The sequence below is a fragment of the Arvicanthis niloticus genome, chromosome 3, assembly GCF_011762505.2.
Source record: "Arvicanthis niloticus isolate mArvNil1 chromosome 3, mArvNil1.pat.X, whole genome shotgun sequence".
NCBI classification, from domain to species: Eukaryota; Metazoa; Chordata; class Mammalia; order Rodentia; family Muridae; genus Arvicanthis; species Arvicanthis niloticus.
Genome location: NC_047660.1, coordinates 110427341 through 110499429, shown reverse-complemented (window position 1 = coordinate 110499429; position 72089 = coordinate 110427341). Strand labels below are relative to the sequence as shown.

Genomic DNA, 72089 nt, shown 5'->3' with positions numbered 1-72089 from the left:
AGGCAATAGTTTGATATGTCCTACTCTTCAAAGCAGAGCAGAATGTCATGTTTCCTCTTAAATCCAGAATTATTCTGTTATTTTGACAGGAGGGCTGAAAATTGGCAAACATGGTACTTACCTTTTTAAGTGTTATCAAAGAATTGGAAGATGACAACCAAAGCCTATCATGAGTCAGGAACGCATCCTCAATGCACCTAAGGCTAAGACATGCCTAGCTACTTAACACTTCTGGAAGGGAAGCACCTGTAGGTTTATCTTGCCCTTTCTGGGTTAGTACGTGTAGAAGAATTGTCTACACTAGACGCTATAGATTCTGATGGCCCCTGAAGGAAGGCAATTCACTGAACTGTCCTGTTCCTTTCTGTTGGTAGCTGAACCCCATTCTACCTAGGATCTTTCTTCACTAACCACTGTGAGGAAAACATCCCCATGCCAAGAGGAAGTCTTTCCTGTCTCCTCTTGGTGTAACGGAGCCAGCAGATGTTAAAGGTCAGTAGCACAGATTGTCTTAAATGGCAAGGGAGCCATTGTGTGAGCAAAGCAGAGGCATCCGGATGGGAATTTTGTTCAAACTCTGGGACTAGGGAGAGGCTGGGAAAGGAAGAAGTGTCCGAGGGAATCCAGGATAGAGGGTCAGGAAACTGAACACCCTGCACTGTGGAAGCAGCAGAAACTGGAGACAGAGTAGGGCATTTCACTGCAGCTGCAGGCTGGAGAAATAGCAGACATTTCTCTCCCTTCCTCCAGCACCTTCTTCCTCTCTGCTTGTCCTTTTTATCTTCTAACTTCTTCTCTCCCTGTCCTTTGCTTGACCATCACCTCTCCCTGCATCTTCTCTCATTCTAGCTTTCCTGTTCTGATTCTTTCACTCTACCTTTTTCTTCCTCTCATCTTCATCTCCAACTTCCAGTCGGTAATGTGTGACCTGTGGCCCATGGGTTGCATGCGCCTGCATGTGGCCAAAGATAGTATGAACGCACACCCATACAAACATATTTAAAACTTGTGAGATGAAATGTGTGTGTGTGTCTGTGTGTGTGTGTGTGCTAACTCAACTGCATAATTCATGAGCATGAACCTTGTGGAGGGCACCGTTGTATGGAGATACCGAAAGGTTGTACATGTCTCTAATTATCCCAGTATTATTTCATGGAACCCAGGAGTCTTACATTTGTCTTAAATTTGAGTTCCACCATGTCCTCAACTTTTGGTGTTGGGAGTCCCTGAGCTTCAGAGTTCATTCCTACTTCAAGATATGAAGCTGGTTGGGGATATTCAAACAGACAACATCTGTACAATTCTACACACAGTGCACAGAGCATCCTAGGTGTTTCCCTGATGCTTTTGCCCTGCCCTCAGGAGACTAAGTGAGAGGAACACTTTCCAAGGCACACTGTGGAGTTTTCTATGCATTAGCCCCTAATTCTGTTCCTCAGATTTCTTCCCTCACCCACCTTTTCCAGATGCACAAAGTTACATGGTCTAAGTCATGACTCCCAGGTATTAGAAGCTATTCTGGCTGCTGCACAGTTGTTGAAGTTTTTGATATAATGAGAGAAAATGCAGCACCAGCTTGAACTCCCCACCCCTCTTTCTGACTCCCTTTCTCTCTCCAAGCTGCAGGAGCTATCACTTCGCCTATCGTAGGGACCCTTGCTGACCAATCCTAACACTCATGTTCACTGAAAGGCATCTGCTTTAGCCACTTGATCTTCTCTGATGTCCAGGGTCAAATCTTGCCTTTGGTTTAGGGGGAAAGACTTTCTCTAGTTCTGTATGTTGGGCACAGATAGCATTAAGCTTTTCTATTTTTATATTAAAAAATCCTGATTACCCTTTACAGAGTTTGGATTGGCGTACAACACAGGGAAGCATGTATCCCTCCCAGTCCACCTAACTGATTTCCTGTTATGGAACTATGGCACCCATCACCACTGACCTCTCAGAAACTGGAAAGATGAGCCACTGGGTGTGACACACACAAGTTCCACTCTCTAGTTTTCCTTTGTAGCCCGATTCACAGTGTATAATTATGTGTTTGTGTTTTTCTCCACTCCACAGCCCTGTGGGGGTAAGAATCACACGTATTTGGTTCACTCCGCTTCCATTATGCATCTAACATTGTACATTCTATAACAGCATAGGGCAAGTCTAGCTGTATATTAAACCACTAAGGGAGTTAATAACAAAAAAAATTTCTCCCTTGCCCTCCTCTTTCACACACACACACACACACACACACACACACACACCTACCTCAACACCAACCACCACACATATCACCACCACCACTACTAACAACAAAACAAACAAAAAGTACCAACACTTATGCAGACATTCTGTATCAACTGGTCCAAGTGGTACCTCCATATCATCAACCCCAAACACTCTGCACAATGATGCTCCATTAAAGCCAGTGTGCTGTGCCTGGGCTTCATGCTTTGCCACTCTGCACTTGTTGCCTACCTGTCTCCTTTCCAGAGCCAAAGCTTCAGCTCCTGCTTGCTGGCTGGCCCATTCCCTCACGAGCCTGTTTTGGCCTGACTCATTCCTGGGCCCACCCTAACACATTCCTACTTCTCTTTAAATGACTATTTATGGCCTGTTACCTCCAGGACACGGCTCCTGATGAAAACAGTCCAGACCCAACGCCTCCTGTGTAATTTAGAATCCAGTCCTCCTCCTTAAAATTCTTTTACACTGTTTTCCATAATCATGTGCTTCTGTTGGCAGCTCTATAAGTGTAATTGATCTGGACTATAAACTCCTTGAACATGGCTGTAGCCCAAGGGCTAAGATGGCAGGAACAGCTTCTGTATCACCAACTTGAACCATGTAACCAGCAAAGTAAGAAGAGATGCAGCTCTGGTCATATATAATTGTGAGACATGGGAAGACAGAAGCAGGTCAGCTGGGCATTAGGCTCTCTGCTACACTAAAGATACTCAGGAAGACTAAGAATGGAGGGATGAGTGGCTGGGTGTTGTGGTCCTTTCCTGGAACTCAATGAAGAACCAGTGGCAGGTCAGACCTGTGCACTGTGGTAGAAGACAGCTGAGGTCAATTTGGCTTCATGGGATGATGGTTGTTCTTATTGTTCAAGCAGTCCTGGTTGGCCTGTACAGATTTTTGAGTACCAATGATTTATAGCCCAGTTTCTTAAGCCCTGCCCCACCATGTTCCTACCCTACCTAGCTATTATTTATCTAACTTTTAAATTTACCTAATACTTCCATTGTTTCCTCATTTTTCTTTGTTCTTTGAGAACTGGTATGTAGTGAGTATTCTATGTGTATATAGGTAATATGTGGGGAGGGTTTGTATCATATGTGGCATGTGATACGTTCAACACTGTGTATGTATGGCTCATGATCTATGTATGTATCGCCTGTGAAGCACATGTATATGTGTGGTATGTGGTATGTGTGTGGTACATGATATGGTGTGTGTGTGTGTGTGTGTGTGTGTGTGTGTGTGTGTGTGTGTGTGTGTAGGATGTTAATAATGAATAAGCACTGCAGAAGAAAAACCTTTAGGGAAGATTTCAAAAGTGGGAGTTGAGCAATTAATCCAGACAGATCTCTCTTACTGAAGATGTGGGAATACCCCACAGGCCTGGAGCTAATTAGAGGGAACTTTCCAATCAGAATCCAGTTCTCTGGTTGAATCTCTTTCTTCGATATACTGTTTTTTTTTTCTTGATAATTTATCCTTATGACCTCTAATTGGAAATATAACAAATCACACATCCATCCTCTTTCAGCCTGAGTTTGTGTGATCCATCAGCCCAGGGACATGAGCACTGACCCAGTGGGCAGCCATGGTAATGTAGAGACCAGGGTGAGCATACTTTAGAGTCTGTGGCAATCTCTATATCACTCAGTCCATTAATTCCTTACCCAGCCAGGTCCCTCTCAGCCTCTTCCATAGCTTCTGAACTTTCTACTTCCAGTGGCAAACAAAATACACTTTGCCAAGGCATCCCTGTCTGTTAACTCTCCTCCTTGTGCCCGATGGCGCATAGCTCTGGGCAGTCCCTCCATAGACCACTTTATTTGTTGTTGTTCCCTGGGAAGACTGAGAAGGTTAAGTCTCTTCAAGAGGAGGGCTAGAAAGTGTGTTGTTTTCTCAAGAACAATTAATGCGATGTGGCTGTGTAACCTCACACAGGCCTTCTCCCTGGAGGCCAGCCAAAGGGAGACCTCAATTCAGGACCTTGGCAGCAGGGTAACACTTGGAAGCAATTACAACTCTTATTGAGAGTGAAGGATCTCTCCACCAGGGATGCTGGCCAGCCTCAGATAGTCTAGGCTTTCTCTGCGTGGGTCCCATTGTATCATTTTCCTTTCCTGGGGCTCTGGTTTGTGTGCTTTATGTTTTCACAACCACTCTACAACTATTCCTTATTTGTGTATACTTTTTCCACACACAGTGTACACAGAGCTCTGAGTGCAAGTGATGAGAACTTTGCAAGTTTGAATCCTATTGTCATCTAGACTCATATGAAGGCTTATCATTTAAAACTGATAGCGTGTGTGTGTGTGTGTGTGTGTGTGTGTGTGTGTGTGTGTGTGTGTCTTAGTCAGGGTTTGTATTCCTGCAAAAACATTATGACCAAGAAGCAAGTTGGGGAGGAACTTCAGGAACAGTTATTCAGCTTACAGTTCCACCTCACTATTCATCACCAAAGGAAGTCAGGACAGGAACTCACACAGGGCAGGAACCTGGGGGCAGGAGCTGATGCAGAGGCCATGAGGGGTGCTGCTTACTGGCTTGCTTCCCCTGCCTTGCTCAGCTTGCTTTCTTATAGAACTCAGAATTCAAAGTTCGTATAGAATCCAGGGATGGCACCACCCATAATGGCCTGCCCTCTCCCCTTCTCTAATTGAGAAAATGTCTTACAGCCGGATCTCATGGAAGCATTTCTTCAACTGGGCTCCTTTCTCTGTGATAACTCCAACTTCCAACTTGTGTCAAGTTTACACACAAAACCAGCCAGTACAGTGTGTGTGTGTGTGTGTGTGTGTGTGTGTGTTGTGCTGAAAATAATCAACTAAGGGAATTCCTGTACTTAGTAGATATACTGGGGAAAGTCAAATCCCAAACATCCTTAATATAAAATGATAATAGACTTAAGGACTTTCATTATGACTTTTGTGAACTTCAAGTTCAGGGTTTAAGGCATTGAAGGACACTTAGTGGACACCCCCTCCCCGGGAAAAGGCTGAGCTAGCAAGGGTGTCTAAGAAGCCATCCTCTGTTAGGAATAGGAGGCTCAGTTGCTATTTGATTTATTTAAGAATACTTAGGAAAGACTTAAGCATGGAATGACTCACTGGCCACAAGTTACGGTCTGGAGAAGAGGTGGAAATAAGAGGTTCAAAGCCTGCCTAGGCCAGAGCACCAGGGTAAAGGCTTTGCACAAAGCCTCTTTAAAAACAAAACAAAACAAAAACAAAAAAAAATCCTAAAAAACAAAAAACTGAAACATCAAACCCCACTAGGATCCGTGTTCCCACTCACAACCTGGTGTATGGCTTTTCTGTCTACAGAAAATGGTACCTTTTGGTCTGCCTAGGGCCTCACCCTCCAGTCTCTGATCTGGCTGGCTTTTCTCTTCTTTGGAATAATCCTGGCCCCTGTGGGAACTTGAGGCCCTCTGGCCTGCTGGATGAGATGAGTGGGGACATTTATCCAGAGTAAGTGATGGGCAATGTGGAAATCAGAGGCAGGTCACAGGCCCAGGTTGTTGATTCAGAGGAATTAAAGCTGAATCAATTAAGATATCATTTCCTGCCATCACTATTGAGAAAGCCTGTGACGGAGGACAAAGGAAAATTACTCAGGGCTTCTTCTCTAAAGAATCTTCAGGAAGAAGGACCTAGTTGTCTGACAGAGAATTCTTGCCCAGGGCAAGAGCTGTTTCTCTCCTTTCCGTCCAGCCCCTGGATTGTTCTATGAGAAATATTGGCCCCTGTAGACAAGCTGTTAGTGTAGTTTGTCCAAATGGTTTTGCTACACAAGCTAGGCACTCTACACCATCTCCACTGTGAAGAAAAGTAATTGAAGGGCTTTAAAAAAAAAACACAATGAAAATTCAGTCAGTATCATGATGAGAGGGGAAGAAAGGAAAGACTACAGGTAAAGATGGATTAGGGACAGGACTGGCTTCAGGATGTTCTTTTGAAGTACATTGTTTTAATGCCACTGGACTCTGTATTCCTGGAAAATATGATTTGATTTAATCCAGGGGCACAATATAGATTGTAATGTGACCCTACAGTTAAGTCATTAGAAACAGGATGATGAAGAGATGGGCAACGTCTGGATGGAAGGGAAGAGAACTGGAGAAATGGGGAGCATGAGGAAGTTTGAGGGTTCCAGGGCAGTTTGTGTTCCCTGACATACATACATATACACTGGGGACATCTTGGGGCAGTTTCCAGGAAATGGAATTCAGGGTTGGAATGTGCAGGTTTCCTTCACTAACCCTGGCAATCTGGTTCAAGTATCTCTGAGATATCAAAATCACTGGTGCTTAAATTCTTTCTATAAAACGGTGTGGCATTTGCATGTAATCAATGGACATCTGCCCTTATTCTTTAAACCACATGTAGGTCACTTACAATAGCCAATATGAACTAAATGCTTAAATGAATATTATACATACAAGAAAATGACACACAAAAATATTTGGGCATATTCAGTATACATGCAAATGAAAGTTTGTTTTGATCTTCAGTTTGTTGAAGTCACAGATGTGGACCCATGAATATGGGGAAGTGATTATCTATGGGAGGAAATACAGGAAAAAAAGATGGAGTACCAGAACATCCCCCAGGGGCTGGGCAGGATGCAAATGGAACACATTTGTCCCAGGCAAACACCTCTATGCTCCAGCCTCATTGAGATGCTTATACATGGCTTGGATGTCTGGAAACACTTCCTTTAGTCTGTACATACCTTGGCACTACCCATTTAATTTAAATGAACATACTCAGAGTGACATGGATAAACCAACCAACACAGTGAGCCCTTGCTCAGGATGCCAATGGCAAAATTGGACTGCAAAAATGTGGACACTGAGGGAGGCAAGAAAGAATAATTGACGGCACTTTCAGTGAACCGTATATGCTTTCTAGGGAACTTCTAGCCTTTTGTTGTGGCTGGTATTCCCCTGGGATGACAGTAGCAGATGAAGGGTATTCAGCAGAGAAGGGATGAGGACTATGTGGTCACAGCAGGCAAGGTCTGGAATTTATTGCACAGTCGATAAAAAGCAGAGACCAGACAACTAAGTGGATTTAGTTACTAGTGGATTCAGGGGAAATCACAGTGGTCATGTGTGCAGAGAAGGCCTCTTTTTGTGCTTGACATAATGGATCTTCTGACTTGATACATGTCCTGAAAGCTCCTTCTGAAGTTTGGAGTTTCTTAAGATAAAGAACCTAAAGTCCTCAAGACTCTGGGGTGAGGGGGCGCTTATCTCTCAGGAGATGAAAGACAGAGCTGGGGAGCAGTCCTAAACTCTGAGCAAGAACCAGTATGCAAAGCTATGGATGTGTAACTTGTAATCATCTATGGAAAGCCGGCTGAAGGATATATGCAACGGAGGTATAAAAATGTGGCGTCCTTCTAGATTCCTGAAGCTGGTGGTTCTAGATTTCTCCTTACCTCAGCTATGCTGTCTACGTAGAAATCATGGAAGGTTCCCTGGAATCCAGGGTTATCCTATAGAACTGACAAAGAACACATGTGTATTTTTTCAGCAGGATTAAAAAGAATTAGTGTGTATTGATTGTGCAAAAGGGTCTCATTATGATATTTTTAAACATTCACAGAACGTGTTTTGATCCTGAATTGACTCCGGAAGTATGGGTCCATGTCCCAGCTGTGGGACTCTTAGGTGAGTGACTATAAACTGAGTGACTCCAGGTCAGGGACTTGGCCTCTTTTAGGACTGTTTCTTCTGTAATATAGTGGGTCTTGGATGGATGATCAAAAGACAACCTTTGAACCATAGTACTGTTTAATTCTGTGTCCTGTCACTCCTCTTTTTCTTGAAGGGCTCTTCTATCATTATTTTTATTACTGTCACCTTCATTCATATTAATAATAACTTAACCTCAGATCACTGTGATTGGAACATGCAGTCATGACAAGGACAGCAGCTGGGCATGTTATAAGCAATTAGTACGACAACTGCAATTCTACAGGGGCTAAAGCAGTGATAGTCACTGACTGTCCCCACTTCCTACCCTCAGGCAAGTCCATTCCTGATGCTTAGCATCAGAATTTTATGTTTCATCCGGGCTGCTCTTAACTCCAATTGGCCAGCCCTCAGGTCATTTTTATGGCTCACCTAAGGTGCAGGAGGAGGAAGGAAATTTCAAGAGATGGTTTTGGTTGTTTTCCTAGAAAGATGTAATAAAGTTAGAATGTGCCCATTCCTCATAATAGTAAGTAAAGGCTGCATAATTAGAAATACAATGAGTTTTCATAATTATTCTAAAAAGAGAAATATGATTTGGACAAATTTGTGATTAAGGAAAAACACTCATTTTAGGTCATACCCCAGGACGAAGCCACAGGTGTGCACAATGATAAGACAAGGCCATAGGAAACTATTGCTTTAAATTTATAATGAGCTTATAGAATGGGATGCTGTTTTGAACTTAATATCAACATCCTTTTGTAACTTCCCTTTTGTGTAACATTTTATCTATGAGGTAATTTTCTAAGAATTTTTGTATATAAGAAGTCCAGAGAAAAGAAATAAAGATGATGAGATGGCTTGGGGGGCTCTGACCTATCCATCCACCTATCATCTATCTATCTATCTATCTATCTATCTATCTATCTATCTATCTATCTATCTATCTATCCATCTATGTCTGCTTGTTTATATGTACCTGTCTAGGTACATATGTGTATGTTATGTAAGCATGCATGAAACTTGTGGAGTAGATGAAACAGGTAATCAAGTCCTGACAGAATGTATGTGCATTTAAATGTAAATCTGTCTGTCTATACGTATGCACACTTCAGAGTTAAAAGAGTTCAGAGTTTTTCTGGGATTTCTTGTCAGCCCCAGGTAAGTTTTGTTCCATCAGTAGTACTGACCCCATATATCGCCCATTCACTGTCACCAGGCCCATCGACTATCGGCATGACACCGATAGTCAGGAAAGTCACCGGCAATGTAGCTTGACTCCATTTCTTTGCTATAGCAAAGAGGGCAGCGATAAACATGGTTGTGTGTGTATCTCTGGGGAAGGACTTAGAATACTTTGAGTATATACCTAAGGGTCATGTAGCTAGGTCAGGTCTTGGGTGTGGGGCAGATGCCAATAGAATACATGTAACATGGAAGCAGAAGGAGAAAGGAAGAAAGGAAGCCCTTAGAAAGAGGGCAGGGGACAGGAGAGAGGAGTGAGATGGAAGGATCAACAGAAAGAATGTTCGAGAACAAGAAAATGCAGTAATCACACACGTCATTTTGTAGAGCTTGACTTTGCATGCCGATTAGAAAATGACTATCAGAAACCATCTTAGATATGGTGTTGATGACCTTAGCTTTTTTCTTGTTTTAATAATACACATTATTGAGGGAAAGGGGAAGGGTGGTGTGCAGAAGGGAGAGAGAGGAGATTAGAGAGAGGAGAGGACAGGGGAAAAGAAAAGCTTATGGTTCATTTCTGAGCATGGGTGGCAAACCTGGGTAAACAGTGATTAGCTATCCCTACTACGTGCTGGCCCTGAGAGTGATGGCGCCTCCCTGGGTTTCTGGTATCATACTTCACATGCTTTTCCTAACCGCATGCCTCCCTCCCTAGCGCAGGACTTGCTGCTGTCAGCAGGGCTGCTCTCCTCAGACTTTCCTCCACACACCCAGCATCCTGCCTCCCCAGCTCTTCCCTGGATTGCCTTCCTACATGTTTCTGTATTATGTTCAGGGACCAGATCCAAGCCGGCCTTGCTCTGTGGCCATTTCCCAGATCTCTCTGATGCTCAGCTCATCTGCATCCTCTAGTTCTTTGTTGTCTGTTCTTTGGAAATTACCGTATTTGACCTTGAGTCATCTTCTGAATGGTAAATGTCACCCCTGCTGTCAAGAGCTCCCTGAGGCAGAGTCTCATTTTGGACATAAATACTGACCTTTACCTTCTCCTGTTGATAGCTTTCTCCTGAGCTCCAAAAGGGCTCAACAACCTGCCTGTGTTGCCTCCCCGCCACTCCTGCAGAGCCAGAGTGGCAGCAGGCCCTTGCTCCGTTGTCTTCTGTATTTCATGCTGCCACAGCTGTGTGCATGCTGAGGCCCAGACTACAGCTCCAAACTCCCAGCTCCTGCTGGAAATGCTGACACACAGCCAGAGAGCAGGACGAATAAAATCCCTACATCAATTAAGATCAAACTCAAAATGTCTGTGATTCTAGGATGGCACAGTTCTCATCCAGTCTTGTAAAGGAAGCCATTTAAGATAGGGCTCGAATGAAAAGAATTTCCACAACACAAAATTATACATTAACTTCTTTCAAGGAAAGAAGGCAGGGAGCTAAGAACTACTTTTTGTGTTAAACCTTATTTTTCAGTTGCACAAGACATTTTCAAACCCTTCTTACAGATATGTTCTTGCTGTGTTCTCTTCCTCAGTGGTTTAGAGCATTTAGCAGTCACTCTTGTACTGCACACGCTTTGATGACATGAGGAATGGTAACAATGCAGGCAGGTTGTCTGAACACATTTACTTCAGTGTCTGGAAAAGGTGATCATTTTTTTCAGAACAATGGATTGGTGTGGAGATCCCAGTGCAGATACTGAGGTGGGGGGGGGAAGGGTGTTGGTTTGCGGCTCTACTTTGTATTTTCTAGTGACCCTGGCTGCTACGTGTCCTTGGTGAGTCCCTTAATCACTTTAGAACCTCATTCCCTCATCAGTAAATGAGGTCGGTGACACCCACCCTTCTGATTTCCCAAAGCGACTATAAAGATAAAATGAAATGGGCTATAAAGCATAAAGCACTGGGAAGACCATAAATCACAATTATGATTTTAAATTGATTCGTCTAGAATGTCATGACTTCATCTTACAGGACTAGTCTGTAGAGGAAACCCGAGACAGGGCTCTGTTACTCTGATTCTCTTTAACCTCCACCTGACTACCTGCACTGCTTTCCTTGGGTCCCCATCTACCAATGCTGTCTCATGATCCATCGCCAGTATGTGAAACTGTATTTCTCAGTGTATCTGCTTGCAAGGATTGGGGCCAGGGGGAGTTCTAAGGCTTCTTTCTTTCTTATTCCTTACTCTGCTTCACCACTGAGAAGGATTTTGTCTACCAACTTAATCTTGTCACCCTTTCCAACTTTCTCACTTAGGGCTGGCTTGCCCTTTCCTCTGACAGGTTTCCTCCATAGCCTCTTGTTATCTCAGCTGCTTGTCCTGTTTGTGTCACTTCCTGTTGCAGCCCAGGCCCCACCTGCCTCCTTTCCTCTCCCACACTGATGGGAATCCACAGATTGATTATCTTGCTGCTTCCAGGTCCCTGTAGGCCACACTCTGAAGGACCTGCCTCTTCCTCTCTAGGTCGTGGTACCGGGGACACCATCAAGAAAGGAAGGCCCCACCCATAGCTTTCCTTCTGCCTCCTTTCCACTGTAATCATTTATCGTACTTGAAGGGAGAGTAGGCATTTGCTAGAAGAATCAATAAAATAAAAGAGTAGGTGTCATGTTTCATGGTGGAGGACTGTGGAAACTGCCATCTGAAGGAGCCCTCATTGCCTGGGTTAGGGTACAGAGATGAAAAGTGAACAGAGGTTTTTGTGATGGTTTCCCCACCTCTAACAGGTGCTAGATACCAAAGATGGTGAAAATGGAGGATTAAATCTTTTGTGACTATTGATCAGGTTTCAGTCATAGTATTTTTAGAGAACCTTCCCCATCATCCAGAAACAGTCTCCTTTCCCATCAAGTTCCAAATGTCTGGGGGTGAGGGGCCTCTCCAAACATCCTTTTCCTGTCCCTAGACTTTCTCCACACCCTTCCTTTCCCTTTCAGAAATTGAAGATCCTGTCAGCACTCAGTGGCACCAGGGGCGATTGACAGTATATTTGCTGAATATAAGGAATGTAGAAATTCAAAGGAGTCTCTTTTTAAAAATGTATCTCTGGTTTATAATGAATTCTCTTACCGTAGATGGTGGAAGCCATTGTTTGGACTCAGTGAGTTACAGGAGAAGCTCCACTTCATTCTGTCTCTCATTTCATATTTCCTGTTTTTTTTTTTTTTTTTTTTTTTTTTTTTTTGTCAGGAATGGAGACCTTAAAGAGGGTGTGAGGAGCCAGGTCATGGGTGCCCTTGGAGAGGCTGAGAAATAGTAATATACGTAGTGAGCCTTTGCAGGATCATCTATTACTTGTCTGCAGTTGATTTCCAAACCATCCCAAACCATTCTAAATCATCTCAAACCATCCGAATCAGCCCAATCATCCCCAAATAGGTAATCTACATTTTTGCATATGAAACTTGAATTAAGAGAATGTTGATTTAAAATGAATATTTTTCTGTGACCACTGATCATGTTTCCTGCTCATAAATATACAACCAGAAGATGTAGAAGACATCCCATTGGGAGATTTTTTTTTTTTTGATCACAATTGTTAATGCATTTGCTTCCTATACATTTTAGAACAAATCTGTTACCACAAATCCAGAATGATAATTTGAATGTACATGAATATCTATCAGTGAATATTCATGATTTATTATGTCACAGTTTTCAGGGATCAGTAGCCTAGGCACTGATCTGGTCTTATCCTTAGCTCAGAATTTGACAAGGCTACAATGAAATGAGATCAGGACTCGGGACTCATCTGAGGCTTTCCTTCCAAGTTCCACAAGGCTTGCTTCTTCCAGAACAGCAGAGGAAAGCATCTCTGGATCGATCCAGACCCTCTCTAAAGTTCATTTGATGGCTCGCCCATGACAGTGCCCTGTGCTCTTACTCACCGTCAGCTATGTAAAAGTCTTAATCACATCTATATATCACCATATATCAGAACCTAATCACAAGAGTGATTTTCCATGATTTTCACAAATTCTATCCATGTTCAAGTGGAGGGATCATCATAGAGAGTGTCCACTAAGAATGAGGATGTTTAAACTCTGCCTAACTCAGAAGCAGTTTCTTCTTTCTTCCTTTCACAAAGACTCCACAGCCGACCACTTCCTCCCCTCAGCCCACCACCTCCTCCCCTCAGCCCACCACTTTCTCCCCTCAGCCCACCACTTCCTCCCACTTCTTCCCAACAGCCTATTACTTCCTCCCCATGGCCCAACATTTCCTACCCACAGCCAACCTCTTCCTCCTCCCATCTCTCCCCTCTCCTCTCCTCTCCTCTCCTCTCCTCTCCTCTCCTCTCCTCTCCTCTCCTCTCCTCTCCTCTCCTCTCCTCTCCTCTCCTCTCCTCTCCTCTTCTCTCTCTCTCTCTCTCTCTCTCTCTCTCTCTCTCTCTCTCTCTCATTTCTTAACCACCCTAGCTGGCTAGAAACTCATGATATAGTCCAGGTCAGCCTGAAACTTGTGTTCTTCCAGCTTCTGCTTCTTGAATGCTAGAATTACAGCTATGCATCACCACATCTGGCTTCTGATGGATGTATTTCTGACCTCTTTGAGTGTTCTTCTCAGGAGCCCTGTCTTGTCTCTAAATTCCCCTTTCTCCAGCCTCCATTGTATTCTCTTCTCTCCAGGCAGCTGTCATTTGTCATATCCCAATTGCTCTAAGTGGTACAACTCCCCAAACAGGCTAAGTTACTGTACTGAGAGTGAACTGGGCTCAGAAATTTCCTATATAATCAAGTGTGGATTTATCCCTTGATGGGTTCATAATCTGACATTGTTATTGGGAGGAAGTATAAAGTTTTAGAAGTAAGGTCTAGCTGGAGGAAGCAGAACACTGTGAGCATATTCTTGTAGGCTGTATATATGCAAGTTTTTCTTCCCTCTCCTCTGCCATTGGGGCAAGCTGATATGGTCTAGCATATACTTCATGCCATGATGTTCAGTCATCTAGAGATATTACAGTCTTCTAATCTTCTATGATATACATATAATCTTTTTCATGTCTTTGTTTTTTCTTCTAGATAAAAAGGCACATAGAGGAAGAAACAAGTTTTTATTTATTGTGATAGCTATAGTAGCTGGCAGAGTGTTGAAATACTATAGACACCTCATGCTTTTTAATAAAGGAAACAAGCAGAGGTGAATGAATGTTTCTCTTCTCAGGACTTCAGTTTTCTTACTAGAGGTGATACTATCTATTATCTACAGCTAACACAAGGACTAGGATTGCCATAAACTAGTTTTGTCACTAGGATATCCCAGAGGAAATCAGAATTGTGGGAAAGCTGACATTAAGAGTGTGTGCTGAATCTTTTGAGAGTTATATGGGGGGGAGTTTTGGCACCATAGAGTAGCAGGCCTCTATAGGAAACTGTGATAGCTCTCTTCAACACACTTTCATGCAGATGCTACGAATCTGAGGTTGGAGGGGGCTTGCCACTCTCCTGCTTTAGGTAACAAATGAATGAGAACCTTGGATGCTGCAGTCTTTCTTTGTGTTTTTATAAGACCATCGTGCTTCTCTCTCTGCTTCCCTTCCTGACTGACATCACTAGAGATTCAGTAGGCCAATGCCTACTGAAGGTCATGTGACTGCTCTGCCAGCTCATTTTGGCTCAATGACTTTGCCAAGCCTTTCTTAGGCTGCAGGACAGAGTAGGCACTTGGACTCACTGTTTGCCTTGCATTTGCTTTGGGTCTAAGGCTCCACCCAAGCTTCTCTAGGTCCTTTCTGCTTCCTTTCTATATAAGGAAGATTATTCCCCTTATAAAATTCGTAGGAGTTTAATCCCATCTTGGCAGCTAATCCTTGCGGCAGGGAGGCAGGGGGGCAGGGGATCCAGAACAAAAATACAGGCTACTGCAAGGTTGTTTCTGTTTGTGAGTTGGTGTTTAGCAATGGAAGACTAGTCTACCTTAACAATGGTAAAGAGAAATAGGGAAGGAAAGTTTTTAGTTCTCATTTGGAGAAAACTCTAAAAGGGTGTGTGTGTGTGGTGGGGGAAGGTTTGAGTATTAGCATGACAACAACGATGTCAATCATGATGGAAGTTCTAGAGAAAAGGGGCATGGGAAGCCAATGTCCTGGACTGTCTGCCTCTACCAACCAGCAAGTTTTCTCAGGGAACTCATTTGTACTGCAAACTAAGCAAGTCTGTTAGCAAAGCCATAGACACACACACACACACACACACACACACACACACACACACACCACAGGTGGGGGAGGGAAGGGGAGAGAAAGGGGGAGACTCTTCTTGTAGTCTATGTAGGAGACTGTAGTAAATGAAATATGTAACAATGGGACCAGTTACAGAAATGTGGTGACCATTTAAGAAAGCTTAATGAGAGGAGACACAATATCCTTCAGGTTACGAACACCTGCCCTGAAGGCATAAGGGAGTGTAGTGATCCCTGAAAGGAGAAAATAAAAACCCTCTTCCAGAAAGCACTCTCACTACAGTCCTGCTCTTTTGTGAAGAAACCCAAGCACCTACAACAGCATAGCATCCTCTCTGTGCCTCTCATCTTTTGGTGCACCCCACTGGTTAAATTCAAGCAGAGATTAGTAAGCATGAGATGCCTGAGGCAATCTGAGTAGCTGAGGATACATAAAGCAGGGCAGAGAAGGAGTGGTGTGTATGGAAGGCAAACAGTAGGTATATTTCACGCACTGTAAGGCAGACAGGTTAAATTCTGGAGAGCATGCATAGAAGGTATAAAGAGATGTAACAATAAGGAGTTTGTTCTACATCGGTGGGTTGATGTTGTCTCTGCATTTTATTTTTCAAATATTAAAAATCAACTGCTTGGGAATCTGTCGAAAATTTAATTTGAGACATTTGCAGTGAGGTTAAATAGATGAATTTCACCTGACTCTCTAGGTTCATTTTCTGTCTTATTGACACTGATTGTCTGTTAGGCGCCGTAAGAACCTTGCCCCAAGATGGCGATGGCCACCCGAGGGCGGAGTGATAAACAAGTCCTTATTAGGTGTGAAGGCTGTGCTTCAAGGTGGCCTGATCTTACGCAAGTGTCACGAGCCTATGGAGAGATGATACGTGGCATGAGTTCATGGGCTCCTGGCAGGGTTTATAAGCTGCGCCCGGGAAGGGATCACGGGCTCGCCATCTTGACTACCAACTGCTAAGCATCCTGAGTAAACTGCTGTGAGAAGGAACCGGTTGTTCCGTGTCTTAATTCCTGCTGGTCAGGGTTGGCGCGGCACAATTGTCTAGTTTGACTCCTATTCCCTGGACTGAGCCTACAGAACTAATGACTTCCAACTCTGATATGACCTCACTAACTGACTGAACCCTGCTTTTTAGAATCATACTACCCTGGCATGACCCCACTTTCTAGTCGGGGCTTCTTCTGACCAGTAATAATTGACTGACACCAGACTCGGAGCTGGGCTGGCTGTTGTTCTGTTGAGGGATTGGATAAGGATGTGTGGGAGAGGCCCTGATCAGCAGCTCACATCAGTCAGCTTGTTTTCCTCATGCCACTCATAGTTCGATGGGGACAGTGTGTAGGAGTTAAAGTTTCCCCACCCTGATTGATAGCACGATCTTCTCACTTAGATGGGACAACATCTACAAATAAACATGCTTTCAGGGTGAGGCAGGAAAACACAGCTTGCAAAGATTTGAGCCCACATTGTAGCAAAGTTATCAGCCTTCATGTTACAGCAGAAACTATGGCTTTTTCACCCAAGCCAGGCACAGTGGATGGCGAGGACAGAGCTTCTGCAAGTTAGTCATGCTACAGAAGTGGCCTTTCAAAAGTGGCCTTTGGAATAGACTCAACAGAGCTGGTGTGAAGTGATGAGTGTCTATGTTAGCTCTTGTCTTGATGTGACAAAATAACCAACAAAAGAGGCTCAAAAAAAGGGGGGGTTGTTTAACTTGCAGATGGAAGTCCATCATGGTGGGAAGGCACAGTGGTAGGAGTGAAAGACAGCTTGTTACATTGTATCTGCAGTCACAAAGCAGAGGGAGGAATGGTAGTGTTCAACTTGATTTCTCATTTTTAATTCACTCATGACATCATCCCAGGGAATGGTACTACCTGATCTTGTCTGGGTTTTCTGACCCCAGTTAATTTAATCTAGGATTCACTCACAGACATGTCAAGAGGTTTGTTCCCTATTTGATTGTAGATCTGATCAAGTTGCCAACCAATATTAACATCATACTGTCCTATGAAAATATTCATCACTGGCTGGGGGCATCACAGGGTTGGGAGATCACTTTATGGATTTTCTCCTCTGAACTGTCTCTCTGAACTCTACAGCAGAAAATCTCAATTTTACAAACATCATGGCAACTCCCCTTTACTTAGGCTGATGTTCTCAAACTGCGGAATGTTAGAGTTATGCAGAGAGCTATTAAAAAGACCAATGATTAAGCTGTGTTCTAGATTAATTAAGTTAGAATCTTGGTGGGGGCAATCAAATGGTGGAATTACCTGGAGTGTGTTCTTAAAACCAAGACACAGATTCAAGACCTACAACTTGAAGCATCCCGAGGTATTTCTTCTTCTCCAGTGCTTCACAGCTAAGTCCCCTTATTTTTTCCCTAAGCAGTTATCCCTCTGATCAGTGTTCTATCCAGCTTAGAGTCATCAGTGAAACAAAACAGACAGCCAAGGAGGAAGCAGCAGTAAGCATACTCAAAGCATGTAAGAAGCAACGGGAAGAGCAAATATAGCTGCACTGGGCAAAGCTTTTGACCTTTGACCTCCCCTCCATTCCATCAACTGAATCATGAGCAAAAGGTGAGTTTTCAAAGCTGGGCATCTTAAAGACCAGCATTGGCCCAAATGCCATTTATTGACTTCAGCAGAAATATCGAGCATAAGATGAAGAGCCAATGGGAGATGATGTTGACCCACAGACTCCTTATTCCTCCTTGGTGTCTTATTAATGACAAGGCTCACCTGCTCATACCAAGGAAGCTGCTCTGCAGTAGTGATGCCCCACTACAAAACTGGTGTTTGGGCCACAACCGACAAGTTTTACAGGAGCTACCGAGACACCTGGAATTCTCTCTGGAATTTTCCGTGGTGATCAGCTTAAATGTGAACATTTGATTGTGGATCTGGCTAAACCCAAAGGGCCACAGGAAAGAGCTGTTCCCCAAATTAGGCCATTGCTAAGCCATTGTCCATTGCTGGGTTTGACTTGGCAGCTTGACTTGCTCCACTCTGAAGTTCAGAAAGGGTAGACTAGGAAATGAAGAAGGAAAAGAAAGAGAGGAGAGGAAAAAATTTTTTTTTAACTTTTCAAGTTCATGCTATTTCAGCTGTAGTTACAGCTGAGACCAAAGCTTTGACACTAACTCACTGCCATTTTCATCGAGATAGAAAGCTTATTTTATCAGGAGTTAAAAACAAAGGCATACTCTTAGATCACATAATCCGAATCTGCCCCTACCCTGTGAGATTTGGGGGGACTCTTTGTAAAGTCCCTGGCTGCTGATTCAGCATAGAGAAGTAATACACTGTAGTGATTCAGCTTTCCTGAATTTGAAATCTAACTTGTTTCCCTAGCTGGACATCTTCAGCATCCCTAGACCTAAGATTTATAAACTGTGAATGGAAATTAAAGTGGCGTTCTTATACCAGGGCTGTGGTGATAGCTGAACTGTATTGAAGCACAAGGTTACCCAGAAACATGTGAGATGTATAGTTGCTATTCAGCAACTCTCAGCCACCTCGCTACCTTATAGTCTAGCAGTCACTCTGTGATGCGTAACATTGATTGTCAACTTAATATGATGTAGAATCACGATGGAAAGAAACTTCTGGAGACAAATGAGGGAGTTTCTAGGCTGGGCTGAGGTAGTCCCACCCAGTCTAAATGTGGGTGACATCATTCCACAAGCTGGGGTCTTGAGCTGTGTGAAAAAGAGAAAGTAAACTGAGCCCCAGCCTCCATTGTTCTCTGCTTCCTAACTGTGGATGCAACGTGACCAGTGCCTTATCTTCTGCAACCATAACTTCCCACTGGGATGGATGGTTCTCTTGAACTATGACCCAGAGCGAACCCTTCTTCTGTTAAGTTGCTTTCATTGGGATTTTTTTTCAGCAACACGTAAAGTCACTAATACAAGTTTCTTTCTTCATCATTCCCGAGCTAATATGTCAGAGCAACTCGTAGAGATGTTGATGCTGGTCAGACCCTGGCAAGTCGTATTTAACTCCTATCAGCCTTCATTTGCTTATCCATTCAATGAGGATGAGCTTAGCCTACTCTGTCATATAAAGATCAACCGTAAATGTGGATGAGACAACGCTCTCCTCCCTAAACTAATGAAAGCAGTAGTTCTCAACTAGTGGATCATGACCCCTTCTGGGGTCACATATCAGGTATCCTGAAAATCACATATTTACATTACAATTCATAACAGTAGCAAAGTTACAGTTATGAAGTAGCAATGAATTTTATGGTTTAATATACAAGAAACTGTATTAAAGGGTCATAGCATCAAGAAGGTTGAGAACCACTGGATTAAGTGAAGCTTTTGCAGTGACAATGTTATTTGGGTTTTGGTGGGGCTCCCTCACTCCCTGTCTCATCTTTATGTGCAGAGCTACCAGACCAGGGAACCTCTGGGGTAGTACTCCTCCCCTGAGGGAGTTGGGGCAGGAGTTCAGGGAGGGTATCTTGCTTGTCTTTTTTACCCCCTGGTCTTCAGCTTGGCTCTTTTATTGAGGTCTTAAAAATTCTGACACCTTATTTACTCACTGATATTCCGATATTAGCCCAAAAGTTTGAAACAGCCAAAATTCAACTAACTGACCACATGAAGCTCATGAAGAAGGAAGACCAAGTGTGGATGCCTCGGTCCTTCTTGGAAGGAGTGACAGAATGCTCAAAGGAGCAAATAAGGCGACAAAGTGTGGGACAGAAAGTCAAGGAGGGGCCGTCAGACCACTCTACCTTGATATCCATCCCATGTGCAATACCAAAGATATACGCTGATATGGATGTCAGGAAGTGCATGCTGACAGGATCCTGATGTAGCTGTCTCCTCGGAGGTCTGCCAGAGTCTGACATATCCAGAGGCAGATGCTTGCACCTACCCATTGATCTGATCAAGGGCTCCCAATGGAGAAGTTAGAGGACTGAAGGAGCTGAAAGGGTTGGTGGCCCCAAGAGGAGAGCAACAGTGCCAGCCAACCAGAGCTCCCCAGGGTCTAAACCACCAGGCTGGGAGCAGAAAGGGAGGCACCCATGACCTCAGCTGTATACTTAGAGGAGGATGGCCTTGTCAGGCATGGGTGGGAGAGGAGATCCTTGGTCCCACGAAGGCTGAACACAGAGTGGGGAGGAATTCGAGGGTGGAAAGGGGGGAGTGGGGGGTAGGTGGGGGCACACCCTTGTGGAGGCAGGAGGGGGGAATGGGATAGGGGGTTCCTGGGTGGTGGCAGGAATGGGGTGAGGGGATAAAAACTGAAATGTATTTTTAAAAATAATAAATAAATAAAATTATCATACAAACTCAAAAAAAATTCTGACACTTAGAGCTTGACAGAATGGCACATGCCTATACTCTTGGTGCTTGGGAGTCTGAGGGGTGAGAATTGCCACAAGTTCCAGACCAGCCTGGGCCATAGAGTAAGATCCTGTATAAGAAACAAACAAATAAACCCTAAGATCTGGGGGGATAGTTTGGAACTAATTTAAAGTTAAGTATTCTATACCTTAGAAGTTTAATTTTCAATGGACCATAGCATTTGTAATATTATTTGGTCCAGGAGAGAAGGGAAATACAAGTATGGTGATCTGGTCATTTAGACAAAGTCAGGAGCTGGGATTTGAATCCTGCCCACAGCACTGGCACGACTGTGGTATCAATTACAAGCTCTGCAAGGGGCTTCCTGGAAAACAAAAGCGCTAAACTAAACTTCCTTTACATCCTTTTTTTGGGGGAGGGGGTCTTCCAAAATCTCTAGGAGGTTATAACAGCACAGGAATGTCATCCTAACTAGCGTGAAGAGCATTCTAATAGAACTGACCAGGGTAGAAAGAGAAATGCTAAGCTACCATACCTAGAACCCGCCAGCACAGGCTGAGGAACTTCTGCAGGTGGAGCACTACAGAAAGGGAGGCAAAATGACTTGTCTCCTCCTGGATCAAGGGATTCTGTGCTTTTATGAAATAAGGGGAATGCCTCAAAAACATAAAGAGAGATTATGAGGGATGGTACATCATGGCCATTCTCAATTCTTACCCTTATAAGGGCCATATTGTATACCCATTTCTAAGACTTATCCCTTCACTAATCCCGCCACAGGAAACCCTGGTCCTTTTAACATGTTGGAAGAGGATCCCAGGCATGGCCTGTCTTAGAACAGAGGCTAGGCAGGATGTCCATGAACACTTGGGCTGATTGGAATATATCATCATTCTTTGATGTAATTGTCCTGTTCATGGATCTCCAGAAGGAGTGTTTTCTATTCACTAGCCTGTCTAGATGTGGGAACTCCCCACTTGTTCTCTCTTCCCTTGCTCTGTAACTCTTGCTGAGAATGGGAGAGAAGGTTGACTGGTAACACTTAGTGTACAATGACCCAGAGGATGCTCCATGGACCGATGATTTGAGGCTCAGATAGATAGGATATAGCAGATTGGGAGATTTCTAATGTAGGTAATGAGGAAGTCAGAAAGTTTGAGAAATAGTATGTTTCTACTGTGAGAACCCTTTAACACAGTCTTACATAACCACTGAGATGAATAATGTACATCACAGACAGGGTGGTCTGAATGGCAGTGAGGTGGTACTATGGGTATCTCAGGAATCCCTTGCTTACCTGTGAAGAAAATTTGCTGGCAGAGGGTCTCTGTCCATCAGATCCCCATAGTCTTCTGGCTAGGGATCCCTTACCACATGAATTAGTTCAGTGAGTAAGACCTTCCTATACATTTATTATGTTTTTTTCAACCCCAGAACTACCACAACCTAGGAGAACAGGATCAGAGGGAGGAACCAGAACTCAGGAGTTCTGATAATTTGACAGCTGAGCAGTATGGGCATCTGGGTGAGAAGACAGAGGGATACAGAGAAAGATATTTGGCTTTCTCATCTCAACAGGATCCATAATTTGAAGGGAAAGATATATCTGTAATCAAGCCAAATTGTATGCAACCAGTGCAGAGCCATCTTCAGTCTCTCCAATTTGTATCAGAGTAAGGACAGAAACAGCCAAGAACAGCAAAGAGAATGTAGCTTTGGCTTTCTGGGCAGGCCAGCTGCCAATAACCAGGCTGCTGAAGGAACAATAAATATTGGGCAATCACCATGTGTATCAAATTAATGGAAATTTGACTACTGAAGGAAAGATATCGGCACTTTGCACTTATTAAGGTAAGTATTAAATTTTGAGTTGATCACTCTAGTTGAACAGTGACTCAGCTGAGGAGATGTCTCCAGAAAGGCAAAATAGGCCTTGACTTTAGATGAAAGTATCACAGTCTGTTTTGTGGAAATATATTAGAATCCTCAAGACTGGGTAATTTACAACGAATAGAAGTTTACTATGAATAACAGAACATTCATGTTTAAAGGAACTGTATTGGGTGAAGGTCTTCTTGCTGAATTTTGGCATGGCAGAAGGCATCGTATTGTGTGAGGGAACTAGAGAGGACTTGCTTCATTTTTCTAACAAACTCATGGTGATGACCTCACTTATAAATATTAACATCAATCAATTCAGATTCATGCCTCAACAGTGTTGCTTTGGACGTAGACTTTCCAACTTCTGTGCTTTGATGAGCACATACACACAACAGTAGCAGGCAGGAACGCTATATGTAAGTCTGAGTCACAGCTTTCAAGGGCAATTGAAATACTGCATAATGGACAAAACCAGTCTCTTTGGATCCCATTTTACCTCTTCAAGTCAGTACATTTGGGCTGGTTGAGGTGGTGCGCACTTGCATAGCCAGCACAAGGGAAGAAAAGGTGGAGGGAGCAGAAGTTCAAAAACTGCCTCAGAGGCACAGGGAGTTCAAGGCCAGTTTGGGCTGTTGTCGGGTATGTGGGACCATGCTACCAGACAGGCATAAGAACAGGTGAGGCTGAATGAGCTCATACCCTGGGAATCTTAGAGGTATGAGGATGGCAGGAGTCGAGCTGCTCTTTCCTGTCTCTGTACCTGCTCTGGAGCACGTAACCCCATAGAGAGGACCATGGGCACTCAATTACATACCATAACATCTGGAGTTCTTCTCCATGCTAATGAGGTGTCTAGATAGTCTTGTGTCTTCGGCCAATGAGCTTCCCTTTCTGAGTATTCCTCCCTACAAGAGGTATATAAGTCCTGGTTCACCCTGAATATAGAGTATGCATTTACTTCTTCCACCAAATAAAGCAATATGAACAAGCAAGGATTTGCTTGTCTCAGAGAAGTGCTTCATTAATGACTGCCATAGAAAAGGCTTTCACCTTAAAGAGCCATGTCTAAAACTCCAGAGGAAGGCTTTCTCTCCTCCAGCTTTCTCTCCTCTGGAACTCTTGGCATTGACTTCTACCAGGCAGGATCCTGTTCATCCCATGCTCCACCTTCCCCTTTCTGCCTGGCAATGTAGATGCCCTGAGGAGAAACATGGTCCAAGGGCCTTGTTCCTGGCTTCCCCTCCCAGTGGTATACCTGCGGAGCCTGTGTACTTGGAGAGGAGATTGGGAACCACTGTGGACTCACCGTTCCAGACTCTGCTCTGCTTCCCCCTGGCAGCATGCCACCCGAGGAGCCTGGGTACCCCCAGAGGAAAGGCAGACATGCGGCACAACAGGTTGTGTGAGATTCTGTTTCAGAACAAACAAACAAAAAGGTAGCCTGTTTAACAAGCAGTGTGGTGGTGTGGATGAAAATGTCGGGAATTTTTCACTTACTCTTTCATATGTATTTATCAAGAACAGACTCAACTCCGTGAGGATAAAATAAAGGAAGCAGTTTCTTTTAAAAAACAAATTAGTTAAAAATATAACACCCCCTTTTTGTCCCCCACCCAAGCCTTCTAGTGTCCCCCACCCCAGTCCTTCTCACCTTTCCCCCTCATGTAGTACCATACTTGGGCCCCCGAAAGATGTAGCTGCACGCTTTGTCTTAGGCATATCAGTGAAGAGTAGATCGGCTCCATCTGTCCCACCTCCTGGGCACCTACACTTCACTAGCTAATAGGAAGAAGTGGCTCTTTCCACCAGTAATTCTCTAGGTAGTTATGTGGACAGACTCTATCATGCTTACGGTTTGGCCTGATGCCCATCCCAGATGTTCAGAGTAATATTTCCCTAACAAACTTCTCCCCAAATACACAAAACAAGTGTGACAGCTGCCATTTGTCATGATCTTGACCGGAGACCTATACCATTTATCTCTAGGGACTCAAGAAAATTCAGCCTGGGATCCACTTTGCTGAGTTCATGAATGTATTTGGACCACTATGGGAAATAAAGCACTGAGGGCCAGTTGGTATGCATCCTCAAATGTCAGGCCGCACTTGGGTACATTCCACTGATAAGGTCAGATACATGGAGGGCTGCAGAGTATCCAGTACCTTTGGTCAAGGCAAGTCTTGAGGTTCATCAGTTTCATGAGGTTCATGAGGAAATAGGTTAAGGGACGTCTTGGAGGCCGTGTGGCTCAGCAGCAGCGGCATCAGACTCAAGCTCTCCTACATCAATGTTTTTGGTAATTTTTTCTCAGTTACTGGTCCTCAAGTCAACAGTTTAGATGCCCGATATGTTTTCCTCAAACACTGCATGCATCCATGCAGAAGTTTCAAAATGCAAGCCCAGATGCTGTATCCAGTATGCACAGGTGATTTTAGTTGTGGATGATAAAAGTTGTAAAGGTATAAAAAGGAGGAGATTTTTATTTTAAATTAAAAACAAGTATTCATATATATATTATATATATTATGTGTGTGTGTGTGTGTGTGTGTGTGTGTGTGTGTGTGTGTATGTAAATACTATGAAGTATAAAGGCCATAACCATCAGGAGTAAGGTTTCAGGCTGTTTCCAGATTGCCAGAGTACCCACAGCACCATAATTTTATGCCTGTTCACTCTCTAACGTGGCACTATTTGAGTGGGCAGATTGTCCTGGGAGACTTTCTTGCTACTGCGAAGGAGAATGCTCCAGACTCCCACAACAAAAGTGTCTATCCTCAGTCAGCCTGTCTTCACTTTGAAGAACACCGGACATCACGCCCAGGAGCCTTAGCCATGCCTGCTTACCAACACTGCAGCAACAGCCTTTCTGGCCTCTCCTGCCTTTGTAGACATCCCCGCATCTATCTGATGGATCTACCAAACTCATTTTCCCTTTAGAGTTCTCAGTAAGGCCATCAGGGATAAATGACCTGAACTACCTGCTGATCTTCACCTTTACCTACTAGATCGTGAGTTTCTTGAACAAAAGGGCAATGGTTTAGTTAACACTCAGAGCCAGATCCAGGAGGCATGATTTTATGGGAGGAGGATTTTCTTATTCATTAGCAAGGGGAGAGAGAGAGAGAGAGAGAGAGAGAGAGAGAGAGAGAGAGAGAGAGGAAGAAGAAGAAGGAGGAGGAGGAGGAGGAGGAGGAGGAGGAGGAGGAAGAGGAAGAGGAAGAGGAAGAGGAAGAAGAAGAAGAAGAAGAAGAAGAAGAAGAAGAAGAAGAAGAAGAAGAAGAAGAAGAAGAAGAAGAAGAAGAAGAAGAAGAAGAGAAGCACAGCAAAGCAGAAACTGGGTTATTAGGAGTAGCACTTCTAGAAAAGATGGGTGGATGGAAAGACAGGGCTCCACTCAGCTACAGAGGAGTGCTCCATGATTACATTGTGCTGTGCATCATAAACTTGTCTCCTCCTCTTTTTGATTTTGTGCTTTGGTACCCTGGAAATAAAAATTCTGTTGGTCCTTTCTTCACAGATTCATATAACCAACCATATGTAATTATAGTAATTTATGACTCCCAAAGGAATATGGAATATGCAATATTTTATTTTATCTACATATGGCAAGCTTCTGTGGCAAGCAAGGAGCGAATAGAAAGCCAGCAATTAATGGTGTGTAATGAATGTGTTTCTTCCACACACACACACAGACACACACACATACACACACTTCCTGTAAGTACTAGTCTAATTTTGATTTCCTATGTTCCACAAGAGAGATAATATTCTTAACTGGAAGAAGAGTCAAACTGATTTGCATATTACAGCACTCAGGAGGGTGGGAAAGAAATAAGAAAAAGACAGAAAGCTGTCTGAGTGGGAAGTAAAGGAGAGAGCTTTTCATCCCCTTCCCCCAGGAGATCAGAGCCCTAGCAGCTAGGATAAGGAAGCTGCCAAGAACAGAACTTGAATATATTTCTGAAAACAGAACGTTCCCATTACCTTCAGTGTCTGCAGAGCAGCAGGAAGTAATGAACAGTCCTCAGTCCAAGTTACTTTGAGTTTTGCAGTGGCATTTCTTTCTCGTGTGTGTCTATATCTGTGTGTATTCAGGTGTGTGTGTATTCAGGGGTGTGTGTGTGTGTGTGTGTGTGTGTGTGTAACCATTTGCACAAGGCAACTAATGTGAAGGCCTGAGGTCTGTCATTCCTCAGAATCCATCCACCATATTTAGTTTTATTTCTTTTTAAAGAGATGCTGTTGATATTTTAATTTTTAAGATAATAATACAATTACATCATTTTCCCTCTCCTTTTTTTCTCTAACCCCTCTGCATGCATTCTCTTGCTCTCTCTCAAATTCATATCCTCTTTTTCTTTTATTGCATATATATATATATATATATATATATATATATATATATATATATTTCTAACTACATAAGTACAATCTGCTTTGTCTGTATAATGTCACCCTCATGTATATGATCTTAGGGAGGATAAGGATATCTAGTTCCAGCTAATAACACCTTCAACACAGTTCTTGCACCTAAGGCTCAGGGATCACTGCAGAGAGAATGTAGAAGCCAGAGGAAGAGGAGTTCGGTGTAGCTTGTAGCTCCTGGAAATGCCAGAGAAGCCTCCCATGGTCTCCACCTTACTTTGGGGGACACAATCTCTCACTGCCCTGGAGCTCCACTTGCCTCTGCCCCCCCCCCCGCCCCCCAGGATGCTAGGATTTTGTGTGTGTGTACTGTGAACTCTGGCTTTTTAAAACATTGATGCTGTGGCACAAACTCAGGTCTTCATACTTATACAGCAAGCACTTTGTTAGCGGAGCCATCTCCCCCAGCCCTGGAAGATTTTCTTAAATTTAAAACCACTCTCTGAACTGCCTGGATTTCTTCTGAGTTTCTGAAGCTTGCACTTAGATGTTGAAATAAAGTCCCAGGGAAGTTTCCTAGTGTCTGCTTAGTGAAGCCCAGTAATAACTTAATCTACTTTTCATGCCTTTTGCTCTTCCACATAAACCTACAAAAGAAAATATATGCAGTATGTGCATTTTCAGTTATTGCTGCTGTTTATTGTCTGTGTTTTTGTGCGCATGAGTGTGTGTGTGTGTGTGTGTGTGTATGCCTTCATGCTCCGCTCTGTTCACAGAGAATTGCTAAGTTTCAGGTTTGCATCTATCAGGCAAACGCCTTGCAGAATCAGGAGTTTTTCTTTATTTCCTTTCTCTTTCTCTGATTTCTAGCATCTGTGAGTCCCTTGGGCTATGTGTCTCGGAGGTGATAATTGAATTTCTCAGGGAGCAAGGCACTAGGGAGCTGTTAGCGCTACTCAGTGGCACTGTGTTAGTGGCATGCCAGCTTGGTAGCTCCACCTCTCTGTCCCTCCACTCTCACCCAGGCCTAGTTGGGACTGAGGAGTTCACTACAAAGCACAGAAGACAGAAGGACCCATGGAGCAATATCTCGATCACAGCTTAGGGACAAGGACTCACACATCCCAATCTCCTGCAGGCTGTAGCCTGAGGTTCAGAGCAACTCTGGCCTGCTTGCTTTGGCCTTGTTTGCTTAGACTGATGTAGGGAGTCATCACCAATACTGGTGCTTCAGGTAAATCAACGATGTCTGTTCTTATCTCTTTGAGAGGTATACTATTGGGGGAAGTGTAGGGAAAAGGAGGTGAATATTGTGGCAGACTTATGTTGATGCTTCTGCTCCCATCAGAGAAAAAGCAATGGTTTGGAGTTAGAACCTCAAGCAAGTCATTGTCAGAACAGGGGGAGCAGAGGCTAAGTGGACAGCAGGGTCTGGAGGCTGGCTACAGTCAGGGTCAGGGTAGGCATGTGGTCTACTTGCCTCCTCATTGTCTGAGGTGATTTCTGTTTTTTTTTTGTTTGTTTGGTTTTTTTTTTTTTTTTTTGTTTTTTGGTTTTTTTTTTTTTTTTTTTTATGTAGAGGGAGGAAGGAGGTCAGTGGAAAGTTTCAAAAGGCCTGAAAGCTAAGACGGAAAATAGAAAGAGGGAGAAAGATGCCGCAGGCGCATGCCAGGAAAACCTGTGGGAAGTTCTTCTGAATATCCATCCTACTTTGACTTGAAGGCCCGAGTGACACAGCAGGGAGGAACTGCAATAAAGGGTGAGTGGACAAGAGGAAACAAGGGTGTGAGCATCCTCCAGAGACAGGGATAATTTAGACAGGGCTGCTGGTATCATTTAGGAGTAATTGCTACCATATCTGTGCTCACACAAGGGCTCATGTCTTGTCCATTCTCTGGGTCCATGTTGCCTATGTTCCAATGTGAGTGATATTTTCCATCACGACAGCAGCAAAAAGAAGTCCCAGAGTCCCAGGATGTCACAGGGCTTAACTCCTTCTGTTGAAGAGTGAACACCAGACAAGGGTAAAACTGACCCTTATATTTATGAACTCAGGGGGCTAAATGATGAGACCGCAGTCCATTCCTGGACATAGAACATTAGCCATTATGGAATACTTTGTTGTGTTTTGCTTTCTAACTGAGACTAGAATGTAAAATGTCAAGAAACAGAAAGAACTTTGTAAATCCAGAAAACATACATTTGATGTTCAGGGGTGGGGACAGGCCTGGTCTTGGGAGGGTACATATCTCCATATGGACTGTGGATACCATCCAGTAGTCAGGAATGCACAGATAACCTTCAAGCCTCAGACTTTCACACTCAGGTGTGAAATCCTGGTTACAGTGTGCTGAGAGTACAGCGGGTAGGGTGGGCAGGGAGGATCTCCCTCTACTCTATGCAATTGAGCATTAGACAACTCTAAAACTGTTAGGGTGGGTGCAGGGGGCTGAACTCTACCCACAGTCTAACTTACATCACTCAGAGACAGACCGAAGACTCTTCTAAGTTTTGTGTAAACTGAAGGTGAGATATATTCTCTGATATAGAGGTAAATTAACATTTAAGGAAAGAAGGGCTTGAGGAAAAACATGTCTAAGATTTTTTGTAGGATAACTGTATATTTCTGGAAGGAACTAGAAGGGGGGGAATCACCCTCTCACTTGGTAAATCTTAACATTTCTGCCCCCATCTTCTTGGACATCAGACATCACAGCACCATAAAGCAAACTAGGTGACAGGGGATTCATGAGCATAACTCCTAGGGTGCACTTCGTTTCATTCTCACAACTTCTCTGTGAGTATGGTCCCATGAATAGGGACTTAAAGCCTTGGTCTCCTTGATCTGAAGTGGGGTTTATGTGACCTGCTCATAGTCACATGCTTAATGAGCCTATGCCAGAAGCTATTCCCCAGCCTTCTGGTCAAGTTCACTGCCTTGGTGTCGGCTCTGCATCAGGCAAAACAGCTGTGCTTGCTGACATGTGAGTCTGGACATGAGGAAAGGGATATAGGGGAGCACTCTAAATTTAATTGGGTACTCTCTCCAAGCAGTAGGCAAACCCTGACCCCCAGAAGCCAGTGAATATTACATTGTAAAAAAAGGGTCTTTGCAAATATAGTCAAGTGAGACTAAAATCTTTAAGATCAGTTTTAATTCAATGTGATGGGTATCCTTAAAAAATCACATGTGAAGGATTAATATCTAAAATTTGTTAAAATCTCAGTTATCCAACTAAAACCAAAGAATTAAAGAGATGTTTTCCTATAGAAGTATAAATGACAGGTTTATGAAAAGATGATGAATAATTAACCAGAAGAATTCAAATCAAAGTTACAGTGAGTTATCATCCCAAGTCTGTTAGGAGAGAGAGGGGGACCAGGCTGTTCCTGCTTCTGATGCTTTAGGGCACATGGTCTGGAGAAGTTTGCCACAGCAGTTACAGGAGGCACTGAACGTCAGCAATGGGATCTGCTGACTCAGCAAGACTTTCCCAGGGACTCCTCTGAAGACCAGAGTGTGTCCACCGCACCATGAGTCTTAGAGAAGAAAGCAAAATGTACAGAAATAAGGAAAAGCAGATTAGATTCCATGTACCTCTGCTGTGGTTTTGGATAAAATGTCCCCTCCTTTTCCAAAGCTCATGTGTTGCAGTCTTGGGACCTGGCTAGTGGCAGTAATTGGCGAGGCTGCAGAAACTTGAAGATGCATCATATATCTAGAGGGAGCAGACCACTGGGGATGGTTGTTTTTGAAGTAGTATCTCACCCTGGGTACTTTTTTGGTTTTCCTTTCTCTTTTCTTGTCTGTCAGGAGGTAAAGAGGTTCATTTACCAGGTGTTCTACCACAGTGATACTCTCCACAAATAACGGGTCAAGAAAGCGTGGGCTAAACTTGGAAAAACAAGTGAACAAAAAAAAAAAAAAAAAAAAAAAAAAAAAAGGCTTTTTCCCCTCCTAAAAGCTGTCCAATCAAGATTCTAGACAAAATGATGAAGAATTAAGTAACACAGACAGTCACCTTCCAGGTAGCACAGCGAGCCTTTTAGTGGTGGTACCCAGGGAATAATTAGATGAGCAGAAATTACTATGATTATGGCCATATATTTGGGTGCTTTTGAGTGGCAGAAAAGAACTGGAGACTCAATTTTGGTTGGGAAAAATGTTAACTTGTTGACTGATTGGTTGGCTTCTGATCATATATTATACAAAAATGTTCAATCTAGTTTGAAATGAGCACACATCAGATGCTGTACTCCTGTTCTGATGGAAAATGCTGTGGTTTGTTCCTGAGAGCAAAGCAATGGTGCATGGGAAGCTCCTGAAGCCAGGGGGAAGTGTGCTTCTTGAGCTGAAAGGAAAGGATGGAGTGTTGGCTGCCCTGAAAAAGCCCAGTCTAGAAAACTGTAGATTTCACCCTTTCCATAACAGAGGTCCTACCAGCAGACCTGGAACTGGTGTGAGGGGACTCTGGCAGAGTCTCTGTAAAGTCTAGTAAGGGTGCCATACTTCAAGACTGGTTAGTTTGTTATTTCCTTCAGTGATCTGCAGTGCCCTTCACTGAACAACTGGGACAATCTCCTGCCTTTCATGATAGGTCTTCTACTGGATTATGGAGCTGGTGTGACTTCAGTTTTCAGATCTATAGGAGAACAGAACTCTAACTTACACTCTTCAGCTCAGAGAAGCCATGCAGTCCCTGGTTTCTCTAGCATGCTGGTGTGAGGAGAGGAGAGAAAGGGAATAGAATGAGAAGACATTGGGCAGTTACTGAGTAGGACAGAGGATAAGGGAGTGATAGCTAGTCACATGTGAGCTACAGCAAGAATATACATATGTGTGTGTGTCACACGCAACATGTTTCATGGAAAACTTCACGCAGAGCAGATCCCCAGTGTTAGCCCAGAACTTCCATCTGCATCTGACCTCCTGCGGTTTTGAGTTACACAAGACCCTAGGGAGAAAGGAGCTTCACTCCCTCCAGACAGAAAGACATTATCTCATTCTGTGTCAAGACCTCAGAGGCTCTTTGACGTCAGTGCCGCTTGCTCCTCCCCCTACTGGCCTTTGACAGACCCCTGCTCACAGACCCCCTTGGAAGTCCCATCCTTCAAAGAGACAGTTTTATAGCTCTCATCCTGTCACCCTGTCCCTGTCTCCCAGACTCTAGAGGATCAGAATTCTAAGAATGGCACACAGAGACACAGACAGTTCTAACCATCCAGTAGGTCATGATGGTTGAAACTGGGTTGTGACAAAGAAACAGGAAGAATCAGAGCCTTAAGCCAGAACTATGCCAATCTGGGGACTCCAGGTCCACAGAGCAAAGGACAAAAACCATCTTCCCAGATTGCCATTCTCTATCAGGCTCACTGTTGACTGGTCCCTGAGGGACTCCAGTTTCTATATGAGGCATCTCATATAGAAGTACATCACAGTACAGAAAAGATGGCATAGAGAATATATTCTGAGGACTCGAAATGAAAACACTCCGAAATTTGAAAAAAATGGTAATTTATTAATCCAACCTGCCCCAAACAAAATTTTTGTGTAACTGTTTCCTTAAGTTTATTTTTTTTTTTAAAGTCTTGCTCTGCAGGCCAGGCTGGACTCAGACTTGTGATCCTTTTCCTGCCTTAGCCTCCTGAGTGCTCAAGTAAGAAGTGGCACACACCATTATTCCACTAAGACAAAGTCTTCCTACAGAATTTCTCTGCTCATCATGGAAACCAGTATCACCGTGTCCCACACAAGTTGTGAAGATATCCTGTTCTTCCCAAAGATGTATGTTGCCACAGATAAAATTCTTAGTCCAGAGAATAGCACAGGTTATACACCAGTATTATTATTACTGTCCGTGTTGCCAGCTTCTCTCCCAGTTCTCACCACCTCCGGCCAAAACTCTAGTGTTATTGATGTCCTCCTATGAGCACAATTAAAGCCTGCTTCTTCCAGATCTGTTAATAGTCTGTAAGTACAATTTTTCAGTGAATTATCCCTTTTATCAAAAGCATCTTATGATTCCTGATTGCCTGCTACTGACTTGAAATTGCTTTGACTAGTACTATTTTGACTATTTGACTAAATATTTGACTATTTGACTAAATAGTACTATTTGACTAATGGCTATTCCATTCCTAACACCAGGACCCATCATGCAACTGCAGCATAGCTGAGCCACCTCAAGCTGCTTCTTCTACTCTTCTTTCCAACATCTTTCACAGAGATGCTCTTCCTCTTTCTTTTCTCCACTTAATGTGCACAGACCTAGCTATAGAACCTCAAGACTCTTTTGCTTGCAGAAGCCATAAGAGCAGAGGGTAAAATATTGATCTGCCAAAACAGTGTAATATTTATCAATACAATAAGTGAGGTTCTCAGAGGAATGATAAATACACATATTTTATTATTGGATCAGTTTATTCTGGTTCTATTTTATCTTTGTGTCTAATCTTGATATTTTTATCTTAGGGTCTGTATGACATCTGTCCAGAATCTTATAGCTTTTATAGTATCTGGTGAGAAGTCTGGTGTGATCCCGATAGGTCTGCCTTTATGTTACTTGGTCTTTTTCCCTTACTGCATTTAATATATATTTTTTTTTGTTTTGTGCACTTGGTGTTTTGATTATTATGTGATGGGAAGTATTTATTTTCTAGTCTAGTCTATTTGGCATTCTATAGGCTTCTTGTATGTTTATGGGCATCTTGTTCTTTAGATTAGGGAAGTTTTTTTTTTCTGTAATTTTGTTGAAGATATCTATTGGCCCTTTAAGTTGGGAATCTTCACTTTCTTCTATACCTATTATCCTTAAGTTTGGTCTCCTCATTGTGTCCTGGATTTCCTGGATATTTTGTGTTAAGAACTTTTTGCATTTTGTGTTTTCTTTGACAGCTGTGTCCATATTTTCTATGGTATCTTCTGTACCTGAGATTCTCTCTTCTATCTCTTGTATTCTGTTGGTGATGCTTGTATCTATGACTCCTGATTTCTTTCTTAGGTTTTCTATCTCCAGGGTAGTCTCCCTTTGTGATTTCTTTATTGTTTCTACTTCCATTTTTATGTCCTGGATGGTTTTGTTCAATTCACCTGTTTGCTTGTGTTCTTTTGTAATTCTTTAAGGGATTTTTGTGTTTCCACTTTAAGGGCTTCTACCTGTTTACCTGTGTTCTCCTCAAATTCTTTGAGAGTGTTATTTATGTCCTTCTTAAAGTCCTCTATCATCATTATTAGAAGTGATTTTAAATCTGAATCTTGCTTTCCTAGTAATATGGGGAATTCAGGACTTTCTTGTGTGGGAGAACTAGGTTCTAATGATGCCAAGTACCCTGGGTTGCTGATGCTTATTTTCTTGTGCTTGCCTTTTGCCATCTGGATCTTCTTAGTGCTACCTGCCCTGTCTCTGACTGGAGCCTGTCTTTCCTATTATCTTGGTTGTATCAGAACTGTGTGGGGTGGATGTTACTACTGGGATAAGCGCTGGGGCCCAAAATCTGCTCAGTGCTCAGGCCCAGACAGGAAAGTACCAGTGCTCCTGGCCAGGAGTGACTTTCTGGGTCCTAGTAGGTCCTAGTTACTCCCTGTTTGGGGCAGGCATTGCTGTCTGCTTACATAAGATACTGCCTGGGTTAGAGCTCCTGGGAGCCCCACTTCCTCTGGGTTCTGTGAGACTGGGGACAGAGCTGCCGCCCAAGATCTGCTCAGTGCTCAGGCTCAGACCGGAAGGAACCCTAATCTTTATTATTTTTATTACACTTATTTATGCATGTATGTCTATGTGAGGAAGACACCCATTCCATGACACATGTGTGGAAGTTGGAGGACAACTTGTGGAAACCAGCTCTCGACTTCTACCATGTATGTTCTGGGGATCAAACTCAGGCTACTTGGCCTGGCAGCAAACACCTTTGTCCCCCATGCCAACTTGTAAGCCCTCATTTTTTTCTTTCAGTGGTACTGGTGATTGAACTCGGGACTCTGAGTGTGATAGTCCCTCCTTCCACTGAAGAGCTATACCGCTGCCCCCATTCTGTCATTGTATTTTCATTAGTGAAATTACAAATCTTCAACTTCAGGAAGCCTAGTATGGAAAAATCCACCAGACCTCAACTGGGAAATGGAAAATTTTGTGTTTTTCTAGCTGTGAAGATTTCTTGGTTTGATTATAGGGGAAGAGGACAGATGTAAAAGGGGAGTGAAAATGCAGGAGGCATGTCTCCAAGAATAAGGGAAACACCCCATTCTGATGTATAGTTTGTGCCATGAATTGAAAGGGGAATGTTGAGACAGAGGAATGGTCATTGCAGCCTTCCTTGCTATATATGACATTGATCTGATCACAATTTTGTCACAAATCTAGGACTAGACAGTTAAATTCTATCTGTTAACTCCACCATTAATAGGTAATTAGATGGTCACCTAAAGTATCATATATGTAACATATGTATTTTCCTTTTCTCCCTTATTTTACTCTATCTCCCTAAAATGAAGAAATGTTTTCTAAATAGCACCTTGATGATGTATAAATGAAGGGAGGAGGTGTTTCTGTGTGGAGAGGTAAGCAAGAACACATAGTGACGGTGGTGCATACACATGGCCAGACTCTAGCAAAACCATAGATAGTTATCAACAATATCCTGGGGAAATTAGATTAAATCTATTATTTCCAGTCCTTATCACTGTCTTTGTAGCCTTTGAAATAAAAGCTTTGTCACAACTAGAGTTGATGTAGGTTCCACCAGTAGAGGCAGGAGAATGGATGCAATGACCCGACCCATCTCAAGATTTTTCTGTATGGGTATTCGATAACTTTATGAGCTCAGGGGATTAATCTGTCGGAGGCTGGCTGTATTTGTATTTACAGCCTGTTTCCTGTCTCCTCCCCCTCTCTCCACCTCCACCCGATTTGTATTCCCAAGGGAGAGAGGCTTTGATTGAGGATAATAGCCCTGACATGAGGTAATGCATTTGTTTTGGCCTACACTTGGGTCTGTCTCTGTTATTAGAGGGTGGGCTCCCTTCATCTGGCCTTCCTATTGGCTGCTTCTCAGGATCAGGACCACTCCACTAGGGCCGTGGTGACTCACCCCTCAGATAGAGTCTTTGAAATCGTGGACTATGATTGGTTGTCTGTGATAAGCCCTCAGGGCTTGAAAGGGTTTAGGCTCTCCGATACCACCCTTCAAGTCTGCATGTGACATATTCTAATTCATTTGTGTCTCTCTTATCATCCAACTGTTGGGTAATTGTGTATACTTGTAGCCACAGGAAAAGCGCAATCACACAGTAATGTTGCAATTAGAAATGAATGGAGTGGGAAGTTTTTGCAAATGATGTGTGTTGCTTAGGGGAGCTGTAGCAGTTGCAGCCGAATGAAGAAATGATCACTTGAAAGCTTTCCTAGAAAATCGTTTATTTTAGAGAAAGCAGAGAAGACAGAAAAGCAACACAAAAACAAAACTGTAGCCATATTTCAGAGACACATAGCAACAGTATTTTGAATAAGTCCCTGAAGACACGGTCTATCCATTAAACACATCTGAAATATAAAACAATGATATCAAGGGATTTTGATAACTGGATTATATCAAATATTAAGATTATGAGCTTGACCATGTGGGTTGAATACATACTAAATGTGTGCATTTCTAAACTTAGATGTCTTTTTAAAAATGATTATTGTAGAAATGCACTGTCCAGCATAGTAGCTAATAGCCACTGAGGGGTACTAATGGTCATCTCTAGTCACTGCAATTACATTCAGTTAGATAATTATTAGTTTAACAATTTAATATGGCAGAGCCACCTTATTGAAAGGGATGAACATTCTCATGGCTGCAAACCACAGCTCAGATGTGGGGTGTGTTCCTTGACATGTAGAGAGCTTTTGGGAATACTGTCCTCCAAAAACATGAGCTTGTAAGACCCATGCTGAAGGCAAAGACGCACCTGCACACCATATTTAATTCTAATTACACCCAGGGACAGAGAAGGAACTGCTCAGCCTGGTTGTGTTTGCTTTGGTTTTATCTTGTCTTGATTTGGCAACAGGGTTTCGTTCTGTAGCCTAGGCTGACCTCAGTCTTGCAGAAATCCACTTGCTTCTGTGTCCCAGGTGCTGGAATTACAGGATTAAGTTGACATGACTTCAGTTTTAAGTTACTATGTCAGCATTTATTCTTTTACTTGGTGATTGAATCTACCATTTCCACTACATTCTGACCCACTCCTCCTGTGTCTCAGATACTTGACAGACTGAAAATCATTGGAGGAACTCTAGGTAACAGGAAACTGGTTGGGGGTCTTTTTAGAGAAAAGAACTCAAGCCAGTGGCTTCCTTTTCATTGTTTTGGAAAAGATTCCTCAGGATTGCTCATGAGTGAGGGTTGGCTGTGGGATCTATAGCACCTTGCTATCCTCTACAGTCATCTGCTAGTATGTGTGTGTGGTCTGTGGACCCTGGTGATGACAGTGCCCACTGATAGAGTTAGCTTGGAAGGAGAAGTATCTGCACTAAGATCACAGAATCTACATCTACTTCATGCCATTTTTGCAAGCAACCCAATATAGTTCTAGAAGCAGGCAGGAACTTTTGTTGTGTGGCAACGAATAAGAAGTGCTGTTGACCTGAAGATATCATCACCACAGTAGGCCTGGGGTTTAGACTTCCTTACACTGGGTTATAATTTACCTTCTTATTGCAATTTTATTTTTTTCCAGAAAGTGTTATACATGTATAAAATCAAATAGAATCATAACACACCCCCTGGTCAGTTTCAACCTCCAATGCCCCACCCCCCGCATTCTCCCCAACACGTCCCTCCATCCCCAACTTCATATTATTTTGTTGCTGTTTTGATAACCCATTGAGCCCGATCAGTGTTGCTAAATATGTCTGGGTATAGGACCATCTATCAGACCATGGGAAATTCTATGGTCTTTTGCAGTCCTAGAATCATGGAATGGTCACCAAATCAATTTCAGGATATTTTGTATTTCCCCAAAGGAAGCCTTGTGCCAATCAATGATCATCTTCCAAACTTCCCTGACTCACAACTTAGTTATCATTAACCTATGGGCTTATGGTTTACCTCTTAGGAACCTTTCGTATAGTTGCAGCCAGACAATTTGTGGTCTCCTGCTGATAGTTTTCTCAGCATTTCTTCAAGCTTCATGTTCCATTCCTGTTGCAGTATGTATTGGAATGCCATTCTGTTATATGGCAAGTCACGTGACATGCTCAGCTCTATCATTCATTTGTTGACCAACACTTTAAAATACTGGACTGGCCTGTGGTTGCCCCAAATCCAGTAAATAGGTCTTTGCTTTTCTTTGTGTTTAGAGAGCAATTCTGTTAACTACCTTTGTCTAAGGAACCAATGCCCAGGGTTAATTTGAAAATGGAAAGGGGGCAAGATAATATATTTTAATTTTAGCTATCTATAATTGTGTGTGTGCGTGTGCGTGTGCGTGTGCGTGTGTGTGTGTATGTGCTGATGAGACTGGATTCTGCTTGTTATTCCTCAGCTTTATACACCAGTTACCTGTATTTCAACAGGTTCCTGCTCACCCTTGGGGATTTTTATTGCACAGGTCTAGGGTAGGGCCCAAAGCCTTGAATTTCTGTCAAAAGCTGCTGAACCTGCCTGTGTGTGGAGCACACTTTGCGCCATATTTAGTTTCATAATCTGAAAAATAACACGGCTGGGTGGTGTCTGCTCTATGCCAGATGCCTCTTGTACCCTCATAATGAACAGTAGATACTTCCACCTTCTGTCATAACAAGCAGAAGCGCTGTTTATGGGATGCTGCTCAATGCCAGGCCCTGTGAAAATTGCTTTACCGGCACAGAGTGGTTGTGTAACAGCCTGACGGGAACAGTTGTCAGGGTCATAACTGGGCCTCCACAGATTATTGCCTCCTACATTAAAAGAGTTGATCTCAGTTCCTAAGACATAATGCTTGGTAACAGCAATTGTGTTTGGCTTTGGGGATTTTAACTGGGGTCTTCCCACTCTGTGCTGGGTATTGAGATTTTTGCTCTAGAGATGATGATACAGAAAATAACCAGAGCACAACCATCTTGCTGAATTATGTTTCTCTACTGTCCTCTTTCATGGGCATTTCATCTGTTGATTGCAATTTCCTTAGACATTCCTTTAGATCTGGGGTAAGATCACTTAGTCAACTTTGTGCTGGCTATTGCCATACTCAGCATATACGATCCAATTTTAAAAATCAAATTTTCTTTGTTCAAAGAAGGGTTAGGTTCTGAACAAAATTGGATGAAAGTGCTCCCAGGTACCTCCTGCCCCACTGGACAGACTCTTCAACCTTCCACCTTCTATGTCAGAGTGACACATTTGTGGCTATCACATCCTTATCCTGCTAAGTCATTAGCATAAGTTAGTGAGGTCATAAGTTTATTAGACCTCACTCTCAGTGCATATACTGTGGGTATGGTCTCTTGGTTGCATCCTGTACTATTTCTGTGATACTCCTTATCCAGAATTTCCTATAATTGGAATAATACACAGTAGATTCATTTCATACTAGCTTCTTTCTAGTATTCAAACAAACTCAAGTTTCTTCCATGTCTTTTCAAATGTCTATGAGCATGTGTGTGTATGTGTCTGTGTGTGTGTGTTCATGCATGCTGAGTAACACTTTGTTGTCTGAGTTTACCACATTATTTTTGTTCATTTCCTTCAGGGTAACATGGCTGCTCTCAAGTTTTGCCAATTATCAACAGAGCTTTTTTTGTATGTTTTGGGTGGACTTGCATTTTTAATTTACTCCATAAGCACCAAGAAGCACAATTGATGGAACAGATAATTACGCTTTATTAGTTTATTCAAGAAACTATCAAACTGTCTTATAAAGTATTTGTTCCATTTTACACTCACAGTATTGGTAAATAGTCTTTCTGACTTCTCTGTGCCCTAAACTGCCCTTGCCATTTGTGTTTGGGGTTTGGCTATTCTAATAGCTGTGTAGGAGCATTCACTATTGTTTTATTAAATTACCCAGTGACATATGATAGTGAGTATCTTTTCCCATGTTTATTTCCATCTTGGTTTCTCCTTTGATGAGTTGTTTGTTCAGACTATTTTGTCATCTTAATTGGATTGTTTGCATTCTTATTGTTCAACTTGGACACCACCCTTTTATCTGATACTCTTTTGCAAGTACTTTTTTTGAGTTGATGGTTTATATATCATCCTATTGAATGTGACTTCTGTAGAAAACTTTAAATATTCATGGAACCTAGTTCATAACCAACCTGTTAATGAACTATACCTGTGGTATTGAATCTGAAACACCATGAGCCTAGCAGTGTCTTCTAAATTGTCTCAGGCTGTCTTCCAGTGGTTTATAGCTTTGTCTTTCTTTAGGTAAATGATCTATTTTTGAATGTCCATCTTGTGTTGGTCATAAAGATCTGAATCTTGGTTGTTCTTTTGTTGTTTATTGCCTGTAGATATCTAGTTGTTCCAGCATCAGTTGATGTAAAAGCTCTCTTCTCTATTGTATTGCCTTTGCTCTTTTGTCAATATCAATTGACTGTACTTATGAAGGATTGATTAACCCTAAACTTTCTCATTTGTATTTTTAATCAATTTTAAAGCATTTCTACACTGTCTTTATTCTTGTAGCTTTATACTTGGTCTTGAAGTCAGCTCAGTCCTCAGCTTTGCCCTTCTCTTTCAATATTGTGCTGACTATTCTGTATATTTTCTTCTTCACACTGATTTTAGAATCAGTTTATCATGGCCACATAGTTATTTTTAAATACTGTAAACATGTGATATAGCACAACAATGAAAAAAAGTCATACTATCCCCAAAACCAAGCTTTTGAAGTGTTATTAGCTAATTCATATTATGAAAATCAGGGGAGGAAAGAAGGGGAGGGATGAGGAAAGGGAGCAAGGGCCAGAGGAGTTGGGGGGGGGAGACAAGATGGGGTTTTTCTGTGAGATAGCAGACCCTGTTCTGTCTCACCATCTGGATTTTAAGAAGTCAGAAATTCAAAAGTGGAAGTAGATTTCTCCAGTTATTAATTACTAAAAGGTTAAGATTTTAAAGTGGGAGAAGTAACCATAGCAGCAGGTATACTTTGGGCCATCAGCTTCCTGCCTTCTTTATGATGTAGGATGCATTCTTGAGCAAACTCTGGGCCACTGGCTGTTGCCTTAACAATGTCTCTACACTAATTCCATGTGTAAATATATTTCACATCTAAAACTTCAATTCTTTTCTTTTTTCTTATCTCTCTACCCTTGCCAACCAGTCATCCTTCAGTGTTTAAGAACAAGGATAATTAAAAAAAAATTTTTTTTTTTACCTTAACAGATGATGATTTCAAGTTAAGTTTTCTTCCTTCCTTTCCATTGTCTTTCTGGCTTTTGTTTGACTAAAATCACCTCAGTAGAATGAGGTCAAAAATCTAAGGACTCAGCTCTCAAACTGATGGTAAACTTCTGACGATATACAAACCATCTATTATTTAAAATAATACAGTTTTTATAATTTTTACACTAATTAATATAATGTATTTGTGTGTATGTACCAAGGCATTCATGTCTGTGCAGATCAGAGGACAACCTGTGACATTCAGCTCTTTCTTGAAATGAGTTCTTGGGATCAAACTCAATCTATCAGGCTTAGTGGCATATGCCTTTACCCACTGAGTCATCTTGATGGCCTGCAATTTAATTTTTAAAATTGCTGATGATTAATCTATTGGAAAAACAACCAGGGCTCTTGATTTTTCTCAGGGATTTTAGTGAATGTACAAGAAAGGGAGGTTGGTCTGTAGAAAGACCCCAAGATACTCACATTAGACACATTTTTATCTTCTGCTCTTACCTCTTCCTTCCAGATATTTTCCTCTCCAGGGATACACAGTTCAGTCATTACCATCACAATTATCATAGGCTTCTACTTACTGAGTACTTCCATGAAGAAGAACTGGTATCAAGTAATTTGCAGGCTTAACATCCTTTTATCTGTCACCAAAGGAGCAGAATAAACTCTCCATCATGAGTAACTGTGACCAGCTCTCAGTTACTGTAACAAAATAGCACACTAATCAAACAGTAAAGAGGAGAATTATTTTGGTTTACTCTTCCAGAGGTTTATACCTATAGGCTCCTATATCTATCACCACCTGTGATAGGGCAGCACTGTAATAACTGGATGCAACAGTCAAGAATAAGCATAGACATCACAGTGGGAACATTCACTCCCTCCATAGTGAAGCCTCCATATTGTTTCCTATAATGTAAGCACTAATTTTTCTTTTTAACAACAGTGTGCAAAGGGCCATTTTCTCTCTGTCCTCGCTAGCACTTTTATGTTGTTTCACTGAAAATATGTATTATTTTTCTAAAAGGTTTATTTGTATGTACATGTGCATCTGTGTGTGTATGTTGTGGTAATATTTAAAAAGGCTATTTCTTGGGCCGACTATCTAAGCGGCAGCGGCTGTGCTTACCTCTGCCGCCATGTTCCCCAGCCAGAGGCCACGCGTGCATTCCACAGCTAGAAATGACCAGCCAAAAACACCAGTCTTGACACCCAAGAGATGCCAGTGTGGGAGATGGCTCTGCCAATCTTTCACTCTGTCTTCACAAGGCTGGGCTGAGCCCAGACCATCCCGCCATCCACATGGTACCCGGTAGAAATGAGACTCTAATGGTTAAAGATTATCCAGAGGCTTTATATGTTTGGTAATGCTCAACTAACAAGAAGCCCACACAATTAGAGGTGTTACTCAATACCTAACCTAGATATTACAACTACCTTAGACTGCTAGAGACACGTGTACATCTGCCACCATCTTCCCCTCTCTCCAGTCCTCTCTCTGTCTTCGCTCCTCTTCATCCTTCTCTTTCCTTCCTTCCCTCCTCCCAACTCCTCCCACATTACTGAGTTTATTGTAAAATATCCAGCTGTGTGTGTGTGTGTGTGTGTGTGTGTGTGTGACACAGACATGTGTGCTTGTTTGTATGTAGGTGCATGTGCCCATGTGTTGTGCACATGTGGAAGCCAGAAGTTAGTGCTTGTGTTTTTGTTTTGATCTCCACCTTATTATTTAAAGCAGCGTCTCTTTCTGAACCTGGAACTCACTAAAAGGTGAGACTCACTAGTTGGCAAGACTCCCAAGATCCTCTGCCTCTGCATCTTGCTTCCAGGATTGGGCATGTGTGCATCACTCCTGACTTTTTAGGTGGGTGGTAAGGATCCAAACCCAGTTCCTCATGCTTGAGCATCCTATCCAGTGATCTATCTTCCCAGCCTCTTACTGCAGTCTTTATTTGTGCTTTCCTAATGATTAGTGATATTATGCATTTTCCCATATACCTGTTAGATATTTGTGTGTCTTTTTAGAAAAGAAATGCTTGTTCAGAACATTTTAAAACCATCTTTCTCCTTATTTTCTCTTAAATTTTTGAGTGCTTTATATATCCTGCATGTTCCCCTTTTGTCAGCTCTCTCATTGTGCAGTTTCTTTCTTCCCTCTTGTTTGCTCTCTCTTGTGTAGAAGGGTTTTGGTCTGATGTGATCCTTTTTTTTTTTTTTTTTTTTTTTTTAAAAACTTTTGCTTTGTTTCCTATACACTGATAGTTTCCCCCAAGACCTCTTGCTGATTTCAATGTCCTGAAGAGTTTGCCCTATGTTTCTATCTAGTAGATTTGTAGTTTTGGGTTTCACATTTAAGTCTTTCATCCATTTTGTATAGTTTCTGTAGTAGGTGAGAAAGGAGTCTACTTTCATTCCTCCTAAGAGGTTACCCAATTTTCCAAAGGCCACTGTTTCTGATGTGCTGTTAGCACCATTGTTGAGGTTGGGGAGGTACAGGTTTCTACCTAGGTTCTTTTCCATTGGCTCATTTGTCTGGTTTTTTTTCCAATACCATGCTATTTTAGGGGTTCTTTTATTTTATGTAGGACCCACAAATCATAGGACTTTATTTGGAACTTTATCTCAAATTTCATCTGGACTTCTATTTTTTTCCAACTGCAATTTTAAAATAGTCACTTCCTTATCTTCCCCATTTTGCAATGCACAGACTGCTCTCGGGTTCCCAAGGGCATCATTTGCAATAGGAACTAGTATGTGTGTATGTGTGGGTGTAGAGTTTCAAGAGCAACCAAAACAAAAGCATCATAATATGCATGCAGATTCTCTCTTCAGGTCAGTGTTATTACTGAGGGCTAGAGTCAGATCCTGCTATTTATCTTCAATGTCTATTCATAGTCTGTTTGTATGAGTGTTTGTGTTCCTGTGTGAACCCATGCAAGTGTGTGTATGTGTGTGTGTGTGTACGTGCGTATGTGTATGTTTGTGTGTATGTGTACATATGTAGGTCAAAGATAGAGGCTGGAGTGTTCCTCATTCAGTTCTTTCTCTTTAATTCCTTCCTCTTTTCCTTTTTGAGACAAAGTCTCTTTCTGAACACAAATCTCACTGATTCACCTAGGATAGTAGCTGGTAGCAAGCCCCAAAGATCTTCCTGCCTTTCCTGCCCCAGCCCTATGATGACGGATACTATTGCACTTAGCTTTTATGTACTTTCTGGGCATCAGAATTAAGGTCTTCAAGCCTGCATGGCAAGCACTTTGCTGACTTAAGCATCTTTAAGCTCTATTCATTGTCTATTAACCAAGACCTAAGGGATTGAGTCTAAAATGCCAGAGGTTCTTTTCTTGTGGACTGGATCAAAACCTTCATGTGTCACTATAAAATTTCCTGTCTTGACTCATCTCCTCACTGACTTACTTAGGTCTTTATTCTTGTGATGGGCTTGATGGTTAGTTGACACGAGCTGCATTTCTTTATAGCATATGGTAGAAAATATTATGTAACTACTGACTGGTAGTTACTCAATTTATATATAAGTAAATTATGTAAGCCAGAAATTATTTTGTTCCACTTGTTAAAATTTGAAGTGAAGAAGTATGTGAGAGTGTGTGTGGGGGAGGAGGGGGATACACATGCATTGGTGTATAAGCAGGAGTGACATTAGTTTTGAGGCCATCCACCTTCTCACCAGGAGTTCATCATGGACATGGCTTTTGAGATATGAGGATTTCTGTAACAAGTGATTTAATCAAATGGGCCATGATTGTTATGAGAATAGATAACTTTACAGACTTGCAACTATCACTCTAGTTTGAAAAAAAAAAAAAAAAACCAGAAATCTGTAGGTCCCTGACAGCTATGGTTTAAAGGACGTTCCAAACAAAGCAAAACCAAGAAAGCACAGAGATATCAAACTTAGCAGGAACAGAACCCAGATGAAGAATAGCATTCTAGAAACCTGAAACAGGCTGCTGTTTACTGCTGCTGGAAGTCTGGGCCTGGAGCCCAGTGGAAATCAGTCTTAAATAAAAAGACCTGGGTAGGGCATAAAGAAGAGGCACTCCTCTGTAAAGAGTTTGGAGGATTAAGTCAGAGACACTGAGATATGCTTGGCAGTCTTTAAACTGTAACAGGCCAGTGCAGCCACAGCCCATGACCCCTATCTGGATAAAACTGAGTGTCTGTGGGGTCACCTGATAGTACACTGCTTTTCTCATCTCTGAGCTACTCACACTGGCTCTCTTAAGAATTCCTCCTCAAGTTTACTTTTAGAAACTTTGTTCTGTATTCAGTTAAATTAATAAGTTAAGCTTGAGTCTTATGGGGTTCAGAAAAAAGATCTTTTTATCTTTGCTTTTTCTTTTTTCCATTAATTCCGTCCCCAAGATTGATGTGTATTATTTGTAGTTCTTTATGAGCTGCTCTGTGATCTTTCAAGTTTCATTTATACTGGATAGGTTTTTATGACAACCCAATGAAGAGTCTCCTCACCTACTCACTGTAGCTATGTATCCTCAGGCACAGGTACTTTACATCTCATTTTGCAGATGAGGAAAATTAAGCCCAGAGAAACATGACTGGATCATAGCTTGAGGGATGCAAAGCTTATTGGTGATGGAACGGATGTGTCTCCCCACTCCCAAGCAATCTGGCTTAGGACATTAAGTCCCACATGGAAGGTCCCTCAGGCTGATATTCACTCCCTGATCACTTCAGTTAGTAGGCTTCTTATGCATGTGGAGATGACTGGAATTTGCATCTAAGATGTCCTCTGAAGTTTCAGGTTTTGGCCACTTGTGTTTCAGTCCTTGGGATTTTGGAAAGTAACTTGAGCAAATCAATATTTTAATCCAATGACCGATTCAGAACCTGAATAGTTTATTGAGGGGTGATGGAACTATGGGAGGGATTGGGGATGTGCCTCTGCAGGGTAAATCTTGACCCTGGCTCCTTTCTGTTTTTCTTCTGTTTCCTGCCTGCTGTGAGGTGAACAGCTTCTCTCCACCAAGCCCGGCCTTGGTCATGTCCCTCCATTATCATGGACCTAAAAGCAACATAGCTGTTTGATCACAGAAACCGTGAGCCAAAGTAATCCTTCTTCCTTTAATTGTGCCTTTTAAATATCTGTAATGGTGAGAAGTCTACTCATTGGGAAAGTTTAAGGCCACCCTGTCATTTATTTTAGTGACCCTCAGCTCCCATTTGGTTCTCATTGGCCTGTGTTGGAAACACTTTCAGCTCAGGTCCATGTACTGAGAGTCACAGGAATATAAGGAGATCACAAGACCCTGAACAGCTATTCTACAGACTGGTGCTGTCTATGAACAAGTCTGGCCCTTCCCATTCAGTCAAAGCCACACAAGAAAAGAAGAAAGCAGCTTTCTTAAAGATGCTATTTGGCTAACTATGTAGTTTAGATTCTTAGGGTCTGGTATCATCATGCCATCCTTGAGGAGTCACTTCCAGGCAGTCTCAGCCTTCTTACGGGCTGCACTGTGGTCTTAACTGTGAGGAATTCCAACAGGAATAGATGCCACCATCTCCTCAGAGTCACAAAACCACGTCTGCTTGTTGCCTAGCCATGGGCCACCAGCACTACATTCCTTCCTGCCTGCAAATGTCCCACAGATTCCTGACAGTCCTAAAAAAAAAGTGGAACAGAAAAGTGAAGGAGTGCAGCGAGCAAGGGAAGAAGGAAGACGATCCTCTGTCTAGACCTCGTCAACTGACCTCTACACTGTTTTCTCTGAACACTCAGAAATATGTGATGCTCACTCATTGCTCACTTCCAACCTCACCTTCCTGCTCTTTACAATACTCTGTGTTCGTTGAAGCCCCTGGGTTCAAACATTTAGGCATGGGGGACAAAGCTCGTCATTCTCTGGTGCCCTTGAATCACTTTTTAGCCAAGGATGGATGACCTTGAGCTTTTGATCCTCTCATCTCTGCCTCCTGAGTGCTTGACTTAGAGACCTGTGGCAGCCACTCATTGTTTTATGCAGTGCTGGAGATCAGAGCCACAGCTTTGTGCATGCTACGGAGTTCTTACCCTGTTCTGTTTGTAACTCTTGCCTTATCGCCGTGTCCGCCTCCCTTTCCTCTGCCCATCTCCTCCTGCCCATTTCTCTCCTTTTCTACCCTGTCAGTCTCTGTCTCTCCTTCCCATCTTCTCGGTGATGTTAGCCTGCATATGATTTTCTAATATAAGTAGAGTTTTTCCTGCCTCCTGTCCTTTATTTTCTTTATAATCGCCCATTTTCCTGGAATTTCTTCTTTCAGTACTTCAGTCTGATGATTCCCTCCTCTTTAGCCTTAAAGAATCAACTTAAGTTTTCCTCCAAGGAGCCAGCCTGTCCCCTCATCCACTGTTTACCACTGTAATACATTAGGTCTCAGATCCCAGTGATCTTACTTCCACAGGACCAGAAGCTCCACAAAGGAAGAGATAATGTCTGTTCATATTGTTTCTACAAAACACAGCATCTGTTTTCTTGGAAGATGCTAGCACATCTATGTTATATTGGGTGATGTCAGCATTACATAATCATATTAACCGGTATTGATCCCTAGCAAAAGCACGTAGTCTCATCTCATGTATGTAATAAGAGTCAGACCTAGAAAAAGGCCAAGGCATCAGTATAGCATGTGCAGCTCTTCAGGTTACATCTGGGACTGGAGCCCAGGCCTGTGAGCTTCTCAAAAAGACAATGTATCATATGGATCCTGAGACTCCAGGTCCCAGTGTCATATCTGGAAAGTAGCAAGTATCAAATGATTGATTGATTGATTGATTGAATGAATGAATGAATGAATGAGTGAATGAATGAACAAATGAGTACACAACACTTTGTTCTTTCTGCAGCTCAGGATAAAGTGGAGCATGGCCAACTCTGACACTACATTTGAATTGCTCAGTCTTGAAAACTGAGCCAAATGATCAGAGCCTATGATTCCAATTAAATACAAACTTCTTGTCAAAACCTACCAGGCAGGTTGACAGTCGCCCAATTGCTTTCGTGTTCTGCACACTCAGTATAAAATATTGTGACTTTCTACAGGACAAGTAACAATAGATGGATTGCATCCTGAAGTGGCCTAGATATATGGTTACCATCCTGCCAACAGAAGGAGGTTGATGCTATTTTTAAATTTCCTCTGGAAAGTAGGTGATATGACTCCCCTTGCTTGTCCATTCTGATGTCACTCAACCCTCCAGGGAAATAGTTCCCCTTCCCAGGCTGCTATAATGGATCTGCTTCAGGTTTGGAATCTGTCTAGACAGGTCAGATCAGAGATGAGAGGGCAGGCTCTGATAGCAAGCTATCACCTTATGCCTGTCCAATTTTCCTGGCTCATTGGAAAGTATAGATCAGAGGGCACACATATTTGTGTGGTGTTAACAACAGAATGTGAGCCTGGGCTCATGAGGGCTGCTATTGCCTCTGCTGTAGGGGCATCAGAGAGTGCAGAAGCCAAGGACAGCATAGCAAGTACTGCTATCTACCCCCACCCCAGTCTGTGGCAGGGATCCTTGTGGCCACTCTACTCAAGGTTTTCATCAGCTATTGAGTAAGAAGGAGCTGGGTTATCCCCAGTTTCCAGGAACTGGAATTCAGGTAGCCTATTTTGAACTGTAATTTTTGTTTTGACATAGGATCTTACATTTATGTAGCCAACACTACCCTAAACTTATGCCTCTTCCCCTGCCTCAGCATTCCAATATCACTGAAATGACATCCTTTGTCAATAGCTCATATGCTAATGCTATCAACTATGGTGATGTCAATCTTGTTCACCTGGTTGGATTCAGTCTTCGCCAGACTTTGTGTTTCTCATTTCCATACTCTAACTTTTGGAAGTCGATCATAATGTGCAGCCCAAACCTGAGACAGGAGTGTGGGCACCAACCTATTGGAGAAGGGAATAGATAAATACTACAAGGAATTTTAGCCTTTTCTTTCCTTATTATTTATTTATCCAATCATTATTTATAGTGGTATAGATCGTTGGATGTTTATTTCATACTCTAGGCTATAACCTAATACTATGTTTTTTATTTTTATGCTCACATTATTTTGTTATAGGATATCAATATCAGAAACTCCCGTTTGGGCTCCTGTATCCTTTGGCTGTACTCCCATCAGCCTGGGTTGTTTATTCTTGAAACTTTCTTACATTTTGGTGCCAAAAGATTGTCCAAGCTGTAGCAATCACTCTAAATGCCAGGACATTAAAATTTGTTTGCTAAAATTTCAGATCCAATGTGCATTATAAGTGATTTTGAGCTGTCTGAACTTATTCACTCTATTGACTTTTTAAGTGAAAGCATTGCCTACATCCTTTCTCACATGTGACTTTTATTTATTTAGTCAGAATGGAATTAACTTTATTATCTGTATTTTGGCTTCAACTGAATTTATAATGTTATATTGTGTTCCACTTTTAATAAAAATCAATGGAGGCAAAGAACAAGAGTCAGTTTGCTTACAATAGACTTTCTGTTTGAAGCACCTATGGCGTTTGGCATTTATATACACTGTCTTCATTGAGCTGTTGACCAGTTTTTCCCTTTGTGAGAGTGGCTAAAACAGGGGGTCCTACAGTCCGTATTTCATACACTCTCAAGAAAAACTGTAATAGAATTTGAGCACCATTAGTTTAGAAGGTCCATGTAATCTAAAGGAAAACCTGTGCTATATCAAATGATAGGTCAATACAGTGCAGCTGCACGTGCCAGATTCTCATTTTCAGGCATGTATTTTCTCTAACTCCCCCTAAATCTCAGGAGAGATGACAGTGATTCTTCAGCAGATTTGGGGCTTGTGCTTTTCACATAGAAGTGATATCACCCCTGGTGTGATGGTCAATATTTATCATCAATTTAGCTGAATTCAGAATCACTTAGGAGAATTAATCACACCCCTGTGTGTGCCTGGGAGGACATTTCAGAGAGCAGCTCTGATTGTGGGTACCACCATACCTTTGCTTGAGGCTTCAGTGGAGTAACAGAAGGAAAAGAGAAAGCTAAGTAGCAATATTGTTTGAAAAAGAGAAAGCTAAGTAGCAACATTGTTTGAAAAAGAGAAAGCTAAGTAGCAACATTGTTTTTCATTGCTTCCTGCTATGCTAAGTAGCTAGTTGCCATACATTGCCACCACTGTGGAGAGAGCCACTGCCATGCCTTCCATAATATGATAGACTGTATTCTGTCACACAGTAGATCGAAATAAATCCTGCCTTCCTTATATTGGTTCTTGCCAGTTAGTTGATCACATCAAAATGAATTAGAAGATAGAAAATTAAATATTTCAAAGTCGGGATATTACTGTGAAAAATTGGAGCAGATGGTTTGGAACTGATTTGCGAGATGATTTTGAAAGATTGGAGCTGTTAGAGCACAGAATTTAGCGGGGCATTCAGGTAGGGACGTGGAAGACCAAGTTACTGATGCAACTATAAACATGTTTTCAGAACAGAACAAGGACTCTAAAAGTAACAAGGCTAGCGGGTATTCATGTTTGATTCTGGCAAAGAATATGGCTGTGTATTGTTCGTGCTCTGAGAACTTGAGAAAAGCTGAATTCTGAAGCAATGGGTTAGGTTGCTTGGCAGAGGAATTTCAAGACAACATAACGCACAGGCCTTAATGGGTTAGTACTCACTGCTTTTAGTCACATTTTATACGAGAAATGGGAAAAGAGAGGAGGGGAGACAGAAAAAATAGAGAAGGAATGGAGTGTGAACATAATCCAAATTATGGTCAGGGAAGATGCTGACAGAGTAGCTGTAATTGTTAAAGGGACTGGGGGAAAAGAAATCCCTTACTCTGTAGGGGAATAAATATAGGCAAGCCATCATTACAGAGGACTCCAGAGCAAAAAGGGGCAAATTCATCTGAAAGGAGAGTACCCAAGCACAGAGATTTCTACTGCAGGGCTTCCTGCTGGAAGACAACCTCCTAAAGAAATGTTTTCCTAGGCCCAGCCACTCAGGCACTCCAAGGTGGTGACCTGAGGCTAGGCTATATCATCAGCTGGCAGCCAAGCCTGGAAGCATCATCTTCATGCTGATTTTGAAGGCAAACGAAGTGCAAGAGAAACAAGATCATGAAGGCTTGCACCAAGGTTTCAGGAAAGATCTGAAGCCAGGCTCTGCAAGGAAGGATTGAATTCTCTGTGGGAAACTCCTGAGTGGGCTGTGGGTGAGGCTGGGGAGGGAAAGCCTAAATTGCAACTGAGGCCCCAAGATGTTGGAGTGCCAGGACCATGGGATTTCCATGAAGGAAAGCCATGTGCTATATGTGCTACAGAAAGCAGAGGAATATGGATTCCCAAGCCCGTTGGAACCTGTATGTCGCCATCACAACTGCTAATGCGGGGAAGGAATTAGAAAGTTTAGCAGCTGGCTTGCTTGGTTTCAGTTTTGCTTTGGTCCAGGATTTCTACTGTCCGCCTGTTCCGGGTGTGTGTGTGTGTGTGTGTGTGTGTGTGTGTGTGTGTGTGTGTGTGTGTGTTTGTCTGTGTCTGTGTGTGAGTTTATATATATGTATTTTGATCCCATATATATTTTAGGATATATATGATTTATGTACATGTATGTATATGCATACACACATACACACAACCTAAGGTCCAAATTTTTTCATTGTTCCTCCCAAACTAACTACCTGGTAACTTCTTATAGTATGTATCACAGACCACAGAAATCTAACTGGTACCCCGAACAACTGGAATCTTCTAATACTACTGCCAGAGACTTTAGGGATCCACCTATGTACCCCAACCTCCCCACATACAAACATTTTATTTTATCAGAGCGTACCTCACATATGCACTTAAAGGAAAATGTGGGGGAAAGGGCAAGAGGACCAAGTGAGCCATGGGCTGAAAGGAGACTTGGAGGAGGTTACAAGGTGAGGGGAGTAGGGAGTAGGAGGGGGAGGGGGAGAGGTAGGATAACCTATGAACACAAAGTTTGTTTGAAAAGAATATAGGAACATTTAATGCTTTGTATGTTGAGTTAAAATAAAAAATAAATTATAAGTTGATAAACAGATAAATAAATGAAATAAACAAAAAGAAAATGTTGTGTTACCTATAGAGAGTTGGGAAAATAGAAATGAAGTATTATTGGAAACATCTCTTCTAGTGTATCTCAATGCAACTGTTAAGGATGGTTCTTGTGAAGAAAAGGGAAAACCCATGAGTAAAACTAAAACCACATATGACCCTAGGGCAATAAGCTTGAAGTTGAACTCTCCTGGGCTGAACATGTGGATGTCTTCTTTCGTTTCGCTTTGTTTGGTGTGGTTTGTATTTTCATTTGAGACAGGGTTTCTCTGTGTAACCTTTGTTCTTCTGGAACTCTCTCTAGACCAGGCTGGCCTTGAACTCAGATCTGCCTGTCTTTGCCTTCCTTGTGTTGGGATTAAATACATGGCATCATGTTCTTTAATGGCCTCTTATCCACAGATGAGTAAGCCTTCCATGGACTCTGAAGTTTAGATAAGACTCACAGAATTTTGCTTCTTCAAAGCATTGTGAACTTGTGCACAAGGCTCACAGGCCCCCATGCTGTTTCTAGTGTGTGTGTCTCTCTCTGCAATCTGGAACCTGGTACCTCATCCAGATTGCGCTGGATTCCTGTGAGTAGATACCTACAAAAATCTCATCTGCCCATGTCAAAATTCTGTCCCATACCCCGTGAGTTTGGCTGGACAGCAACAAAATCTTGAGGCTTTCTCAGTCTCTACTCCTTCTTTTCAGGTTCTGTCATGAATCCTCCGCCTTTGTTCCTTTCTTGTAGGCCTCACTTAAACTTTTACATTTAGACTGTCTCTCAGCGGGAAGATTTTTTTTTAAGAGTCCTAGTCTAGCAAAGAAAAGAGCAAAGGAAAAATATGATATTGAATTTGTTTGTCTATTTTCAATCCTGAGGCTCAAACCCAGAGCTTCATGAGTGCCAGGCAAGCAGTGAGCTGAGCCCCCAGCTATTCGATGAGTTTTAAAAAGAACTTACCCTTTCCATCAAAGTGACAGCTCCCATTTTAAGAGAAGATGGACGTCAGGGTACATAATATAGCGCTAGTTTCATTGCGTTCCGATGTGACGCTACCATTTCCCCCCTTGCTTTGAATACACATTGGAACAAGACCACAGCTGGATCGTGGGCAGTGTGAATATAGGGCAGCCAGGCTGCTCATTGGAAATAAAGGATATTTAACATAAGAGTCCAGACCTCATGGAGTTCACGGGTTACTTCAGAATCTTTCTCACTACAATAGCAAATTGCAGCATCAGGTTTGCTAAACCCAACCTCAGCGAGGCACGTCATTTGGGGAGGTGATCGTGGAATTGAGCCCTGAATGGGAGCCAAACCAACCCACCAGCTGCACACTTTCCACACTCAGAATTCTGGTGCAAACCCACATACATCCCTGAGAACAGCTGCCCACTGTGAGGAGCAATAATGCTGAACAAGGGTGTCTTGGTTTACAGCTGGCGCTTGGTGGTTGAGCGAAATCATGGATTTTGGTTCTTGTGGCATTCGCTCTCTGGAGCACATGTGATAAGTTATGACAATCAAACGGGTCTTTGTGGCAGGCATAAATAGTGGTAAAAGACATATATTTTTGTTCGTATGATTTCCTCTCATTTTCTTGCTAGGCTTCTTTGGGTTTGAGCCTTATGATGGCTAACTGCTGGGCCCAGATCAAGTTTCATGAAAAGATCGCTTTGAGAATTAGGGATTTCTCCCTCATCGCCCCCCCCACCCACCCACCCGGAAAACGAAACATTTTATAGGAAATATGGGTCTAGAAAAATCTGTTCCACAGATGTGACTGGTAAGGTCTGTTCAGAAGTGCTATTTTTTTTTAAATCTCTCTAGGTAGGAGGGTGCCTACCTGTTGGTTATCTTATATTTTGTTATGGATATGACAGAGAAGAGAATCAACCCTGTCAACCAAGCATCCAGCCCTGGTCACACCAGAAATGGTGCCCTGCAATCAACGGTGGAATTATAGAGTAGTAGAGGTGGATACAGATCCAGGGGTCATCATCAGAGGTAGACAGAAGCTCAGTGGTCACCTCACCTCTGACTTTTGCCAATGCAGAGACCAAACAGTGGCAGATTTGACACAAGAATCTGGGCTTTTTTGTTTTGCTCACTCCAGAATTCTTCCCATGAGGCCACAGACCACTGGGTGAATCCTTTGTAATCCTGCTGGAGTAAAGGAGAAAGTGAAATTTTGAGAGTAAAGGGATGATTGGCAACTCTTGTGCATAATTTAATATACCTCTTGCTTATATAATAGCATCCCTGGTGATAAATGCATTTATTCTGGGGACAAGTTCCTTAATGCCATCTGGGGATTGCCTTTCCTGTAATGTCACTACCCACCTCCTAACCACCCACCCACCTCCCGGGAGGGAGTTTGAGATGGCCTTGGTTTGTCCTTTTAACTCCTTCAGGGAAGGGCCGGGGTGGAATCTACCGGGAAGACCAGCAAATGGAGTGTTCTCAAAAAGAGACAAATGAGGCAGAAATTCTGGTGATCTCTGACAAAAAACTATCTTCTCCATCTCCTTGATAAATTTGCACTTACATGCAGAAATCTTCATTATTGTCATCCGTTTTCTCATAAATGCAAGTCTCATCAGTGCTGGATGTGATGGCTCGTGCACATAATCCCAGTTGCTGGGAGGCAAAGGCAGTTTGGCACCAGCCTAGGTAACACACTGAAACTTGGTCTCAAAATACAGTCGAATACTTAATTTCTCACTATGCTGATTACACAACCCCTAGGAAGTAGGTTCCAGTGAATGCTCAAAGTTCTCACTTTCCTTCCTCAGATATTCCATTTTTTTTCTTTATATTGTCATAAAGCAAAGGCTAGGGTCCAAGTTCATAGCTCCAGTTCTTCCTGTTCTGAATATTTAGTGAAGTTGTTCATGTTGTGTGTCCAACATATGCCAGACAGAGACATCAGGGCTCCTTTCTGTATCCTGCCTCTCTGGAACATTCTTGCTAATCCTCCTGACAGGGTTCCCATTATCCTGACCAGGAGCTCCTGAAACAGATATCCATAAGAGATGATGCAGTTTCTTGTTGGCTCCAGATCACAAAACATAAAGTTGGTGAAAGATGGGCATGGTCCAGACTCTACAGGAGAAAGCAAGAACATTTTCATTATGCCAAAGGCCACAGGCAGTCTAGCCACCAGAACCAGACTACAGATGACACCAGCATGGTGCCAACACTTCTCGTGCCTGGTACAATCAGCTCTTTCTGTGACAGTCGAGTAAATCAAGCTCCTAGGGATGAAGCACGTTTTAAATGGAGGATTTTAATTCACTGCAGATCTGATTCACTGCTGTCTAGTGTAGATTTCACCCAAATATATGAGCTCAAAAGTAAAAGAGATAGTTTATGTCTATTTTTCCATCAATCATGTTACGTTTTAGTCTGGTGTGTCAGGAAATTTAATCTTACTCCCTGCATTTGCTAAAGCTCTCATCTAGGCTACACTAAATGTTCATGGCCTTACATCAAATCTTGATATGTACCTATAAGTGTCAGGCAGCTAGCTGTCCAGTCTCCAAGGGCAGGGTCCTCCCTTCAGCACTTCCTTCTGCTCTTGGCAACCCTTGGATCTCATCCCATCCTCCTGCTCCCAGCAATCCCCACTGATGATGACAAAGCAATCCTTTACCTCTCTTCATATTCTTTTTTTTAATAGCCTTCCTATCCTCAAACCCTATGGACCTAGCTTCTAGGGACAACAGCATGGAAATTCTATGGAATAATCTTCCAAAAGCAGATGCCCGCAATATCCTCTATGTGCACAAATGTTTAGAGGACCAACAAGAACAGACAAATTACAACCAAGGCTGCCTCATGCCATTACACAGAATGACCAGAGAGGGACACTTAGCATGGTGTTATCCAACCACAAGTTGCCCCATGTCAATAACCAGAACGACCAGATGGTGTTTTCCAACATCTGCTCTCCCTCTTCTCTTTCTGTTTTCCTGGGGCTTTTCTGGCCATTCAGAATAAGTCACCCTGACTGCTTTAACTCCCAGTTGTCTGTTTCCAACAGTACCACTTGTTCAGTATTTGGTTCCTGCTCTGGATTTTGATTCTTCAAGACTGAATGTTAATAAAGCCCACCTCTCCACTCCCAACCTCAGTATCGCATCCCGGACCAGGCCAGTTCAGAATCTGAAATCCTTGTTTCTACCAGTGTTTGATTTTTGGTTAATTTGATTGTGGCTTCCTCTGACAGCCGTTCTCTCCAGCTACAAGCCACCCTCTCTTCATCCCACACTAATAATGTCTACCTGATTTCTGAAGGCATTTGAGTTGAGACCCCACCAGCTTGGCTCTTTCCATTGAAGGAAGACTTGAGAGGTCGAGATCTATCCAGCTCTTGGTCCACCATATGTTCAGGGTCTAATGGAAGCCCTTCCTAAGGAGATGCCAAGGAGGACCAAGAATCTTCTCAATATTCCAGCCCCTGAATTTGGTAGTGAATCTGGAGGCAAATTCTTATTCTACCCATAAATAGCTTAGTGATCATTAAGTATGTAATTTCTTTGAGGTAACTTTATTCATGAAATGGGCATACTAATCATCTCTCTTTCAGATGAGGTGAGCTATCACACGTGAAGTAGTCGACTGGTGGCTACACGTCAGAGAGGTTTTTAGTGAACGTTTTATATATATGCACCCTTGCCTTTCTGTTTCTAATTTGTTGAGAAGGGCCTGGCTTTGGTTTTTATGGAGAAGTTTCAAGGTTGTTAAAACACAGAGTGGCCTATGTGTCTAACTTTTAAAGTTATGTGCCTAACTTTTAGGCCTTTCCACCACAACCTTCTTCCCAGCCTTATTCCTGGCCCTGCCTCAATATCACTCACCTATGTACTTACCTAAAATGTCTGTTTTAGGTAAGTACATGCAAGCTGACAGTGCTCTGGTTTTTGAGAGTTTGCCATGGGACACAGAAGAAAGGTAGTTTTTCAAATTACCTTAGGAGAGTCCATGGCCAATTATCAAAAATTGAGTGGTTAAAACAATAGAAAGGGAGGCTGGAGAGATCACTCAGAGGTTAAGAGCATTGGCTGTTCTTGCAGAAGACCCAGGTTCATTTCCCAGCACCCACATGGCAGCTCACAATCATCTGAAACTACAATTCTAGAGAATCTGACACACTCTTCTGTCCTCTGTGGGCGCAAAGCATGCAAACAGTGCATGCACACACATGTAAGCAAAAACACATATACACAAAATGAAAATAAATAAGTCTTAATGAAAACAAACCCATAACTGTACCATCCCATCTTTTAGACAGCTAGAGACGCAGAAGTAAAATCTTGCTCAGACCATGCTCTCTGATTGTTCGAGGGAGGCCCCTTCCTTTCTACTTCAGAGAGTTTCTGCAGTCCAGGGGAGTCTTTGGCTCAAAGGCTTTAGTTATTTTCCTTGTGTGCTCATCCCTTCATGGGCAGCAGGAGCACATGTATCTTGCATGTCTAAACATAGACTGTGATGATATTGTGTGTATCCTAGTTCTCCCTTTGCATTTGACCAATAAAAAATTGAAAAATTAAAACCAAATTGTAGGGTCTTTTCTGTAGATCTCATAGTAGAATTGGAATAGGGTCATTCTAAATCTGGCTTCTTCCTCTGGAGATGGAGACCAGCTACCAGGTCTGGTGGATTCTCCCACTTTCTTTGTCAGTGTAAATTTTTTTTTCCTCTGCATACTGAATGACATCACACAGCTACTGAGATCATTCTTGCAACTCCCTGTCTCTGTGTCTCCATATTTGTGTTCCCCACTTGGGGGTTTATTCTATCCTGATCACATGTTGAAGGCACACAGGGTAGAAGGCCACAGTAGACTCTCTTTTAACAAGCATGGTGTTTGGTATTCACTGGGCTATGTTGGCCAGGTACTCAAAATCTCAGAGAGGCATGAGCTAACCAGCATTGTTTAACCAGCAAATCGAGAATGACTCAGGCTACTCAAGCCTTATGTAGTGCAGGAAGTTCTGTCAGCAAATGGCTGTCATCTCTAGGGAAGGAAAGCATGGTTTTGAAAATATCACTGTTTTCTCTTCATCCAAGATTCAGTTTTCTCACATTTTATCCAGTGGACATTGAGAGGACATTGCTTCATACACAGAACACACCACACACACACACACACACACACACAAACATTTTAAAATTCACTTTTCTTTCTTTTTTTTCTTTTTGGTGTTTTGAGACAGGGTTTCTCTGTGTAGCCCTGGCTGTCCTGGAACTCACTCTGTAGACCAGGCTGGCCTCGAACTCAGAAATCTGCCTGCCTCTGCCTCCCAAGTGCTGGGATTAAAGGTGTGCATCATCACTGCCTGGCTGAATTCACTTTTTTTTTTATTCCTACCCTGCTGCCTTTTAGGCATGGTTTCCTTCCTGATAGTCTACTAGATAGCCAAGTCTTGTCTTTAGCCTTAACCTTGTGATTTCAGCTGAGAACGGTACTAGCATGACCCCTTCTTAATGCTCACGTCCTAGGTAGTCAGGTCCTGTAAAAGCAATCATCTCTCTACCCAGCAGTCAGCATCGCAGCACTGATGGACAAGCCCTTGTCATTCATCCCTCCTTTCCCAAGGAGTGTCCTTCCAGTCTTTTAGCAGCAGAGAGTGAATAGCAGTACCTACAGACTCCATGGCCTGAGAAGCATCTGTGCTATGTAGCAACTGTCAATCTCCTCTTGAGCAGCCCTCTTGAGTATATTTGTTTTCAGGCCTGTGTTTGCTTTACTTTGAGCATAGCATCTTCCCTGGTGTCACCTGAGCGCCCAAGGATGCTTCCTGTCATCCTGCCAGTCTCTGTGTGGACAGAATTTAAAATGATGAACAGTTACCACATGGCAATCTGTTTTCTTCCTTTTACTTCTCCTTTGCTCCCTGCTGTTTCCTATAAACTCGTTGCCAGTGGACTATTCATCAAGGTCTCATTTTAGGCTTAATTATGGTCTCGATTTTATTCTTCTCTCAATTTTGACAAGCCCTGTTGTTTATGGGATGGAAATATAATACAGTGCTGGCTAGACAGGCGGGAGGAGATGCACTTTACCATCAACTGTGTTTTAGAGGAAACATCACAGTGATTTCTTCATCCTTGCCCTGTGCACATTAGGGGTATGACCCAGTCCCCCAAGAAAGATGGTAAATGATATTGCCTAAGATGGTAGAAGAAAACTTGAACCATAGAGGTCATGGGGGCACAGAAAGCAAGAATGTGTTAAATCCTAAAATGTAAAGGCTCCTCAATTCTTTGTGATAACACACACACACACACACACACACACACACACACACTATATGTTTTTTGAGACAAGGTTTCTCTGTGTAGCTTTGGATATCCTGGAACCCTCTCTGTAGACCAGGCTGTCCTTGAACTCAGATATCTGCCTGCCTCTGCTTCCTGAGTGCTGGGATTAAACTGTATGCCACCACATTTAATAACATAGGTCTTAATTTACAGATAGATCAGTAAAGTAAGGAATGGAGAATGTGGTTTAGCACCCTATGCAGCATAGCTGAGATGAGATTTTAGTAAAGGAAGCCTGGCCCCAGAACTCAAGAGTTAATTACTGTTATTGTGTTTTAATTAACTATATCAAGTTCATCAAAGATGTGAGCAATGAAAATGATCCAATGCAAAAGAACAGATGATGTCTTGGTGTGGTTTTGAGGAAACAATGGGAATTCCATATGAAGAAACAAGGAAGAAGTGTGGAAAGTCAAAGAATTTTCTAAAGACTGAGTACCAATAAACTAAAGAAGAGCTGTTTAAAAGATGAGAGGAGCACGGAGCATCATGAGTGAGAATAGGCAGTGAGGCTGAGGAGGGATGGTGGTAAGGAGAACGGAACAGTAGAGACAGAGGTAGAAAAGAAACTGTCTCCATGAGCAGGGATATAGACTATGGAAGTCATATCTTGGCAAAGATTTTACATAGGGGAATAAGTGTTCAAACCGGACTCTAAACCATATTATTTGCTTGATAGGAGGGGGAATAAGTTGTTCAAGAAAACATCAGAAGCAAGATGACTCTGGCTATTGGTGTTCTGAGTCTGTATCTATGCCCATTAGGACAAGCAAACCTAGAGTAACTTGGGGAACCAAAATAAAATGCCTTTCTCACTTTCTACCTTTTCCTCAATTAGACAGCTTTGTGCCTTCAAAGTTCTCTTCAAGTTACCACTGCAGACATCTTGTGGATTCCCCAAGTATAGTCCCATGTTGCTTAACAATAAGGATCCATCCAGAAAAATTACTACCATGTAAATTCATGAAATGCATGCACATGCATATAAACTGCTGGGACATAGGTCAGTCAGTCCAAATGGCCTGCAGTGCAATGGAGAGACACAGGCAGTCAGCATGAGCATGGTAGAAGCTGCTGCCAGTATGCTATGATGTGCTGCTTTACGGTAAACTTTTACTAGGAAGACTACAGTGAATAATGACAGCATGAGTTCACTAAACTGTTAGAGAAATGGCGAAGCTGTTTATCACTTGCAAGCAGTATATCACTTTCAAGCACACAGTCACTTTTTCTTTTCATGTTAAAAACACACGATGAGTTGTACTGGACTTTTATATGGCTGGCAACACTGTGCTCTTATTTATACCTGCATCACTATGGACACATCAACGGTGTACCATACTAAGATGTCATAATGACTTGAGATGTCACTGGGTGATAGGAATGTCTAGACATTATTTTATATCACCACTGCCATATTTGTCATCTATTGTAGGCTGACGTATTGTTACATATCATATGACTATACATACACTCACTCATCAGAGAGGACTAATGGGAACCTTTGTTGTTCTGAGATATGCCATAGCTCTCTAAGAGCAAGAAGCTATAGCCCTCTATATCATGCAACAAAGACTGATCAATAAATACACCTACCTGTCTTTGTATCCTAAGGCTGTGAACTTAATTTATTCTAACAGAAAGGTCTGTAGGGAATAGGATTGCTGTCAACAGGAGAAGGAAATGGACCATATCTGGAAAGGTATTGGAGGATTCTTCCCTTCCCATGCACATGGGCCCCTGGGTTTCAACTGTAAAGTAATCACCCCTTGCATTTCTCTAATCAGGAATTTATAAATTGCAAAGAGCAATCACATGCATGAGCTCATCTGAGCTGGATGGAAGCTGCCATTCACACCTCTGTCATTGAGACCAAAATACCTTGTGACTTCACTCAGCAGCTGGCTGAGGTGTGAGGAACTCAGCTGCACAGGTGGCTTGGAAGTCAGGGGAGGGGACCCTAGAGTTACTTCTGTGTTGTGAGAGGAGGAGCAGTAACTATGGAGAGGGAGAGAGGTGAGCAAAGCCTGGAAATGGTTTTTGTTTGTGTTTGAGTTGAGACAGGGTTTTACTAGACAGCTCAGGCAAGCTTCCTACTTGCTACCTTCCTGCTTTCAGCCTCTGGAATGCTAGGATTACAACTATGCATTACAGTTTCTGGCAAACCCAGTCTCTAGATCACTCTTTTTGCATCTCTCCTTAAGCCACATCCAGTTGAGATGGGAAAGAAGATGAAAACGAGGGCTCTCAGGTTGAGAACGTTGTTTTTGTTCCCATGGCTTTCATAATTAAATTCATAGGATTTTCATTTTTTGTTACAGCCAGGTCTATTTCCCATTGCCATTATCATGGTAGTTTGATTTTTCTCTTTGTGATAATAAATATTCTTTCTGGAAAGCGGGAGATGAATCTTGTTCTCCAAATTACTTTTTTTTACATAGATGTTCATATTGAATTTCTCGTGGCTTATGTGATACGGGCAGGAGCTGAGGGCGAACATTAAGATCCAGAAGGGATGATAGAACAGAGGCCCTGGAAGGCAGGGGTTGTTGCTCACCCAGAACTCAGCTATTTGTGCTCCATGAGTATGTTATGAAGAATGAGTGAATGGGGCTGGAAAGTAGATTCGAGATTAGAGAACACAGTTATTGTACAGTTGGTTTCATAATGCTTCTCTTTTCACACTTTTCTACATAGGTTACCTCATTCATTCTCCCTCATGTGGACTCTCCAAATGTAATTCACTCAGCAGAGAAAAACAACAATCCCAATAAAGAATAACCCACATCCAAATAACCAAGACAAGATAAGGGGCCCATACAAGTGAATCCCAAGTACACATCTTCTGATCTTAAGAACTTCCAACCTCTAACCTGTCCACATGCCTTCCTAGCATGGAGGGTATATAATTGTCAAAGGGATTTCCCTCCTGTTTTGAAGAGGAAGCAGGAAATTTGTCTCTTTTCACTGATTTTGGGGCAGACTCAGAATGACAGATCCTTTCAGGGCAAGTCAGGACAGGCCAATTAAAAAAGGGATGCAGCCTGATGTACGTGACTCCCTTTGGGGTTTGAGGTTAGCACCGTAAGATGGGTATGACTTCTTTCATGTCTGAATTCCGATTTAGAAATTATATTCTTTCTCTAAATCAAGTGTTCAGAGTTTCTTCATGAGTGGAACACCTTCATCTTGTTTGGGCTCAATTTAATTTTATTTATTTAATTTTCTTTTTTTGAAGCAAGCTGGCATCGAGAATCAAAGGTGCTGAATACCATGAATGAAAGAACTGTGTGAAGCATTTTTTTTTAGAATAACAAAACAGAGCTAGTTATTTCACACACCAGTAAAATCTTCAGAAAAAAAAAAAGTTAAAGACTGAGCTGAGCCATGTCGGCCATGAGGAAGAGTGCTTTTCCTCATGAGAGTGGAATGTGAGTTTTATTTGGATGAATACATTATTAGAGATGAAATTAGTCTCATGGCCCAGATTGACCATAGCGCCAGTATTTTTTTCCCACTTAAGGGAGACATGTACATTTGCATGTTGTCACCTGGATGTATCTAGAAGCATTGAGAAAAAGGCCACTCTGGAACACAACATCTTTCCCTTTAAAAAAAAAAAAATCTGCTTGCCTGCACGGAGCCCCTCCCTTCTGAAAGTCTCTACATACAAAATCCTGTCTTGACAGTTCTCAAGAAGATACTAAGGGCTCACAAGTCAAGGACTTGTTGAAGGGCTATCTCCTCAGTCTCTTTTCTGTCCTCCCCACACCCCTCTTCTCTCGTCCAAGGAGTGCCAGAAGGGGTTAGGTTATTACATTAAATAATAATTTCTGACGTTCGGCTCTTGCTTTCTGACTGCCTTGGTTACGGGACTGTGTTTGCTCAGGGAAAATGGGTCACAGATTGCTGAAGGGGCTCCTCACCGTGCGGTGGTTAAGAGCTGTTTGTTTTTCAAATACCTTAATTGTATGGTCTACCAGAAAAGAACAGCACTGAAAATTATACCTCTGCACTAACTGCAACCAGATGGGCAAAAACAACAAGGCGTTTGAAAAAGATAAATGCCCCACAGTCCCCCTGTGGCTGGTTTTATCGCCAGTTAATTTCATAATGGCTTCTTCTGGAGCAAGGCGGTGGGGTGGGGGTGTGGATATATTCCCCTGGGGTAGGAACAGGGCCTCAAAGAAACTCGGGCAGCTTCTAGAGGGAGGGTCCTCCTTGCAGCCGATGTGGTGAGAACTGGAATAAACGTGTTGGTTTGGGTCTGAGGTGATGGGCGGAGCTGTTGGGAAAATGGAATTCGAAGCCCAAAGGCAGCACATCCCTTTTTCACTTTATGCTTTCTGGTGCTTTTCATTTTGTATTGCCTTCTGCTGAGAGCAGTGCGGAAGGGGAGGGGAGTGTTGGCTACTAGAGCAGAGGCAGTGGGAAATACACTATTAAATGATCTGATTGGGCACTGTCAGCTCAAAGACAGACGCCAAAGCTGCTACTGAAAGAATAGTCCATGCTGGGCAAAGGGTCGCGTGGATGCTTCAGTGAACTCAGGGTGAGGCTGACTTCTGGCTCTTTGGTGCGTCTCCCAGGACCACAATGTCCAGGCTCCAGATCAGCTCTGTGGCCATGCCGTAAAACCCAAGTGCCCAGCTTGCCAGACGGTTTTCAACCCACACATTAGTTCTTATTATATGCCACACTTACAGTATAGAGTAAACATACTGGACTCAGGGACTGTGAAGAGATGGTGTGGGGAGAAAGTCCTGAACGAATCGAGGCAAACGAACTCATTGACCTTCTCTGAGGAAGCAGCTAAGGGACCAGGGATTGGTTACAGATCTCATTTTAGAAAGAGTTTTCCTCGCCTGCTCCATCATCAACTTTGCCCCCATTGTCACCAACAAGAAGTCCTTGAAAATGGAGAAGGAAGTGAAGCACTGATTCTCCTGAGGTAAAGGAAGACCAGGAAACTAAAAACAAAATGGTCAGGCAGTTACTAATGCTGCTTTTTCCCTTCTAGAACGACCTCTGCTAAAACCACTGGGTCTCTGTGCTTACACGCTTCAATGGCAACAAGTCCCCAGTTACCCCGATTGGACTTCGCTTCAAAAGGTTGTTATTTTTCTCTGATGTCTCCTTTGGCTCTTGAGCTCTCCCTTACCAGAAACATTATCAGATTGTATACCTTAAATATCTCCTCTGTTGTATGTCAATTAAACTTCAGTAGAGCTGGTTCTAAGACAAAAGTTTTAACTTTCTATTATGGTCTTATGCTTAGCCACAGACTTCTGAGAGGTGAGGGAGATATATGTGTGTGTATGCTTTGGGTGGTTATGTGCACATGTATGTGGAAGACAGAGGTATCTTCCTCTGGTATCTGGTATCTTCCTCAATCACCCTCCACCTAGAGCTTGCTGATTCAGAGAGAGTTTCTGACCATTGAGTTTCAGAGACCCTCTTATGCCAAGTTTTGGTGACCAGCACCTTTATTCACTGTGTCGTTTCTCCAGCCCATTTTTTTGGGGGGTGATTTTTAACAACTAACCAATGAGACCCACAGCTTGTTTCATTGTAAAAATCGACTTAAGTTTTACTAAATGCATTCATTCATACTGATCAATGTAAGAGATCTCAATCACCTTAGCATTTAAAAATTATTTAACCTCATCTTCTTATGTGTATTGGCATTTTAACTTCATTGGCATCTGTGTAAGAGTGTCAGATCCCTAGAACTGGAGTTACAGACAGTCGTTGAGTTTAAATTATTTTTTTTTCTGATTTTTACCAATGTGTGTCCTAGTTTTTCTTGTTATAAAACATCAAAACGTTGAAGTATACAGTAAGGGCCTTTGGGCCTGCTTCTCCCATTGAACTTGCTGGTTCTGAGTCATTTGTGTTCCTATCATTGATGTTTGTGTACAGAGGCAGAGCATACTGTTGTATGAATAACCTAAAATTTGTTTATTCGTTCTTCTGTTCATGAACATTTGAACCACTTCAAATTCAAAGCTGACCCTATATAAATCTCTCTGTAGATGTTTGTTTTATTTCTCTTGGATAAATATATGAGCCCAGTACTTCCATGTTTAGGAGAGTGTACATTTTGTTTCAGATATAATACATGTACTAATGAGAAAAAGACCCTTTCTTAGACTTCACTATTCACACTAGGCTTGAGGGTGGTTGGGTGGATGGGTGCTTTATAACATCGACCAGTTGGAGAACACAAGCTAGACATCCTGCAATTCAGTTATTGCATTATTTATAATTAGTGCAGGTTAAGGTCTCTAGCCCATAAAACTGTCCCTCCCACATTTTAAGCATCAATCATAATGGCAGGTCCTCAGGTTGCCCACAGTCTATATGATTTTGCCATTCAATGGTGGCTACCAAGCTTTATGCCTTAGCTTCAGTAATTTGCTGAACTCAAGAAAACACTTATGCCTATTGGCTTACTATGAAGGAGATGATAAAGGATACAGATGGACACTCAGGTGAAGGGGTACAGGTACTCAGGGTGAGGTCTGGAAGGGTCCAAAGCACAGAAGCTTGCTTCCTATTGGGGCACACCACTCTCAGACACTGTGGGGTTTCTAAAAAACAGATTTTATAACACAAATATTGTTAGTTATGGACTCAATCCATAGCTGCTCTCATCAACATGGAGGGTAGGAAAGGAACTAAAATATCCCAAGCTTTTAATCATGGCTTCCTGACAAACAGGTCCCATCCTGCAACCTACTGAAACAAAAGCTCTGTCTCAGGGTTCATTACCCAGAGACTGTAGGGTTTTAACAGATCGGTACTGAGAACCATTATCCGTAAATCCATATCATTTCATGCATATAACTCATATTCACTTGGAAAATACAAGTCCAAAAAATACAGGAAGATATCACTTAATACCCAGTAAACTGACTTTTACCAAAAAGATGAACAGCAGAAAAAGTCGAGGGAAAGTTAGAGCCCCTAGGTATTGCTGTTGAGAATACAACGGGGTTGATTGCTTCAGAGAGTTTTGCGGTTCCAAATCGAACACTTCCCTAGTTTGTTTACCTGCCTAATTCCATGAGGGTCTCATCGGCAAAGGAAGTTCCATGCCTTTCGTTTAACCATAGTCCTCAGCAAATGCACTCTATCTTCTCCCTCTATGTATTTGCCACTTCTGAACATTTTGTACAACTGGAATGACAGAGTATACGGTCTTTTGTGTCTCTATGTGTTCTTTACTAAGTGTTTTCTAGTCCATCCATGCTATCATGTGTATTGTTACTCCATCCCTTGTAATTACCAAATAATATTCCACTGTATGCATGTGCCATATTTATCACTTGTGGCATGGACATTTTGGTTGGTTCTACTATACTTAGCAATTATGAAGAATATTGCTACCTATATTTATTCACAAGATTTGGGGATAAATACATATTTTCATTGATCTTAGATGTATGACTGAGAGTATGATTTCTGTTTAATATTTTGGAGGAACTGAAAATTTGAAAGCAACCACACCATTTTTCACTTCTGTTAGTGACAGATGGTGGTATCACTCCATGTTTAGCAAGTCTCACTGTTGCCCGTGTTTTTTGTAAGAGTCAACCTATTGAGTGAGAAGTGGTATCTCCTTGCTTAGGTTTTACTATTCCCTAATGGACCCCTTGTTAAGTGCTAACTGGCCATGCATAGGCCTTCTTCAGAGAAATGTCTGTTCAACTCACTGTCTATTTTTATCTCTTAATTGTTGAGTCATTGCAAGAGTTCTTCACATACCTGTTTTATATATGGATATACAAGGGGCCTGGAGATACGGCTCCGTGGTTAATAGTGCTTCCTGCTCTCCTAGAGGACTGAAATTTGGTTTTATACACCCTTTCCAGGTGGTTCAAACCTCTATATTTTCAGCTGTAAGGCATCCAATGCTCTCTGTGAGGATTATCACACATATGATGCATGCTCACACAGGTACACATGCATACACATAAACACAACATAACACCATACAACTTGCTGGTGTTATCATGAACTTCTTGATTTTTATTTCAGAATACTTATTTTCATTGATTTTTGAACATTGATCTTACAACACAATTCTGTGTGTGTACATGCACGAGTATGAGCAAGCACAAATGTGTGTGTGTGTGTCTGTGTGTGTGTCTGTATGTGTGTGTGCAGTGAGGGGGAGTACTGCTTAGGATTTTTAGATAGAAGAATTATGTGAAAGATATGTGCAATTTTACTTTTTCTATTCAGTATGAATGTCTGTTTCCTTTGCTGCAGAATTTACTGAGTAGACCCTCCAAAATAATGTGGTTTAGAGGCAGCAAGAGTTGAATCCTTATCTGTTACTAGAGTGTTGAAAAGCTTGCAATCTTTCATTGTTAGAAGTGATATTAGCTTTGGCTTCTTGTTAATGCTCTTCTATTTTTAGCTCAAGTGTTTGTCTCATGAAAGTGTGTGGACGATACAAACAAATGGTTGTCTACGTTTAGCACAATGATATATAAGTTTGGTCCTTAATTCTACTACTCTTTTGTGGTATGTTGACTTTCAAATGCTACATCAAACTTGAATTGTGGGATCAATCCTACTTGGTTGTGGTAGATTATTTCTTTTGTACACATCTGTATTCTATTTTCTAGCACTTTGTTGAGGATTTTATAATCAATATCCATCAGGGGCATTGGTTTTTATGTTCTTTCTTTGGCATTTGTAAATCTGGTGCATCAGTTCTTTCTGTGCTCCTCCACATGCCACTTATTAATTTGTGAAAGCAAGACACTTCATTTGCACAGGTAGGAAAAACAGCACTTGATGGGGGTCAGCTACAAACTTGTTATGCAGTCTCCATCCTTAGATCACAATAAAAGAAGAACAACGTTCAGGGAATTACTGACATGGTTGTAGCTTGCTGCAGTAAACATACATAGGAACCAGAGCCAACCTTCTGTCTGAACTATGTCTTCAGATCACTACTGCCTGAAAGAGAGAACTGTGGCATTAAGCAGTGTGAATTGAACACAAAAGAATAGACTATACAGCAAATGATCTTGCAGAATAACAAATAACAACTAAAATAGTTTTAGTATTAAAATGTACAGACACCTGGGAGTTTCTTTGGACAGGTTTGGATGTAGAGACCTAGCCATCTGTCTCAGACAGGCTTAGTAGAGTATATGGGTGGACAGTAGGGTTCTTCCTAGACCTTCTAAATTGCATGTGCTAAGACTTATCACAGGGCTGACAAGACTGCTCACTGGGTAAAGGTGCTTCTTATATTTTATCCCTGGAACTCACATCGAAGAATAAAGAGAGAACTGACCCCATAGAGTTGTCCTCTGATTTCCACCAACTCCTTACTCCCCACATCATGTCAGCACATACAGAAAAAATGTAATAAGTACAATTTTTATTAAAGAAAAATAGCTCTTGCTTCATCCTTAGCAGCTTCCACTCTCAGAAACCATTTGGTTTACCAGCCCTCTCAAGCCAAGACTTTCCTTGGACTCATTAAAACAACATTATAAGATGGTCTTTAAGTGACTCTGCCTTCTCCTTCTGTAGCACAGAGAGACTTCAGGGTCCCTGCCCAGCTTTCACAGCCACTGCACAGCAGCTGAGATGCTCACACCCCTCAGGATGCCTGTGGAGTGAGGTCACGAGGTATCTCAGTTTTGTGAAGGTTGTGTGAGTCATAGCAAAAGGGGAGGAAGACACCCAAGCCTGGGTACCAAGGTAAGACAGGCTTTCAAGACTTTATGACTCTATCTCTCTCCCCCTCTCTGCCCCTTTCTTTCCCTTGACATTTTTGTCCCTCTCTCCCTTCCACACTCTTTTCATCCTTACCCTGCCAAGGAGCATAATGAAAAAGGTTGTCCTATTTTTTTAAAGTCAATATTTTAAACTTTTCTCCAATTCAGAAAGAAATGCATTTCAAAATCTCCCCGGGTCTACACATAATTTTTGTTTGTTCGGTGGGTAGTCATGTCCTCATTGCACACATCTGGCTGGCCTGAAACTCACTCTGTGGAAGTCACAGAAATCTACGCGTGTCTGCCCCCGCCCCAAGTGTGTGTGAAACAACAATTAAAAAAAAAGAAAACAAGGCTATGAATTTGAAGCACTGTCATCTTTATGGGGAACGGCTTATTGGAAGCTCCAGAGTTTCTGAAAAGGGTGGTGTTCAAGGTCGGTTGGGGCAGACTTAGTTGGGCTACTGAAAGGATGATAGAAGAAGCACCTATTGGGAGATGAAAAATAAGTTAGGTTTGGGGCACTTGTTTACCCCAACATTCTTGTGTTCTGATTTGGAATCCAGGAGCTAAGAGTTGTAAACTGAATAAGAAACTGGCCTCTACCAATAGAGTCAGCTCATCGTTGGTCATCCTCTGCCATCAACCTGCAGCTTCAGTCACTACTATTTCAGCCCCGCTGTGCCCAGTTAAAAGTGCCTGTGCCCAGTTTTCCAGCTCAGCATCTACTTCTCTTCTCTCTGTAAACCAGTGGTTCTCAACTCTCCTAATGCTGCGACCCTTTAATATAGTTCCTCATGTTGTGGTGACCCCCCCCCCCAACCATAATATGATTTCATTGCTACTTCATAACTATAATTTCACCACTGTTATGAATCACAATGTAAATAGATAATATCCAGGATATCTGATATGTGACTTCTGCTGGGGGGTTGTGACCCACAGGTTGAGAACCATGCTTTAAACTGTTTCTGGACAGGCAAGTATATATTCTGTCTTTTCTCTCTAAAGTCTGACAGCTTTTATAATTCTAGATACTTTCAAAAAGAGCTCTGGTCCCTACAGACTGTCTTCCAGGATAATCAGGAAAGCAGAGGGTATATTCTGGTCTTTTGTGTCTCTGTTCACATGACTCCCTGCTTTGTGTCATCAGACCTAAAGAGCATCCACACAGGCCAAAGTGAAATCATTTACTCTACCTGTTTGCAGAGATGTTTAGCATCAGTTGTAGTAGCCTTGATCCTTTGTCTGTCTGCTGAAATTTTTAGGACCCTAGAAGTTTTCAGAATTGTGTGAACTCAGGAGGAAGTTGTTTCTTAAAACAATCTAGATGAATCTACACAGGATGTCATTGAGGGACGCCTCATGCTGCAAGACAACTTCTGGCTTTCATATAAGCTCTCCTTGTGATCACACACACATAATCTCTGCTGCTGTCATCTGTCACTTTTCTGGACCCTCCTCCATGTCACCTGTTATTTCTGAGGACAATGAGATTGTACGGATTAGTAGTGATAACGGCAAGGACTGTTTCCCATATTAAGCAGCAGCAAGCCTTAGAGAGACCTAGCAGGCTCTTTGGTTTATTTCCATTATGTCTTTTATCTAGTGTTTCAATGGGGATTTATGGGGTGTGGATACAGGATGGGGGCAGGGGTGGGTATTATGAGGAGTGATGACGGATGGGAGGAAGTCGCTGAAGAGTTTTGCCTCAGACTCCTATGCTTCTGCATGGTCCGACCTTGAGAAGATAATGGCCATCTGTTCTCCATGTCAGCTGGGGAATGGGCAAGGGGACGATGGTTAATAACGTGGCAGAGAGGAGCAGGGCACACAATGAATTTCACCACTGACAAGCTCCTTGGACACTGGAACTATTGACCAAGTGCTCTGTGAGTGGGGTGACATGCCCTTCTCTGGAGGCCACCAGACATATCTGTCTGACCAAGTATAAATGTGGTGTGACCCAGAAGGAGAAGAATGGGCAAATTCATGCTTGACTCTTGCATTCCAGCCTGGCAATATTTAGTTTAAACCCTATTCCTGACCAAGGACGTTCAGGTTTCTCAGTGTGATTTCAACGTTATCTTTTCCTTTTCACTTAATCTGCCTGGACATGGATGGCAGTGTGTTGTCTTGAAAGAGGGAGACCAGTGGTTCCTATTTCAGGCATTCACATAAACACAGAGAATACAGGCATAAATATTTACATTAGGAAGAATGACAATTGACCCTCGTAAAGTCAGCGTGATGTGGGAAGTGTTGATTTGTCTTTCAACACATTTTAAGGATAAGCCAAGGGGGATGTGTCCCAAGAAAATTGACTCAGAATTATCAACTGTGATGACTTGAAAGTACCTTGAGAATCATCCAGTGGATCAGGAAACTGAGTCACAGAGAGATGAGATAAACCAAGGGGCACAAGAGCAGGGAGTTTAGTGGAGGTGGGCAAGGATTAAACGTGAAACAAGATGGCAGAACTGTGGAGAAACGTTGAGCTTAGACGGGAAAGGCAAAAAAAGAAAAAAAACATAGCTGACTTTAAACCATCACAAGGAGGAGGTCCCAGCTGGCAGCAGCCCCCAGGAACCAAAACACTGTTTCCTATCTGAGAGGGAGAAATGGAGGACAAGAGAATGGGTCTGGAGCCACAGCTTCCGGTGCTCGATAGGTGTCACTGTTTGCTCCT

At 42.4% G+C, this 72089-nt stretch overlaps 1 long non-coding RNA gene across 1 annotated transcript; it reads left to right on the top strand.

Annotated features, from left to right (window-relative positions):
* Positions 1–28541: 28541 nt before the first annotated feature.
* On the top strand, positions 28542–69377 carry LOC143441617 (uncharacterized). Its single transcript, XR_013109184.1, has 3 exons — positions 28542–28653; positions 64672–64763; positions 69213–69377. It is a non-coding gene; the product is annotated as an uncharacterized LOC143441617 (long non-coding RNA).
* The last annotated feature ends 2712 nt before the right edge of the window (positions 69378–72089 follow it).